This window comes from Myotis daubentonii, chromosome 18 (assembly GCF_963259705.1).
Source record: "Myotis daubentonii chromosome 18, mMyoDau2.1, whole genome shotgun sequence".
Classification (NCBI taxonomy): domain Eukaryota; kingdom Metazoa; phylum Chordata; class Mammalia; order Chiroptera; family Vespertilionidae; genus Myotis; species Myotis daubentonii.
Window position 1 is genome coordinate 35587360 of NC_081857.1, and position 71622 is coordinate 35658981.

The 71622-nt window shown below is 44.2% G+C and overlaps 3 protein-coding genes and 1 long non-coding RNA gene across 4 annotated transcripts in view; 2 read left to right on the forward strand and 2 right to left on the reverse strand.

The window, feature by feature from the left end:
* Nucleotides 1-9515: 9515 nt before the first annotated feature.
* TSPAN2 (tetraspanin 2) lies at nt 9516-42967 on the forward strand. Its single transcript, XM_059675209.1, has 8 exons — nt 9516-9674; nt 21499-21601; nt 33089-33186; nt 34491-34565; nt 36065-36163; nt 38029-38100; nt 39056-39139; nt 41634-42967. The coding sequence occupies exons 1-8, from the start codon at nt 9606-9608 to the stop codon at nt 41697-41699; spliced, it is 666 nt and encodes a 221-aa protein (XP_059531192.1). The 5' UTR covers nt 9516-9605; the 3' UTR covers nt 41700-42967.
* LOC132221191 (uncharacterized) lies at nt 22662-24799 on the forward strand. Its single transcript, XR_009449917.1, has 2 exons — nt 22662-23120; nt 23170-24799. It is a non-coding gene; the product is annotated as an uncharacterized LOC132221191 (long non-coding RNA).
* A 5638-nt stretch (nt 42968-48605) lies between the features above and the next one.
* On the reverse strand, nt 48606-50950 carry TSHB (thyroid stimulating hormone subunit beta). The gene is made up of 2 exons (XM_059673468.1): nt 49359-50950; nt 48606-48908 (listed from the first exon to the last, which is right to left on the reverse strand). The coding sequence occupies exons 1-2, from the start codon at nt 49518-49520 to the stop codon at nt 48654-48656; spliced, it is 417 nt and encodes a 138-aa protein (XP_059529451.1). The 5' UTR covers nt 49521-50950; the 3' UTR covers nt 48606-48653.
* A 12631-nt stretch (nt 50951-63581) lies between these two features.
* The window catches only part of SYCP1 (synaptonemal complex protein 1), a 79512-nt gene continuing 71471 nt past the window's right edge, over nt 63582-71622 (reverse strand). The window contains exons 30-32 of the mRNA XM_059673682.1: nt 67351-67494; nt 64254-64343; nt 63582-64163 (exon numbers count right to left, since the gene is read on the reverse strand). Coding sequence (XP_059529665.1) covers nt 64026-64163; nt 64254-64343; nt 67351-67494 — 372 coding nt within the window. The 3' untranslated portion in view covers nt 63582-64025. The remainder of the gene's footprint in view (nt 64164-64253; nt 64344-67350; nt 67495-71622) is intronic.

A 71622-nucleotide genomic window follows, 5' to 3' on the forward strand; every position in this document is an offset into this window, starting at 1 on the left:
TGTTCCCCAAAGGAAAACCACAAAGAAATTGGGGTGATGTTTCCAAAGAAGTGGAAAGAGATAATGAACCCCAAAAATCAGATGTCTACTACAGATTCTGAAGAAAGGCTGGAGGATCGTAAGGACAAACTGGATTTACCTGTGGTCTTGTCTAGGAAACAAACTCAGGCAGCATCATGTCGGGAGGGTGGGCCATACAGGAAGTTTGGGAGATGGGAAGTTAGAGAAAAGGGCAGCCAGATGGCACCTCCTATCAGGTCACACATCACCTAACCCTCCTGCAGGCCTCGTTCTCTGACTCATCTGTAGTATTCCGAGAGATAAGGTAACCACTAAATAAATCAGCCACCAAGCTCAGTTAGAAATGGCAGAGGAAACTGAGAATGAATTGGTTCATCCCTCCAATAATTAATTATGTAGCAGCATTCATCCGAGGATGAAGGCGATCTCTGAAGTGTTCCCCTGCTTTGGAAGTGGGATGGAAGGGATCAGTGTTACCTATAGATGAGCTTTGTTTGCAGAACAAAAAGCCAGGGAAGCCCAGCTGGTGTTGCTCAGTGGTTGAGCGTCAATCTATGAGCCAGGAGGTCAGAGTTCACATGCTTGGGTTGCGGGCTCAATCCCAAGTAGGGAGCATGCAGGAGGCAGCCGATTGACAATTCTCTCTCATCATTGATGTTTTGATCTCGCTCCCCCTCTCCCTTCCTCTCTGAAATAATAAAAATGTATATATTTTTTTAAAGCCCGGGAAATAAGTCCTGGGATCGGCTGACAGAGCTGAGGGCAGGAAGCACCCGAGATGGGCCAGGGCCCCTCTGCTCTCGAAAATCTAGCATTGGAATAACATCTTGGTTTCCTTCCTGGACAGGCAAGCTTTGCTCAGAATATGCTAATTCAATGCATAATTTCTCACAGGAAGAACATTTCAAATGTGGGTCACCGTATCGTAAGAAACCCACAACGCGTCAAAGTCAGTAGACATTGCAAAAGGACTGAAAATAAAAATTGCACAAGAGTTGGACACGGGGTGAAACGGGAAGCCCCCGCTTGCCTCCGTGCTATTCTGTTTCATCGGAAGAGAGCTCAAGGCATTGGGCTGTTCTTTCTCACCACTTACCCAGGGAATTTGCTTTGCAGCCCTCGTTACCACCACTCCTGGATGAAATATCAGGCGGTTCCCTCAGCTGGTCTGGTCCCTTTCAATGAATGAGAACACCAGCCCAGGCTCATTCAAATCTCCTGATTCTCATTCCAGGTGAGACAGCTCCCAGTACCTTACCTGGGCCTATCTGAGCCGTAGAAGCCTGCGGGGGGAGGGGTCATGGTCAGCTCCTTCCATTTCTTTATTCTATGCTCATACTTGACCTCTCAATGGAGCACATGTCCGTGCTAATTGTTTTCTCTCAGGTATCACTTTGTGAGGTTTCTGGAGCCCCCTCTCCATCTTTGTTCTCTTGATTTGGGCCCTTCCAGCCAGGCAATCCCTCAAGCTCCTGGCTGACAACAGTCCACCCCTCTGTTAGGGACACCTTTTGGACAGGGCACCTTTTAGGATCCCCCACGTCCAGGTCCCTCCAAAGGACCCATGTCTGGTCCACAGGAAACCTGTGAATCGTTGTCCTGCCATTACCATGGTAGCCCTATCTGTACCTGCTGTAGACAGGGACAATGCCGGGCTTGTGGCCATACTAGTTCCTCTATTGCCCAAACTCCAAGTAACATGTCAAGCCCTCCAAGAGTCTTCTTTTCTTTTTAATATATATTTTTATTGATTTCAGAGAGGATGGGAGAAAGAGACAGACAAAAACATCCATGATGAGAGAAAATCATTGAGCTGCTGCCGCCTCCTGCAACGCCCCCCCCCCCCCCCCCCGACTGGGGATTGAGCTCACAACCCAGGCATGTGTCCTGACCAGCAATCGAACCGTGACCTCCTCGTTCATAGGTCGAAATGGACCACTGAGCCATGCCGGCCAGCCGGGCTATTCTGTAATTTTTAAAACTCTTTCCTAATCCTGAAGTCTCAAATGGAAATCATCTATGAGACACAATTAATTTCAGACTTAGAACTTCCACCTGAGTGGCTTATGTTCCTCTCCTTCCCCCCAACCCCTGTAAAAGTGAAACCGAAAATGAGTAGGTTCTTCCCACAGGGTCCTATGGAAACAGATCAGCCTTTGAATGTGCTCCCCTCTCCTGCTTCAGAGTGCCTTCCCTTGCCTCGTACGTGTCTGCACAGGCAGGTATACACTCCTTCCTCTCGCCAGCAAACACCAGAAGTTGAAAAGTGTTGAAAGGAAGCTACTGCTGCCCAAATGCTGCTGGGAAAACAGTGACTGAAGAGAGCGAGCCCAACGACCTGTGACCATGGAGATGGTTTGTCATCAGCAAACCGAGGCCCTCGCCGAGCTTCCTTCCTCCTCTGGGCATCCAAGAAATGGTTGGTTTAGAAAGCCTGAGCCCACAGACTATTTCCCAGCAACAACTGCATAGCAACAGGATTAACGTGCTGTACACTTAGCAGTCAACAACTGCCCATGTCCCGCTTATCAAAGCCGGAGTTATGATAGCAGGACACGAGGCTGCTTTTTCCACCGCGGGGCAGTCTCGATATCCTGAACTACTTTCTCCACTGAAACTGAAACACTGGATAAAATTTATAAGCATCTTCTTAAAAAAAACAAACAAACAAAAACCACTGCTCAGCTAACACACAGAGGCCAACATGAAGTGAACGCAGCAACTGTGGGGCGTAAGCAGGTGCCAAAGAGCCTCTTTGCCTTGAGCTATGGTTTCAACAGCTGCAAGGACTTGGGCCCATTAGGTCAAGCCTGAAATCACAGAAGGCAGAGAGTCTTGGGAGACTGCAGCCCAGCCTGGCGCCCCTGGCAAGGGCCACGCCCTCCAGGTAAGAGTGGACAGGAAATAAACCCTCAGGTGGAAGAGGACAGCAAGGAAGTGGGCATGCTTTGACCGTGATGTTGGGGTAGCGGGAAATCTTCCCTGGAAACTTGTGGCTACAAGCCAGCCTTTGAATGCGTCTGAATTAATTCTCCGCGGTAGTGCCTCCGTGATGATTTACGAAAAGCCAAGAACATTCTCTCTGGAGGAATAAAACCTCAACTGAGGACTCAAAGAAATGCCACAATTTTCCAAGGGGAAAAAAAGGAGCTCAGGGGAGAGGGAGGGAGGGAGAGAGGGAGATCACACAATACACAAGTAAACGAGACACTCAAATCAACAGGCAGAAAAGTCCACAGGCAGCCAAACAGGTCACAGCGAGTTCAAATACTGGCATTAGGAGATATGGGGGGGGGGGGGGGAATTTTTTTTCCTACAACTTCTGCCTATTTTCTCCTGCCTCCAAACGTAACCCCCCACCGCGTTCTGACTCTGGGCCCCTTTCTATTTCCTCAGAAACTCTGCTCTTGCTTTTCTTCTTCTTCAACCTCTTTTTCTCCGTGGGCACCTTCCCCAGGACTAGGAACGCATCCAAACCTTTCCCATGAAAGGAAGAAAAGACAGAAAAAAGGGAAAACTTGCTTCCCCCTCGTCTTGCTTCACCACTTGTGCAGCTAAGCTTCTTTAACTTTTTTCCCAACAAACGTGTAGATTTATTTTAGCTAAGCTTCTTTAAAAAAATTTTTTTTATGTTTTTTTTACTGAGTTTAGACAGGGAGAGGAAGAGAGAGAGAGAAGCACCAATGGTGAGAGGGAACCATTGATGGCGGGCATGTGCCCTGACCGAGACCTCCTGGTTCACCGGTTGATGCTCAGCCGCTGAGCCAGGCCGCTGGGCTTCCCTGAGCTTCTTTAAAGCCCCTGTCCCCCCCTTTGGCCCCCCATTACCCCTACTCTGCCCCCGGCTTCTCACACCCCTCCACCTCCTGACACTGCCCTGCCCAGGTGGTCGGTGTCGCAAATCACCATAGAGGCTCACACTCACTGAGCCACCATCTCACCTGTTGTCACCGAGGGATCCGCACTGTGGCCATCCACGCCCTCCGTTTAGGAATGATTCCTCCTTCTGCCGTGACACCAGTTTCTGTGAATTTCCCTGGCCTCCGGGTCCTTCCTCCCAGTCTCCCGAGAGTGTTATGTCCCGTCAGGCCGCTCCTTAAACTGTTGCGGTTCTAACGTTTCTGCGCCCAACCCTCTCACCTTCCCTCTGACGGCAACACAAGTTTGCTGCCACCAATCGCAGGTTGACAGGTGCCGCCACTCTCAGGCGCGGGAAAGGAGAAACTTTATTCAGGTGAACAATCTGCAAACCGAGAAACGTGGGCGGAAACCCAGCGTGCGAAGCACCTGCCGCGTTTTTTATAAAGTTCCCGCCCTGGTTCCTGATTGGTCCATTTTTATGCAAATAAGAAATCCAAATTTACACATTCTGATTGGTCCAAAACGCAGTGTCCTAATTGGTTGCCTTTGTGTACTCGTACTGGTCATTATGGAGTGCTCTGATTGGTCAGTAAATATGCAAATTAGGATATTCCTGCACAGTTCCAATTGGGTGGGGCAGGTCTCAGTCCATTGGTGGAAATACAATGTGTGTGTGTGTGTGTGTGTGTGTGTGTGTGTGTGTGTGTGTGTGTGTGGTTTTCTCACAATTAATATTAAGGGAATTTATTTATTCATTCAGGGATACACAAACTAGAAGGAAAAAACCCCAATCTCACCAACCTCATTAAGAGATGCATTTCCAGTAATATTTTACTTTTATGTTTAATGAGTATTTATTTAAATTATATTTGTTATTTTAATCAAGTGTGTACTAAGAATAATTTTAATTATAACAGTCTAGAAGAAATTAATTAACACAGAGCCTTATGGTCTCAGGAGGAGAATTTTAATTTATTTTAATAAACATAGTAATATTTGTTCAGACAAGTATAAAAGGACATTCAATAAAAATCTTTCAAGTGTAAAGATGCATTACTTTAGGATTACATTTCATGGAAAAAGGTTAGTGGAAGAACAAGTTCAAGAAGAAAAGGAAAGATGCGAAAAATTCACCCTGTTAAAACGAATCTTGTCCAGGTATTTTTTTAAATGGGTGATGGTAGATAGCAGATCACGCTGGCACTTCGTTTCTATTTGATACATTAAAATGAGTCATGTGACCATCTTCTTTTAAAATGTCAATATTTAAAAGACATCAGAAATGGCATCTTTTGCAAATACTCAAACTTATAATAAAGAAATTGATATGTCAAGTTAAAATATGTGAAGATAAATACTGTACATTCCATTTATATGACATTTTAGAACAGGCAAAATTAATCTCTAGTGAAAAAAATTAGAACAGTGGTTGCCTTTAGGAGGGGTAGGGGTCTAGATTGACTGGTAAAGGGTACAATGAAACTTTTTGGGTGATAATAATGTTTTAAACCTTAATAGGGTTTGGGATTAGAAAATCAAAGCATTTATTAAAAAAATCCTCAAACAGCACACTTAAAATGTGTACATTTTATTGAAGTAAATTTTATCTCGGAAAAAAAAGAAAACCGCCCTAACCGGTTAGGCTCAGTGGATAGAGCGTTGGCCTGCGGACTGAAGGGTCCCAGGTTTGATTCCGGTCCAGGGCATGTACCTTGGCTGTGGGCACATCCCCAGTAGGGGGTGTGCAGGAGGCACCTCATCAATGTTTCTAACTCTCTATCCCTCTCCCTTCCTCTCTGTAAAAAATCAATAAAATATTTTTTTAAAAAAGAAAACCTGTAAACAAATATTTGAACTCTACTTAATGTTATGCACGCTGAAAAGTTTAGGGGTAAAATATATTAATGTCTAAAATTTATTTGGAAATGCATTAAAAATAGATTGACAAATGGACAAATGTAGAGATAAGTAATGTAACTAAAGCAAAATGCTTACAGTAGAATTTGGGTGATGAGTATATGGTGTTCACTGCTTAATTATTTCAACTTTTCTGTAAGTTTAAAAATATTCACAATAAAATATTGGGGGGGGAGCAAGAGGGGCCTATTTTTTCATAAGGATAATATACTTTTTCAAAACTCTTGTAAGGAATGTGTGGACAAAAGTTTAAAGACCATTGGTTTCTATTATCTCCATTTGCTAATGAATCTTTAACCTAAACTTACAGTCCAAACCTCTCTCCAGAATCCCAATCATCTTCCCATCTGTCTCCTGGACCCTTCCATCTGGATTTCCCATCAGATCTAAAACTCAACAGATCTAAATATAAATTAAGTGTCTTCTTGTGTCAGTTAGAAATATCATCAGCTACAAGTAAGAATACCAGAGTCGAACAAAACAAGGGTTCTTTTCCTACAGAATAAGAAACCTGGAGGTAGGTGGATCTTGTTATTAGTTCAGCAGTTAGTTCAACAATCTCCTGGCTAGCAGGTCTGCAATTCCCTTGGCCTTTGCCCATAGTCACAAAATGTTCTATAGCTCCAGGCATCATGTCTGACTTCAAGATGGGGGGGAACAGGGAAGGAGCAAAGCCAGTAACAATTGAACCTTTTATTCAGATACTTCCAGGTTTTCCAGAAGCCTCCCAGCAGAGCTCCACACAATCCCTTTAATCCAGTGGTTCTCAACCTTCCTAATGCCTCGACCCTTTAATACAGTTCCTCATGTTGTGGTGACCCCCAACCATAAAATTATTTTCATTGCTACTTCATAACTGTAATTTTGCTACTGTTATGAATCGTCATGTAAATATCTGATATGCAGGATGTACTTTCATTGTTACAAATTGAACATAATGAAAGCATAGTGATTAATCACAAAAACAATATGTAATTATATATTCAATATGTGTTTTCCGATGGTCTTAGGTGACCCCTGTGAAAGGGTCGTTCGACCCCCAAAGGGGTCGCGACCCACAGGTTGAGCAAACCCCTGCATTAATCAATGTCGTGTCATATGGTGACCCCTAGGTGCAAAGGAGATCAGAAAGCACTTAGCTTTCCTATCCTCTACATTGGAGGTAGGACTGGGGGACAGGCGAGCCCATCTACAGTATTTGGAACAGTGTCCCCCAAACCTGCTCCATCTTCTGTATCCATATCTCTGTTAATGGTTCCATGGTCTGCCTCATTATCCAAGTAAGAAACCGGGGGTCATCCCTTCCTCTCTTTCCCCGTCTGTTCCTCATCTCCACTCTATCTTGATCTTTCATCAGTCTTTTAGCTTTCACATCTCAGCCTCCTTCCTACACTCACTGCCACTGTCTTGGTCCAGGTTCTCATTTCTACCTAAACTGCTGGAATTAGTCTCAAGACTTAACTTTGAACCACCCCGGGGCCCCAGCTTGACCATTCTAAAAATAGAAATCTAACCATCTTCTCCCCTGCTGAGAGCTTGTCAGTGGCTTTGTATAACATCTAGTTCAAAGGCTAACTTCCTTAGTATGTCATTTAATATAATTCCCTGCTTTCACAATAATGTGCTCTTGGAAATGTGTTATCAGTTAGGATAACTAGTCCTGTCAAGGGTCAGCTCCCCCAAGACACAACTTTGTGCATGGGAGTGGGGTGGGGGAGAAACTGGGGAAGCTATACTCAAAATCTGTTATGCTGGGCAGGCAACCATCTATCTCTAATGCATGTGTGCTAAAACTGTAGTATGAAAGAACAACAGATTTATATGTTATAATAGGTGTTCTGTTCCCGGAGAGTGTAGAATCTGTAAACGGATTTTGTCCTAGAGACCTAAAATTCAACAATATATTTGAAATATAGTATCATTGTTGTTCATTCAGCTTAGAGATTTATTGAATGCCTACTATGTACTAGACACTACCCTTACATTTCGTTTTTCCCTTTATAATAGAACAGATGACAGATGTAGAACAATACGTATTTGATTAAAGCTAAAGATTTAGCCTCTTTCTGCATACCCAATGCCTTTCATCTCTGTCTCTATTTCACTATTTGAAACCTATGCTTATTACCAGAATCGGCACTTTCATTTTTCTGTCTTCTACTCATTTTTCATAAATAAAATTCACTTTGGATGCGCAAACAAAATGTGCAAAGACACAGATGTAGGCAAAGATGGCAACATGGTAGAAAGTGATTTGTCGACAGATACAATATAGCAATGGCCACCCCTAATATAGCACTTACTCTGAGCCAGGCCAATATTAACTCATTAATCTCCACAACTCTACCAGGTTTGTACTATTCTCTCCATGTTGCAGATGAGGAAACTGGGGCCTGAAGATAGTTTTGTGCTTTTGCCAATTGGCTGAGAGTTGTGCCCTAGCATCTTCCTGGCTCACCTCCTTCTCTGCTCCACTTGTGCTGTCTACAGCTCTTGGTTCCCCAGGCGGCCCTGTTTTCCCGCTCTGCTACCCTACCAGCCTGGACTGCTCCTACCCTCTGCTCAGACTCACTCTGCCGGACCAGAGCAGGCCCGCTCTCCGCAGCTAAACCTTCCCTGCCCGGTGCACTGAGACCAGCGCCTGGCTCGCCCTCCTCGCCCTGCAGTAATGATTTGCTTACAGATCTGTCTCCACCACCGGACACGGTGCTACCAGGCCCCGCTGTCTCCGCAGCGTCGAGTCCCCGGGCTTGCAAGCTAGGCTGCCTGGCCTGTTATAGGCACTTAAAGTTTGGCTGGATTAATGCATAGGCTCCCTGGAGTTTACGCGTTCGCGTCGCCCCCACACTGTCTGGCACTGCATATCGTAGACAGTCAACCAGGCAGGGTGGGAGCCTCATTTCCCCACCAGCAGCCTAACTTAATAAAACAAAGCAAAACAAACCCTCCCCCTTTAACTCCATCTCCACTTCACAGTTAATCCCCGAGGGTTTGGGCCGGTTTCCAAGCCCTCCCATTGGTTGAATCCGGCCGGACCCGCGGAGTCTGACGCCCCCTCCGCAGGCCAGGCTGAGCAGGGAGGGGAGCAGCCACCCGGGCGGACAGCCGCGTCCCGCGCCTTCCCCGGCTTCTTGCCTATTAAGGTAAGAGTCCTCGGGGACGCGGGAGGGGCCGTGGGAGAGTCCCCAGGAAACGGCCTCCGCGGCCAGTGTGCGCGTCCGGCGCCAGAGAACCGCAGCCCGCAGCCGGGGTGCCCGGGACAGGTCCTGCCAGCGTCAGGGCGGCCTCGGGTCCCACTGATCTCTCTACCCTAGGCCACCCCACCCCCCTAGGTTTCCATGGCCACCGGGACGCGTCCTGATCCTCAACCATCACCGCAGCCTCAAATGCGTCTCCGCGCAGCGCGCTGAGGAAGTGGGTCTCGGGTCCCCAGTGGACGCGCCTTCCTGGCAGATGCTCAGAGAACCACATGGCGGGGCGCCCGCGGGGCACGTCGCCCGGCACCGGGAGGGTAGGAGGCGGTCCCTCGTTCCGGGGAGAGCGGGGAGGTGCCCTTACTGGCCGCACGGTGCCCCCACCCCTCGCCTGCCTCACAGCTGGGGTCCTCCCGGGCCCTCTCGCGCCCCCTGCCGGGCTCCCGCCCCGCCCTCTGCAGGCCCGCCCCCTGTAGACCCGCCCCAGGCCCCGCCCCCGCCCCGAGGGCCCCGCCCCCAGCCCTGTAGCCCCGCCTCCTCCCGCCGGCTCCCGCTGCTCCGGGCGCTCCATCGCCGGCCTGGGGACTTGGAATCCCGCCGCCCGGCCGCAGCATGGGGCGCTTCCGCGGGGGCCTGCGCTGCATCAAGTACCTGCTGCTCGGCTTCAACCTGCTCTTCTGGGTGAGGCCCTGAGCCCAGGGGCCGGGCAGGGGCGGGCCGGGCAGGGGCGCGGGGCCGGGGTCCCTGGAGGATGGATCGCTGCGGGCGTCCGAGCCGGGCTCCGGGGGAAAGCGGGGTGTTCCGCACGGCAGAGATGAGAAAAAGGCAGGCGGCGAGGGAGGGGCGGGATGGAGAAGGACAGAACGGAAAGAGAGATTGGGCAACGAGAAATGGTGAGAAGGGGAGACACCGTCGGCTCTTCCCTCTGAGGAACCTCTCCGCCGGGGTGTCCCTCTCGCAGCTGAGGACTCCAGGTGCGGGGACGCTCGCTCTCCTCACCTCCTGGGGGCTCCCTCCCGCCGTGCGCACGCCCCCCTGCTCGCGCTCCTTCCCCCTGGAGCCTGGGCTCGGCCAGGGCGTTCGGAGGGGCGGGGGCTTACATGGGGAGCTGCCGGGGGTGGTACCCCGAGTGTGTGGTCTCACCACCTGGCAAGATGGTTTGGGCAGGAAATTGGGGGTAGGAGAGAAAAGGGTTTGGGGAAGGGGGAGAGGGTGGTCCTTTCCCTGAGCATTAGGGAGGGGTCCGGCTGGATGAGAGGAGGTGGTGATGCTCTTCTGTGCAGGGGAGCAGCGGAAGGGAGGGGCCGCAGCATCTCCCCCAACCCCCAACCCGCAGCCTCTGCTACATACTAACGCTCCCAGGGATGATCTCATTCAACTTTGCATTGAATGAGCTACATGCCCGGGATTCGTGGTCCACAGAGAGATAGGGGCCATGACCCCTGTCGCCTATATTATTGGAGCAAGACTAGGGCTAGGCCATCCCTAGATCCCTGGCTACCCCATCTCAGGTCCTAAGGGACTGGGGGGCAAGGTCTGAACATTGTCTGCTCCGCACATTCCCTCTCGGGCTTCCTGAAGAGAAGGTCAGCCAGGATAACTGCTCGGATAGACCCAGACGGAAAACACAGATCGTGCTTTGGGTGAAGAAGTTCTTAGGGGCAGGAGGGAGCAGCAGGGCCTGGGTGCTTTGAAACAACGGGGGATGGGGGAGGTGGGGGGAGGTGGGGGAGGTTCTAACTGTTCTGGGGAGGTTGTCTGCCTGTGCCTGCAGCTAATCAATTATTGAATGATGGGCTCTGCTGGTGTCTGCCAACCCATTAGAGCGGAAGCCTGGGTGACTCCAGCTACTCAAGCTCTCGGAGGCCACTAGCCATCCTCAGCACCCTTCATCAGGCGAGGTGTGAAGGAGGTAGCCCGAAGACAGCCCCTGAGCTTTCAAAAGACACATGGCTTTTGTACACCTGGGCTCCTGCACCCAGCGTACGGCAGGGGAAGGGGTAGTATTTCTACAGGCCCTTTTGCTGTGCTTTTGAATAGTCTGGCTTAATTTCCAAAGCTGTTCATGATCAATGTCGTGCTTCAGTGGCATCCTTCGCTCTCACTGCTTACAGATCGGAAAGGAGCTGTATGTGAGCCTGAGAAAGAATGCTTCGGCTGGGTCCGGTGCCGGTTCAGCGCTCGACTTTCTGCCAGCCTTCCCAGCGATGAGAGGGAGCATTCTTGAATTTTTTTTTAGTGTGTCAGGGGCAGTACTGTGCACGTGGCGTCATTATTACCTTTAATCCTCACCACAGTCCTCATGTGCTTACTGTTGTTGTCCCCAGTTTTACACATGAGGAAACAGAGGTTCAGATAGGTTGGCTTGCCCGAGGTCACACAGCCAGTGAGTGGGGACTCAAACTCAGCCTACTTGCTGCTCAGCCCTGTGGTGCATTACACTCCTAACCTGTGGTTCTCCCAGTGGTTCCTGCACCACCAGCAGCAGCACCTCCTGGGAACTTGTCGGAAATACACATTCTCAACCCAGTCCCGGCTGCTGAATCAGAAACTTGCGGGGAGGGACTCCGTGAGCTCTTTTAACAAGCCCTCCAGATCATTCTGATTCGTGCTCAAGTTTGAGAGCCACTCGGTTAAATAATCCTTAAGCAAGCATTAGAAAGATAATTTATACATGTATACATAGATATGTAACTTATCTGTAATAATAAAAGCGTAATATGCTAATTAGACCGGATGTCCTTCTGGACGTCCTTCCAGACAGCCTTCCAGATGAAGCCGAGGCTGCGAGGGAAGCCCGGGTCCCCGGTGCTGGCAGCGGGGAAAGGAAGGCCTACTCTTGCACGAATTTCGTGCATCAGGCCTCTAGTAAACATATGTAATTTATAAATATGAAACACTGTTCTCTAAGCTGCCAATCTAGTTGAGGACGTGAGAGCGATGCCTATAGAACAACAACGAACAAAACGGACAGGATAAAGCCAAGTGAGTAATGTCCACTTCTGACCAGGAAGGCCATAAGGAGGGGAAGTAGGAAGACAGCGATGTCTGAGGGCCTGGTGGGGTCAGATACCACCTTTCATGCCTGTGATCCAGTGAAGGAGATCAGCGCAAGGTCCACAGCAATAGTGAGGAGTCGGCACAGTTCTGCTGAAGAAGGGGGATGTCTGAGCTGAACCAAAGGGCTGGAGGAATGGAGGTGGGCAAGGATGAGGGGGTGACACCGCCTCCAGCTGAGGAACGGAGCGAGGGAGGGTGTGACCACCATCTGGCGAAGGGATCAGGCTCGAGTGCCGAGACCCCAGGCAGGGTGCGCTTGAGCAGTGCCTTCTGACTTCCAGCCCTGTCTCCTCATCTCACCGTTAGGGGAACGGAGTTGCTGAGAGGACTGAAAGGGAATGGGGACCGTATCTGAGCTCACCTTCCTCAGAGTCTGGCACAAAGTAAGAGCTCAAAACTGTGATTACTGAGTGCCTGGCACACAGAAGCGTCAGTGAAAGTTGGCTCTCTTTCCCTCCCCCCTCTGTGTGGGAGAAGAGTGTATGTTTGCCAAGTGACTTGCAGCTCGTCTTCGCTTTAGGATAACCACACATCTTCAGTCTGTACTCGTGGACTTTCCCCACTGGAACTGAGAGCGGAGATTTTTTTTTTTTCTGTTCTGTTCACGGCTGTATCTCCATGTCTAGAAAAGTCCCCCGCACACAGGAGGCACTCGGTAAATGTCTGCAGCATGCATAAATGAGTTGCAGGTTGGAGAGCTTGGTACAAGTGGACTTCCCAATTGGCGCCGGTAATGGATTCTCGGCTTTATCTGGAGGACGGAGGCCCTGTCTTCCTGCTTATTACCTATTGGTTTGTTCTCTGCTTGCACAGATTGAGCCCAGGAGGGGAAAATGGGGCCTTCCTGTCTCCTAATTCCATGGGGCAGAAGGGGTGGGGGTGCGGACTGAGGGTCCTGGAACAGCAGCTGCCACAGGCAGCCTTCCCAGGTCACAGGCAGCCTCCTACATCTGTACTTGCACAACCAGAGGCAAACGGGCGAACTGGGACAAGTACCTAATGATTTAGGGAAAGGGATTATTTGGGATAAACTGTCTAGCTATCTCCCTCCATGGTCACTGAGGAAACCTGATTCCAGAGAAGCCCCACCCCAGTTTCTGAAGTTGTTTTTTCCAGGTTAGAGGGGTTTGTGGGAGGTTTGGGGGAGGGGCGGGGGGTGGGGGGCGGGCGGACAGCTTTCCTGGAAGGAGAGGCTTCAGCTGGGACTCAGGGTCATGTGTGCACACACCCTTGGATGCTGTGCGCCTGCCCTTCTGAGGCATAAGGTCCCCGGTGACAGAACTCCTTTCCTGCCAGGAACTCACCGGGAGGCAGCAGCGAGGCAGGTGGGTATGCTTTGCGGATCTGAAATTTAACCAATCCTCTGCACCCTCCTCAGGCAGGTTGGTTGAAGTTTCCTTAGGCAGTGCTCCTGATTTTATAAGCATTCAACTAGACCCGGCCAGGGCTGGCCCAGCACTCCTGGCCCAGGGCCACTGCCTGTAATCACCATTGGATTAAAAAAAAAAAAAAAAAAGTAAAGCCTAGCCATGAACCCCACTAAATTAATTTCTGTTATCATGGTTGGTGTCTAACATTAAAGAAACCCTTTGCGATACCTGTCAGGGCGAAAGTTGGACACTCTAATCAAATTGCATAGCATAGTTCCATGCCCTTCCCTGAAATCGCCTTTATTTTTTCCCCCGTTGCATAGCAATGTAAGTAACACACCACAGCCCAGCCAGCCACACGCGGTGGTTGAGAGAGAAACCTGGGCATGTTTATTCCTTCGTTTGTTGTTGTACGCGTAGCGTCTTCCTATCATTGTGCTTTCGAGCGGCTCAGGGTTACCCACCAACAGGAAGCGGGACTGTTCGTTGTGGAAAGGCAGATGCCATATAAGGCGTGTGTGAAGTCGCTTTCTTTCCTTCTTACCATGATGGATGCGGCTTTGGGGTTTCGCTGGGTGATGCCTGACAGGTGCTGTTAGGAGAGACGTGTCACGTGGCCTCGGGAGTGGAAAATGTTTGAATAGACGGCAGCTTACAGGGGTTGCCTCCTCCTCTTCCCCAAACTTCTTTCAAACTATAACTTCAGCGCTCCGGCCTGTTGAGAAAGACTGCTTTAAAAAAAAATACCTGGGGAAAGTATTCTTTGGGGTCCACCTAACAGCTAGGTCATTCCAGGAGGCAGATAGGAATTTCCTGGGCCTTGTTGCGGGATAGTCTTTATGTCTGGTTTTTGTCAAGGTGGGAAGAGAGTGGGCTGGTGGCTTTACATTTTAGATATTTAATCCTCACAGTGACCCTCAGCTGTCACCCCCAGTTGACATGTGACAAAACAGGGAGGCTTGCTGACTGAAGGGTCCGGGGTTCGATTCCGGTCAAGGGCATGTACCTTGGTTGCGGGCACATCCCCAGTAGGGGGCGTGTGAAAGGCAGCTGATTGATGTTTCTAACTCTCTATCCCTCTCCTTTTTTTCTCTGTCAAAAATCAATAAAATATATTAAAAAACAAAACAAAACAGGGAGATTTGCTCAGGGACTCGGAACCAGCCAGGACGGAGCTGGGCTTCTGTGTGTGGCCCAGACTCAGTGGTGTAACCACTCCAAGGCTGCCGACTAAGGGGAGAGAAGCTCGAAGCCGCGATGAGCACGTGCATCTAGACCTGCACTGTCCCAGATGGTGACTACGCTCCCAATCACACGAGGCTAGCAAACTCAATCAGTATGCAAAGACATCTAATATGCAGCTCCTAAGCCGCACTAGCCACATTCCAGTGCTCAGTAACCATCGATGGCTAGTGGCTGCAGTACTGGACAGCGCCGAGAGAGAACACGTGCACCTGTATCACTGGAGAAAGTTCTGTCGGATAGCTCTTGCCTACATAGAGTTATTCTTTCTCTCATAAATTATTTTCCCCGTTTTTCTTTTATTGGGTCTTGTAAACACTAAAACCAAAGAGAGAGAGGAAACCGTCCCTGGAGGGGGCACTGGCACAGCTGGGAGGTTTAGAAAACGCAGGGATTTCCGTGTGTCGTGGAAAGAGTGTAGAGCGAACCTCAGAATTAGTAGAGGAAGGCAGCGGAGGGCCAGCTCGTTGGGCCTTGGGAGTGGAGTTTCGTCTCTTGAGTCAGGTTACGTTTCGGTTTGAATGTAACATGAGCGAGCCTACCAGCATAATAACACCACGCGCTGGGCGCTCGCCGCTCTACGTCTGTAACGCGAACTCATTTAATCTCGTGGGGAGGCACTATGATTACCTTCACTTTGCAGTCGAGGAAGCTGAGGGTGAGAGAGGTGAAGTGACTTGCCCAAGATCACAGACTAGTACGGGGTCCTCAAACTACGGCCCGCGGGCCGCATGCAAATACAAATATTGTATTTGTTCCCGTTTTGTTTTTTTACTTCAAAATAAGATATGTGCAGTGTGCATAGGAATTTGTTCATAGTTTTTTTTTTAAACTATAGTCCGGCCCTCCAACGGTCTGAGGGACAGTGAACTGGCCCCCTGTTTAAAAAGTTTGAGGACCCCTGGACTAGTACATGGCAGAGCCCGATTGGAACGCAGGAGGCCGTGGAGCCCCCGTGTTCATCCCTCCAGCTGCTCAACACCACAGCTCGGTGCACGCGCGTGTTTTTGTTAAGATCCTGTGTAAGGGCGTCGCTATTCAGTGTGAACACTCAGAAGAGGTAACATTTCTAGAAGAGCAGTTGGCAAATGTTCCAAAGAGTGTGCCAAGCCCTCCCCTCCCCATCATAGTGGGGACTGGGAAGGAGTCAGCTGATAAGCTGGAGAGTCAGGCAGGGCTGGCCAAGTCCCGCTGTGGGCAGGGGCAGGGGCCTTGGAAGCTGCTGCCACTCACCCGGGAAGCCCCTTGCTCTCCCTGTGCACCCTCCAATCTGTCCTGTCCCCTGTAAATGCCCGGCCCCCCCTGCCTTCATGCCCACAGTGGTTTCTGGTAAAATTGCTGTTAAGAACAATCTCTTTGGAACACCAAACTAGCCTTTCATGATTTCTACTGGATTCCATCCAAGCTAACATTTTAATAAATAAAGTGCTGTGGCTTGTCCGAGTCTAACCTGAGTTCTGCTGAAACATTTGAGTCTCCCATTGTCTCTCTGTAACAACTAAGATTGGATGATGATCTTTGTCATTGACTGATATTTAAGAATCCTGTTTATCTGCTCAAGAGTAGTTCTTGCAGGCTTTTTCTTTAATCCTTACCCAAGGATATGTTTTACTGCTGAGAGAGAAAGAGAGAGAGAGAGAGAGAGAGAGAGAGAGAGAGAGAGAGAGAGAGAGAGAGAGAAATATCTGTGTCAAAGAGAAACATCAATCAGCTGCCTCCCTTACGCTCCCCAACTGGGGATCGAACCCGCAACCTAGGTATGTGCCCTTATTGGGAATCGAACCAGCAACCTTTTGGTGTACAAGATGACACTCCAAACAACTGAGCCACCTGGCCAGGGCTCTCAAGCTATCTTGAAAGATATTAGGCTATTAAATAAATATTGTTTAATGTCCTGTCTTTGTTGACATAAAGCTCGATAGAGATGAGATGTCGCAGTAGTCAGTGTAGCCCTCAGGTAACTGTTTACTCAGTGGCTGAGCCTGGGACAAGAGCCAGCTGGATGCTGCAAGGAAGAAGTCCAGAGAACACAGACCATTGTTGTCCTCCGAGAGCTCATCTCCTGGGTGAGGGAAGGCAGACGTCACGTGTAAGCCACTTGGGTGACCTGGCGGGTTAGATTTTAGTTCTCTGTGTATTTGATGTTCACTTGATAAAGCCATCTGCTCGCTGGAACCCCTAGCCAGTGGTTTATGACATTTATTTTGCTGTTTAAAGGAAACTATGCAGCTATCATCTTTCTCCCAATTCTTGCTGGCCCCTCCTCCCCTCCTCCTCTCCCTATATTTCTCTAGGGAAAGCGCATTACTAGTATGTGTAACCATGGAATAAATACAACACACTTTCCACTGTTTATATTTATCAGCCTCATCATTCACAGCAAGCTTTCCATCAGGTTAGTTTCCTGCCCTGAGCGTGGTATCCCCCCAGCACCTCTCTACTGTCTCCTGGCAATGCCACTTGATCCACGCAGGTTACTTCATAACAACCTAAACAGAAGAAGGTATGTTTAGCACAAACACATAACCCGAAGTTCTCTCCAAGATGCATAAAACTCCCGATGTGGTCGTGGTTTGGAGCGCGGAACCCTTCCATCAGTGCACAGAATTAAGCACGGATTGATTTAAAAATAGATCCTTACCTGAAGGAGGTCTTTCAGGAATTCCTTAGCATGCGCCGTTCCTAGGAAATTATGAGGAGGAAAGTCCTAGGGGAAATCAGAACCACAGGTATCTTACGATTAGCCATCTCCTCACCCCTGCCAGGGTCCTGCCCCCAGTTCCACCTCACCTGGTCCTGACGTTGAGACAAGGGCAGCCAGGGTCCTCGGGGGTGCTTGTGCACGGATGTCCTGTGGCACTGGGCTCCTGTGTTTCTTGACAAAATCCTCAATTCTGAGAACGTGCCATCTGAATCCTTGCCTTGGCTTTCACTGGGATGAAAGCGTTGGGAGCTGGCTTTCCTCTTGGAGAAAATTAGCATCGTCTTCCAGAGCACATGCGCCTCTGCCTGCCGCCTGCTGAAGGGCGAGACCACTGCCCTGTGTGTCAGGCTGGTGTGCAGACACGTCAGGAAGCCTGAGTGCTCGTCACGTGACTCCATCCGGGGTGAGAACTGCCAAGAGCACATATCAGCTTAAAAGCCTTTAATGGCAGCTGTAGAGTGGAAGTGTCGTTTCCAACTCTGTGTGACTTCATCCCCAAGAAGAGAAATGCAAATGAGTTGGGTCATGTATATACATGGGGTTCACCCTGCAGAAGCCAGAATCCGGTATGGCCTTTGTCCATTCTTCCATCTGAGTGGAGTATGCGTGTTGCCATAATGGTGTTAAGTGCTCATACGCTCCTGTAAAAGGCATGTATAGAGTTACTCTGTGTGTCCATGTATGATGCGGAGCACACATCCCCCCCAGGTTTGGGAAACACAGAACTGACACGCGTGCTCTAGTTTTGTCTTGTTTTTCTGTGGAAGGTGTTTGCTGTGTATATTCCAGTGTGTTCACACTGCCTTCCGAGGTGTCTGCACAGTGTTGGTGCAAATGAATTTGAAAACAGTAGTTGGCCAGGTATTCCCCTGACAGGCTGTGAAGGCGGTCCTGTCAGCCTGCCAGAGCTTTCCCTGCGGCTCCTCACTGTGTCTGGCCTCAGGCGACCCTCCTAATGGTTCCCACAAAGGGAGTGGCTCCCGTCTCCCCTCCAGGCTCAGCCATGGGCTCTCCAAGCTGGTAGCAAGCTAAGCAGAAGCCATGAGCCAAGGTTGCCCCAACTCGCCCCTGAAGTCCCAGGCTCTAACCTCCCCCAGACTCCTCCCTCCCCAACACAGTGTTCCAGGTAAGGAAGCGAAGTCCTTACTCACACTGTCCACTCCTCCCTCCAGCTCTTCCCTGCTCGGGGACTTCTAAGTCTTTCTTCAAAATGTAAATCAAAATGGAATGGCTTGTGCGGAGCACTGGTTGTCCCTGGACAGTGCGAGCTCACTGCCTGCGTGTACTGCATTGGTTAGTTTATGCGGTTACCTTCCCTGTTAGGGTGAGTCCTGTCCTTTTCATCGCTTCCCTAATGCCTAGCACCGTCCCTGGCCAGGACCACAGCTGATCCCCTGAAAGACGGGGAGGAAGTGGGAGGAGATGTGGCTGGGGACAAGAGAAAGAAAGGGACCAAAGGAGGTCGCCCCGTGTTCCTTGTTTGTTCTGACAGTGGCTGGGGTGCAGTGTTGTGGCTGAGACTGAAAGGAAAGGAAGTATGGGTGGGGGCTGGGGCTTTGTTCTAGGAAGGTTAAAACGCAGGATTCCAGGGGGCTGCAGGCTTTTGGCACGTCACTCAGTGAACCTTCTCTTCTAGGATGGGGGACCCACAGAGCGATGGGACTCCATGACAGTGGCCTCGTTCACTGTGTTCCTGGCTGGGCTAGACTTGGTGTGATTTTTTTTTTTCAAGCCCAGCAAACACAGTCATTCAAGAGCCTTACAGGAACGGGGAGTTTAAAAGGACCCTTTTGGCGACATGGTCTCTGTCGATGCCACTTTCCAGAGCAGTGATCGCTGTCCTGAGCAGCCTGGGGCCTGGCCGTCCTCCCCAATGTCCCTGCGGGCGAGCAGCGGCGGGCGGGAGGGAGGATTCCCTCCACACAGTGATGACATTCAGCTAAGCCACAGTTTCCTTGACTCAGGAGGAAACCCGTGTGGTTTGGGGTTTGGGGGGGCGTGGATGAGCAAAGTGCAGATATTTTCTCATTGTCCCGTGGCTTTAAATTGCAACCTCTCTTTTAATTTTCCATTATGCATCAAACACATCTGTGCCAGTCGCGGACAAATGCATTCCATCTGGGGGGATGATCCAGACAGCCATAAATTAGAGTCTGTGTAACGGAGTTGCCAAAAATGTGGCCGCGGGGTAGGGTGTCCCTGGGACCAGTCCCCTCCCCCACAGTCTGCTGGGTGGCTGCAGGCCTTGGCCTGACGCCTCTGTCAATAGATTTCACTTTGTGTTTGGAAACTCTTTCCATCAAGTCGCCACGGAGGCGGGCAGGCAGGGGTGTCTCCCAGGCTCTGCTGGGCACATCCGCCTAGGACGCCTAGGACGAGGCTTTCCCAAGGGCATCGCTCTCTCTCCCGCACCTGAAACAGCAATGACCTTGAAGCTGGTTTCCTCCCAAACTAAAGCGCGAACCAAGGGAAACTCTCCCCACTTCGTCTTGATCGAGCAAACTACCATATTCTACTTTTAAAAACCACAACATTTTAAAACGTAGAAGCGTACTAGGTGCTTACAGCAGAAGACTTAGAAAATAGAACAAAAAGATAAAGTCACCTGCAACCCCACCCTTCAAAGATAGAGATTATTAATGTTTTAGCATGATTTCTTCCAATATTTTTCCATGCGATGTTACCCTTTTTAAAAATAAAAATAAAATCCTTTCAAGCTGGTGGAGCCCAGTGCCTGGGTCTGCCCTCACATTATCCAATTAGTGCTTAGCTCAGCGCTGGAAACTCTTAGAGACTCCAGCTGGTCGAGCCGCCCTCTAACTCCTCCTCGCTGAAGTCACGCCACGCTTCTGAGGACCCGGCCACCGAGGGAGCTGGCCCAGAGGGGACAGAGCCTGCAGGAAAGATCCTCAGATTAAACCCAGCCAGCTGGCCCCAAGGGGCGGTGCCGGTCTTACAAATAGCCCCCTGGATAGAAGGATCCCGTGGACAAAGGGCCCTGCCGGCCCCTGACTTTGATATTATTTTTCCTTATTAAACCTCGACCTCGCTGACCACGTCCTTCTGTCGCCCTGTGGGGAGGGACAGCCTCTAGCAGCCTCTACCCTGTTCCCAGCTGAGAGGCCAGGGCAGCCCAATGCTAACTGGAGGGGTTGGCAGAACCAGGGGCTACTTTTACATCTCAGCACCCTTGCCCCCGGTGCCTTGAGTCCCAAAGGTGCCCAGCGAACGTCTGTGGATGGATTGATCCGATGAAATTCCAGATGGGTGTGTGTGGACAAGGGGGTGCGGGGCTGGAGCCTGCCGGGGCATTGGGGACCGTCCCGTGGAGGCAGGACAGGACCCCCGGCTTCGGTGGGGAGCCTCACGAGGCCCTCAGAGTGGCCACAGGGAGCAGGCGATGACCGTGCCAGCTGCCAGCCTGCCCGCCGCTGCCCGCGCCAGCCACTCAGCCTCTCCATGAGCCGCAGGGCACACAGACCATGCTTTTTCAGAAAATTATTTTTTCCTTTCTCACTTTCCATGGAAACTCAAAATAGCAACCAAAAAAAAAAAAAACCGGTCAAGCTCCCTCCCAGCCTGCAGGGCAGTGACCGTGACGAGGAGGCCCCAGGGGAGGGGAGGGGGGTTCAGATGCCCCTGAACCAGCTCTCTCACTGGGCACTGCGCGCCCATGGGGAGGGGGCAGGTCGGAGGCGGTGTGTTTGCTTCCAAATTAGAGAAGCGTGTTTCCCCCGGGTCTTGGAGTGCATCCTGCTCTTGGTGACCCAGGTCTGAAACACGGCCCCCTCTCTGGGTGGCGCTGGTCAGGAGGTCCAGAGTGCCCTTAAGGGACAAGGGGCAGGCACCGGTGCCTTCCAGGGGGCCGGCACTGGAAAGTTCTTGCTGAGCCGCCTCCAGGGGGCCCAGGGCTGGGTATGCCCATGACCCAGGGCAGCCTGCAGAATGGGGGAAACTCCGGTTCCAGCGCCACATCAGGGACCCGGGGGCTCTAAGCACTTCATGTCACCTCCTCTGTGAAACGTGAAGGATGTGGCCTTCCAGCCCCCAGCACCCTGGGCCACCGCTGGCTCCTGGGTGCACGCGCTTCCCTCGCCTTCTTTATAAAGCTCTCCTGCTTGCTTTTCAGCTGGCGGGGTCGGCCGTCATCGCCTTTGGGCTCTGGTTTCGGTTCGGAGGCTCCATGAAGGATTTCTCGTCAGGGGACAAGTCCCCGGAGCACTTCTACGTGGGTGAGTGACGTGCTTCCCTGAGCTTTAGCCAGGGCGGCCCCAGAGGCCAAGGGAGACCGGCCTGGACTCCTGCCTCCGGGGGGGAGGGGGAGGGACAGAGGGAAAGGGAAAGGAGAAGCCAGGCCCTGAAGACTGCACCTGGGCCTGCGGTGGGCAGTGCGGTCACAGGGTTCACCCCTCTGCTCTCCAAGATCCAGGAAGACCAGTGGGAGGACTGGCCCAGGGTACTTCTCTCAGCCACTTCAGGAAAAGCAGCCCAGAATGTAACTACACTTCATTTCCAAAGAATTTGGAACTCCCTCCTGCCCAGTGAAGTGGGTATCCATGCTCCATTCCTCACTCAGCCATCTGCAGGGATGGGCCCTGCAGGGTCAGGGCTCTACTTCGTGGTCTTGTGCTCTAAATGGTCTATGAGGAAAACAGAACTCAGCATGAAGAGACAGCTTTGGACAGGGTTTGGAGGTGCTAATGTCAGTCCCTCTGTGACTAGGGACTGCAGAGAACGGGGGGGGGGGGGGGGGGGGAGGATAGGAGAGGGAGGGTAGGGGAGAGAGGGCAGGGCTGTCCTGGGAAGGAGGCCTCAGTGGGAGAGGAGCAACCGCTCAGCTCCCTGCAGCTGTAGGAACAGGGTGAGGGGATGGGGTAGGGTGTACCTCCCATTCAGAAACAACGAGCTAAGTGGGCTGAGCTGAGCCTCCCCCTGGGTTTAGAGTCAGTCTCTCTCTCTCCCTCTCCCTCTCCCTCTCCCTCTCCCTCTCCCTCTCCCTCCCTCTCTCCCTCTCCCTCTCCCTCTCCCTCTCCCTCTCCCTCTCCCTCTCCCTCTCCCTCTCCCTCTCCCTCTCCCTCTCCCTCTCCCTCTCCCTCTCCCTCTCCCTCTCCCTCTCCCTCTCCCTCTCCCTCTCCCTCTCCCTCTCCCTCTCCCTCTCCCTCTCCCTCTCCTTCCTGGACTCTAGGTTTCACACACCGAGACCATTGTCGGTGCAGGTGATGGCCCTATGCCGCCGCCCCTTTAAGCTCCACGCCAGCGTGGAGTGCACTCGATGGCCGGTTTCTGCAGAGACCGTGTGCCCCAAACCCCAAGGAGAGCAGGGCTGCTTCCAGGGAGGGACCACGTCCAGGCCCCTCGCAGAGCCAGGGACGTCCTCAGGAAGGGCCGCTCCCAACTGTGTTCCCCCCTCTTCCGTTGCCCTTCCCACCCCACCCCTCCTCTGAGGAGAGCAGCCAGGCTCATGAGGGCACTCCTAAGGGAAAGTAACGGCAAACCTACTAAAAGATGGACAGCGATAAGGAATCCCACGCCTCATCAAGTCTTAGATGCAGCCTTTTCGTAAACACCCAATTATTTTCAGTTCCACTAAGAAAAGAAGAAACGCTGCCATTGTGACTAACAGGCCATGAAACATGCATCCTAATTTCAGAAAGGTTACAATGTAAAATGGATGGAATGTGGGGAAAGAAACGGGGGGGGGGGGACTCTCCAGATTTAGCTCAGGGTTCAACACAGTCATCAAGGACACAGGTATTTCTCATCTCTCTACTCGGGTTCGACACAGTCATCAAGGACACAGGTATTTCTCATCTCTCTACTTGCCACCCTCGGGACCTCACAGGTCCCCTCGGATTGTAAGACAGCTGCCGTGGCTCCAAGCATCGGATCCTCACACAGCAGCATCCAAAGGAGAGAAAAGGAAGTTTCACCTCATGCGGCCCTTCTCAGGAATGAATCAAACCTTTGTCAGGGGTCCCCAGCAGGCTTCTCCCTGCAGCTTGGGCCAGAACGGCACGGTGTGGTCATGGCCAAGAAGAGAATGAATGACGAATCGGAGTCCCTCTGGGCCTGGAAAGGGGCCCGGGCTCCCCAGAGGGCCTCTGACACTTACACTAAATCCGAGTTCTGTTACAAGGAAGAAGCGGAGGAATCTGCCATCTGGCTTCACACGGAAACGCTCCTCTTTTCCACCCACACGGTTTCCAGGTGGTACCCACGCTTCCATCCGAAAGCTAGCCCGCACCTTTAGCATATTCTCTCTTCCCGGAGGAAGTCCTGGCTCTGAAGCCCTCAGAAGCGTTCCCCTCGCCCAGAGCAGACCCCAACCCCCAGATGAAGCTCCGCCTGCACCACCTCCAGGGCCACACGGGCAGGCAGGGGAGGGGAGAAGGGATGCAGTTCCCTCATTTTCTGATATTCCAGGACCCGCTTATTTCATAACTTGTCCTGCGATTTCTAACTCCATTTTAGCATAAACATAACTCAGTGCCCGCTGGATTGACCACAGCGAGGTGCAACCCACTTTTCAGGGGATTCCTGCCACTCCAGACGTATGTGACATATACAATGGCCAGACAAGACTCTCTAGCAGGTGTGAAGTGCCAGTGGGCGATTCAGAGGCTACCACTGAATTAAGCCTGAGAGAGAACGCTGCAGCTGGCGGGATGAGCCTCGGGGTAGAGGGGCGCTTGACGGGGCCCTGGAGGACGGATAGGCTCCAGGGAGCCTGAGTTCGGGAGAGCCCGATTCAGGACGCTGAGTCAGCATCACAAATAAATGGCAGGCAGCCGCCACCCTTTCCCTCCTGGTTGGCGGTTCTGGCTGATCGCTCAGGATACACTTATAGGGGAGTCTTCTTAACCTAGCTCCTCCCAACCGTTCACAATAGTTGCTTAGGGGGACATCATTTTCCCTCCCTGCTCTGAATTCAGTTACTTGATGTTCTAACATGAGGTCAGTCCCAATAAAACAGTGGGAGCCCTTTGCTCCTAAAATCCAGGCATGTGGGCATTCGGGGTATTAGCATTCAGCCTGTCTGCTCTTCACGTGCTATTGGGTTTGCACCGCAGCCCTGTTTATCTCAGAGTCCTCAGGTGTGACTGCCAGGACGTTCCATCCAAAGCCCTCAGGTAGATGGGGAGGAGTCCCCTCAGTCAGAACCCACACCTGGGTAACATCTACCAGTTCAGCTGCAGTCATACATTCTCCTTCGGGTTGTTTGAATAACTAACCACCTAACACCAGTCACCACACCACCATGTTGGAGGTTGAAAGATGTCATCACTGTTATGTGATTTCTGAGCTTGACCTGGAAATTTCAGCCACAGTAAAGAAAACGCTATTTTTGTTATTATTATGTTTTGTTAATCCTCACCCAATGAAAAAATATCCATTGATTTTTAGAGTGGGAGAGAGGGGGGAGAGAGAGAGAGAGAAAAAAACACACACACATCAATGTGGAGAGAGACACATCAATTGGTTGCCTTCCACACCTGCCCAGGCCAGGACTGGGGATCGAGCCCACAACCCAGGTACATGCCCTTGACTGGGAATAGAACCCTCAACCCCTCAGTGTGAAGGCCGATGCTCTAACCACTGAGTCACTGGCTAGGGCAAGAACAGCCTTTTTAAAAGGCCACAAAGACCTAAGTGATTTGAAAAAAATGTAAAAGAATTCATCTCTCTTTCAACGATGATAAAATCTGGCTGTTAAAATGTCTCCGTGGTTATTTTAAATTTGGGATTTCATATGGTATTTGGTTTTAGGCAAACAAGGTTGTGCATTCAAGCAGGGGTGCCTCTATTCTTTCTGTCTTCTGTAGGCTCCTCTGTTTGGAAAAAATGGAACCTATCCATGGGGGCACCAGCCAGCATCTAGAATCCTGGGCTCTGTGGTCACACAAAAAAGTGTGAGGACACTGGACTTGCCCCATGTAACTTGCATCTATTTGAAAAGACTCTCAGATGTGACAGTTTAACTATAATTGGAACTACTGTGTGACAGAATGCCATCGAAGTTGTGTTTGCAGAGGGTACACCAGGTCACTCCAGGCTGGCGAGGCAGGAAGGAACGGAATTATGTTTAAAAAACCAGGCTGTCATCAAGGGAGAGCATGAAGCATGAGGACTGCAGAGGTATTGGGGCAAGAGGACAAGGCATGTCTGCGTGACAGCGATTAGCCAGCCCTGCTGGGCAGGGGAGTGTCAGGGGAGTGTAGAGGGCCGGGCATGGGGGGAGGTAAGATTACAGATGTTGGGGAGGGACAGAGGGCAAGTATAGAGGGCTGTGAGTGTTCGGGTTAGTTAATCTGGTAGGGAGTAGAAGACTAATTTAGGGCTCGGGGGAGGTCTGACCACACTGCAATTTTAAAGAGATTCTTTGGGCAGCAATGGAATGAGGAGAGTCACAGGACTGAAAAGAACAAGCTAGATTGAGTAGAAAGGGTATGGGGGGCATAAATGGTGATGGAAGGAGACTTGACTTGAGGTGGTGAACACACAATTCAATATATGTGTTATAGAATTGTATACCTGAAACCTATAAAGTTTATGAACCAGTGTCAACCCAATAAACTCAATAAAGAACATGCTAGATTATTGATACAGTCGGACATAAGGGCATAACCCATGATGCTTGCAGTAGGAATTGTAAAGAAAGGAACAGAAAACAGTAAACATTATCAAACATTACTAAGCATTATTAAACAACTAGAGGCCCGGTGCACGACATTTGTGCACTGGGGGGGGGGTTCCTCAGCCCAGCCTGAGCCCTCTCACAGTCAGGGACCCCTTGGGGGATGTCTGCCTGCTGGCTTAGGCCCACTCCCTGTGGCAGTAGGACATCCCCTGAGGGGTCCTTAGTACTGTCGCGGAGGCGGGAGAGGCTACCACCACTGTTGCTACGCGCCAGCCGTGAGCCTGGCTTCTGGATGAGTGGCGCCCCCCCCTTAGGGAGCACACTGACCACCAGGGGCAGCTCCTGCATTGAGCGTCTGCCCCCTGGTGTCAGTGCGCATCATAGTGACCAGTCATTCGGTCGATTTACATATTAGCCTTTTATTGCATAGGCTATTATCAAGCATCATTAAATTCAGGGACAGAAGGAATCAAAAGAACAAATGATACCAGTAATGGAAACAAGACCAGGAGTAATAGTCATGATTTTTAGATGGGAACCTGGTTTACAGAACTAAGGGATCCTGCTTAGTCAGAGAGGGTGGGCGTGTGAAGCGGGGGGGAGGGGGAGAATCTACCTCAGTCCAGGGAGCAGCCTCAGTCTCTCTGCTCCAGAAACAAAGAGCCAGTAGCTCCCAGGTGTAGATGTGGGGCCAACACAAGAAAACCTTTCTCATGAAGCTGGGCAGACTTCCTCAGGTGAAAGTGAACTCACCTCCACAGCGGTATGTGATACACACTCCCGTGGCTAAATCGGAATGGGGTGTGTATTCATTCAACGAGCTCTATGCAAACATTCTCATCGTTTTTTCTAACCTAAAGCAATGCGGCTGTTCGAGATGCAAGACACGGCATATCTTTAGGGACATATCTTTAAGGACTCTTTTCATTGCAAATCCCAGAAACAACGCAAACCATCTTGAGCAAAGCAGAAATGTCTTGGCTCACATAACAGAAGTCCGGGATTAGCATGGTCTCGGGGCCACGAGTGATGTAACTGAATCCAGTCTGTAGCCAGCTCTTAGCCATGCTTTCCTTCGGCGCCACCTGGGCAGGTTTCCTCCCGCAGGCAACAAAGGGGCTGCCCGCAGCTCCAGGTACATCTTCCAAGCAACTCTGGCAATGGAAAGCCAACCAAAGTCCTGAGCCCCCCTCTCCTTGGCAGTCTTGGGCCCTGAGCCCCTTCCCAAGCCAGGCGTTGTGGCCAGCTGGTCGGGATGGGCTGTTGGCGGAAGCCTGGGCTTCTCACCTGCCTGGGAGCTGAGGCATCCGCCCTCTCCAACCTCAGAGTCAAGGAGGTTGGGTTCTCTGATGGAGAAGATGAGGAAGTGAATTCTGGGGGGAAACAGCAGTCCGCACTGCAGGGCCAGAATCCCTCTTGCTTATTCTTGGTGGCCGGGGCAAGCGGTGGGTTTGCCCAGCCCCGGTTCTCCCTCGTCAGCCACACCTCCTCTCCGCACGTCAGCCCGAGTGGCTGGTGGTGGTGAAGACACCTGTGGTCAGTGCTGGGGCTCAGGGAGCTGGGTTATCGTAGAATCCTAGCACCAGCAGAACCAGGAAACGAAGGACCAGCCGGGGAAGCAGCAGGGGCTGGCAGTAGCCAGGGTTCTCCAGCTCTTCCTGGGGGCTCAGCCCACAGCCAGGTCTGCTGACACCCAGGCCTGCGCTCATTCCTGTGAAATCAGGGACCTTTTCTCCGCTTCAAATACTCCTTATAATGTAAAGCCACTGAGCAATATATATGTTCATAGAAATCATTATGTCTTTCCTCAATAAATAATTCCAAACAGGAAAGATTCCTGCTCTCTAGCAATAAAACGAGAAGAAAAATATGCCAGGATACCATTTAAGGACTTGCAGAGCCAAGCGTGTGAGGTTATCGGGCTTTTAAAAGACGCAGGCCCGGTTTTCGGAAAACCACTTCATGTCACAGGGTACTGGCCTGTGTATGTTCTTTTCAGAAGAGGTTCCAGAACAACCAACCCACTGAGCGCTTACCCCCACTCTGTTGAAGAGTGTTTGGGACGGGCTTGGCACAGTCAAGTGGCCCTTAAAGAAATAGGGCCTCACCGCCTCGAGTCCCTCTAGAGAAACCTCGAGAAGACACGTGGTCTGGCCCCTGCTTCTGGGCGGGTGACTGCCACACCTTGTAGGAGAAACCCTCCCATCTTTGGGGGGATGCTTTTCTTCCTGGGACCCTTGGTCCTTCCTCCCTAGTGATGGAGAGAAGGTCCTTTCTTGGGATAAAGATCTGGACAAGCTCTCGCTGCCAGGATCCAGCCTGAGGGGGTGCACCAGCCAGGGCCATGAGGGAGTGCGGTAGACTGCCGCCTGCTGCCTCTTCTCAAGGACCCGTGAGTCCGGGCCCAGGCCTGGCAGCCAATTCCCGGTGCCTGTATCCACCAGTGCCAACGTGGAGAAGGAACCTGGCAGAAGTGGAGTTGGCGGCAGGAACGGTTGGAATGACCTGGTGTTTCCTAGGCCCTCTCCATTTCTTATTTTTCGTCTTTCAGTGAACTCGCCTTCCAAATCCCACCAGCTGCCCTCTGGCTTGCTGTTAGTTTGTGTCTGGGGCTGCCTCTTGGGGGGACAGACCCTCAGGGCCCAGGATTCTCCTGGGAGCAGTCCCCCAAGCCTGAAGGCTGCAGAGACTGTGGGCTCAAGCACATGCAGTCATGTCTGAGCCGAGGACGCTCGCAGGTTGGCTGCACGGAGGGGTTGCCCACAGACAGCAGCCGCTGGGCTCTCCAGGATCCTGGCCGACTGGGACTGCCGCTCCCTGTCGAATTCCGTCGTGGAGCCCGGCTGGGATTGCGGCTGGCTGTGTACAGACTGTGTTCCAGGCTGCCTGCTGAGGGGCTGGCTTGCCTTTTAAACACTGACTCACTCTGGTCGGTTTTTTTTCACTTCTGGGTTCTCAGTTGTACCCGAGAGTCATGGTAGCTGCAGAACAGAGATGGCTGTAGCTGGCGTGGCGGAGACAATTTCTCCAAAGCATCTTTAGAAGATAGAGCGGATCGTTATGGCCGTATCGCAGATAACAAAACTGAGGAACAAGAGGCTTTACCGAAAGCCAGTTGGCAGCCCTGGATCTCTGGCTCCCAGCTCTGTACTTTTCCACGAAAACCCACAAGTAATCTAGAACAGCTCTCCGCCCCTCCTCCCCGCTGCTTTTCCCAAGCAAGAAGAAAAAGAACCCTCCTGCACTTACAAATTGCAAAATTAATGGATTTCGAGCTAAGAGAGTCCCGTTCTGAGTTCCTATTGGAAGGAGTCCGGGCGTGCACTTTGGAGCTGAGCCCTGGCTCAGGCCAGGTTTGCCCCTCACTAGCTGTGCACTCTGAGGAACATCACTTACCTTCTCTGAGTCTCAGATTCCTCAGCCGTGCAATATAAATCCTTCATAGGGCCCTGTGAGTAGATGATTTAACAGACTTAATACCTGATGTGTCATAGCCCTGAATAAATATTTGCTGTGGTTATTTGTGGAATGAGGGCAGGCTGCAGAGAGAGCCAGCCGGCGGACGCATAAGAGAACACGAGACGAAAGGAGGAAGGAGGGGTTAGACACCAGGTAGTCAGGACAGGAGCGTGGCTGATGTCACTGCTTGTCTTCTCAAGCAGCAGCTCCTGGTGGCTGCACTGTCCAGGCCCAGGCCCTGGGAAGCGGGTTGAATGAGTCTGTGACTGATACGTTAGAACAGTGCTCAGTAACTGACGGCTGCTGTTCCTTAGAGAGAACCCAAGACCTCACCTTCCCCATGAACTAAGTCCCATCCAATATTCCAGACACACCTATAATTATGTGCGTCCAGGGCAAGCTGGGAGAGAGGGAGGGAGAGTTGCAGAGGCATAGAAAAATATTTTTAGATGAAAAATAGTCATTAGCCGGCTATGAAAACCATCTGCTGCCACAAAGCCACTCTAATTAATGACCGTGCCACACACCATCCAGTCCCTGAAGGGGGGGCCATTGTAAAACCAGCGGACGGACGCCGACAGGGCTTTGAGGAGGGCGCTGTGTCTCCTCTCCGTGTTAACTGAAGAGTCTGAGACCTAAGAAACAAGTGAGGGTGTGGTCAGGACATTTCTGGCAGCCTGTCACCTGGGAATCATGCATCTGGAGGCCCAGCTGTGATAAAAATGCAATTTCAAAGTGGTTTCCCTTCTTTCCAAGTCCAGGGGAATAGGCCTCGGGAAGCCTGGGGAATTGGGAAATAGGTCAGACACTTGTCACACAGGCTGCTGTGGGAGGGAGAGGGCTCTGCAGAAACCATCTTGGAATTAAAATGTGACAATTAATGTATTCATTCAACAGCTATTTTTGGAGCCAGATCAGAAGAGAAGAAGGTAGCCTGGGAAGCCACAGTGGCGTGCTGAGTGTTAACAACTAGATCAGCAGGCCCAAGGGACCTTGCCACTTGTTGAGTTTCTCCTGCTCTTCCCTTCAGCTCCACCAACCAGGGCTCACTGGCGCTGGGCTGAGTCAGGGGCCCGATACACACAGAGGTTTGCTAAGGAGAGGCCTTGGGCTGCTGGGGCAGCATCAGGGTGTTTTGCTGTGAGCCCTGGGACTCCGACAGCCTAACATATGAGTCCAAATAATATTGTACAAATAAGCACATTTTCTCAGGGAGCTCATGATTTCAGAAGGGCAAGGACTCTGCCCGAGGGACCAGCAAGCTTGTTGCCAGTGGGGGCAGCTCTGTCTGCTGCACTGGGGCCTTTTCTCAGGGAATGCAGCCATGTCCTCAGCTACTTGACCTTGGGAGAGCCCAGCCCTGAGTGGCTTCTTGGACATCTGCTGGGATGTTTTTCCAGCATGTGTCTCTTAAGTCACAATGAGCGATGGCAGACAGCCAGGACAGGACTTCAGATCTGGTTTGCTCTCTCTTACTCTTCACACCCAACAACACGGACCGAGATTTCTGCCATGTACTAGGCATGTTTTAGGTCAGAGGAATAAGGTTTAACATCTACAGAGAAAGACACATATGAGAACCTGCAAATGCACAAAATGGAAAAGAGCAGGTGGGGTTAGAGCCCCGTGAGTTCCCATGTGGCTGGAGTGCAAGATGGATAAGGATCAGGGTGTGGGGGGCCTAGGCTGTGGCCCCAAGCAGAACCTGTGGACTGTGCCTGGCAGTGGGGAGGCAGTGAATGGTTGTAAGCAGGAAACGGATACAGTGAGGTGGTCCGCCCATGAGACATTCTGTGAGGAAACTGACTAGGCGTGTGGTGGCTGCCCTGAGCCTGTGTGGGTGGGGTAGGAACCTCCTCCAGCCTGTGTGTCCTGCCTGGAGCCCTCTTGCTCCCCTGACCCCCATGAGTAAAAGAGAAATGTAACACTTGCCTTACCTATGGGGGTGTTTTGAGGAGTCAATGAGATGATAGGAACAAAAACACTTTGAAACTTACATTTTTAAAAACAATAAGGTGTTTAGGCAGTGGGACCGACAATAGTATTACTAGTATTTAAATATGGAATCATTTCTCTCGTTATCACATCCATTCCCCATGCAATCACTCCTTTAGAGGGAAGGAGAGAGGAGGAAGTGGCAAAGGTCCTGGGACTGCAGAGCAAAGGGCTTCCCTGGCCCAGAAAAGGGCCCGAGAACAGTGCGTGCCTGGCAGGAAGCAGAGCAGCCATCGCGTCGGGGAACAGATCGGTCAGTGCCCACAAACACTGTCAGCACCCAGAGGGGCCCCCGGAGGGACCCTGCAGGCCAGGCTCAGGGTTTCCCCATGGGTGTGGCACCCAGCTCCCACCCTTGCTATGAATAGGAGTGGTTTCCAGGTGACTCATATGAATAAAATGCAAAAAAATAACATAGTGGTGATCGGCATTTTTCTAAGCGAGTCAAGTGCCAGGCCTGGTATTGTGTTCTAACTTATCTCGGGATCAGAGGAGGAAATAAGAAAAGACTTGGCTTCGTTTCTCTCAGAACAAGAACATCTCTGCCCTTTTCTGCCCCTGTGAGAACAACTGTTCCTGTGGCCCGACTTCGGTAGTAAGTGGAATTCCCGCTGAATTAAGGCTGCTATTATGCTGCAGAGGCAGGGTAGGAAAATGGCCATGAGATGGATATTTTTATCCCAGCTCGATGATCTCAGGCAAATTGCTTAACCTTTTGGAGCCCAGTTCCTCTGTCTAAAAAAAAAAAAAATGGAGATAATAATGGCATCTGCTTCGTGAAGATTAAATGAATAAATCAGTGCCTGGAGAAATGGAGCCCTTAATAAAGGTAGCTGGTGTTATATTAATAGCAGCATTATTTGCTGTACTAGTATGTTACTTTCTCACCTCCTCAGTGGTTGTTCTTGTAACCCAACCTCCCATAGGTCCAGTGGATATGGTGTTGCCCTCCAAAGTTTAAAATTCACACAAAACCTATTGCCTGATCGCTGTGTCCTCCCTCCTCTCCTTAACCAAAGCCGCCTCTTGTGTCCCATCCTCTGCCTGCTTCCCCGTCTGTGCCTGGGCAGATCTCAGCCGCCTTTCCCTCCCAGACACGGTGTCCTCGTGGCCTCTCAAGAGATGGAGACAGCCATTAATTCCAGAGTCCCATGAGCAGCAAAGGGCTCCTAGGGTGGTATGGGTGAGGTCCCCGCTCTGGTACTGACTCCTGACGGCTTCTGACTCAATGTCATCAATTTCCCACCAATGGTAGCAACACCCACTCCCCAGGGCTGATGGGAATCTGGGAGATGAGGTGCCTGGCATACAGGAGGCCTGTGGGATGACTGAAAGCAGGGGGAGTGGAGCTGGGACAGACCAGCCAGCTTCCACTCCTTGCCGAGCAGATGCCCTCACTTTGGTAAGCTCGGCTGTCTTTGCTCATGGGGGACAATAGGAGCCCTACCTCTCAAGATCCTTGTGCCGCTTAGATCAGGTGAGTGAAGACTCAGCAAGCTTTCCACAAGTGTCACCCACTGTATTATTAACAGCCAGTGTCCTGCCCTGCAGCCACTGGAGCAGTGGTGGCAGGAGCGTGCAGGGAGCACGTGCTGGGATCAGCGTCCCGTCCACCCTCTTCCCACAGGGCTCTACGTGCTGGTGGGCGCAGGGGCCCTGATGATGGCCGTGGGCTTCTTCGGGTGCTGCGGAGCCATGCGAGAGTCACAGTGTGTGCTCGGATCTGTAAGTGGGCGCCAGGGGGGAGGGGGAAGGGGATTGATCTGCAGGGACCCCCACGTCTGGCCTCCAAGCCAGCTCTTTCCCTGACCCACTGAGACCTTGGCAATCACCCCTCTCCCTGAGTCTTGTTCCTCCATCGCTTGCATAAGAACAATATTATCTTTGTCCTGGCCTCAAGTGGAAAGTCTGGGGCGGGGGGGGGGGGGGGGGGAGGATGAGGTCATTAGTGTAAAGATGTTTGGGGAGGAAAAGTGTCTAGTAATTAAAAGGGCCAATTATGATTGTTCTTTAAAAAAATACTGTTTCATAGCAAGTGAGGCAGCTAACAGGTTCCAATAGCCAGGGAAGGGCTGTTATCTACAGGAAAAGCATTGCCATTTGAGAGCAATACCTTCACCAGACACCCCTCTTGTGGCTCATTTTAACAAGCAGCCTGTGTCTTTTAAAACATGGAATAATTGCTGTTAACTGCTACGCAGCCAATGCCAGCGTGACCTAAGAGAAGCAGGGAGAAGGGAGAAGCCGGGCAGGAAGAGAAGTGTTTCTATTTCTCCACAAGGCGTCAGACACAGCAGGTGTATTAGGCCGCTTGTCCTTGCTCATTGCAGTCGTTGATTTTTGCGATGTAAAATGTCTAACTCATTTCCTTACCCTCCATTCTCTCTCTTTCCCCTGCCAAGCATCTCTCTCTCTTGTTCATCACTGAGCTTAGTTAGATCCGAGCAGACCCAATAGGCTGGAACAGAAATCTGTCCAGGGCACCTCCACCTCCACCGCCACCTCCTCAAAAAAGCTTCCAGACTGCAGTCTCAGGTCACACCTTTCCCAAAGCCAGGCCCCACCAGTCCCTCTCTACTGCCTCTCTTATGTTTTCACAGAACCTCTTTTGTCCACCGAGTGCTCACTGAACACAGGTGGTGGGATTTCTATATCGCTATCTGAAATTATCTTACTCAACTTTTATTGCTTTACTCATTTATCATCTCTTCTCCTTCCTAATATGAGGTCCATGATAGCAGAGGCATGAGGATCTTAGTTATGCACCACTGCACACCCAGCACCAAGGACAGTGCCTGGCACAGAATAAATGCTCAATAAACAATTGCTACATGAATGAAGTAATGAATGGAAGAATGAATGAATGAACGAACGAATGAACTACAAGGGCACTGCAGAGCAAATGCTTCTTGCTATCTCAATTCAAAGTAATAACTTTGCCTCATGGTTTTCAAGTGGAACTAGAATCAAAGAGGCTAGATACATTGAAAAGTTACTGAATTAGTGAAGTTAGTATCTTCTCTTTGCAGTTTTTCACCTGCCTGCTGGTGATATTTGCTGCTGAAGTAACCACTGGAGTGTTTGCTTTCATAGGCAAGGATGTAGTAAGTAAAACCGACTTACAGTTTCTTTTCATAATGGTTAAAGTGTTCTTGTTATGGAAAAGGAAATGAGGACAGTGATACCCACAGTGATATTACAAAACCAAATAATCCCCACAAATACTGTTTATGCAGAACTCTTTAACCTGGAAGTATTGTTTGGAACTGAGCATATGAGTGTGCGGCACATATATGTGCACACATTTTTGGGGGGAGATAGGTCATAACTTTCATTAGATTTATAAAGGGGTCTATGATTTTTTTTAAGGATCAATAGTATAAGATTATCCTGTTTGAAATGGAATAGGAGTCAAATTGCAGACATGAGGAAGAGGGTTCGGCGAGAATGTGCATTCTCATCCCTTGTGACCATCTTTGTCCTTAGGGCTTGGCCTGGACAGGGGCCAGGACACCCTCAAAAACTAACGCTGACCTCTGTGAGCCAGTGAAGCCAGTTTATTTAGATTTGTGCTCAGACTGTAGGTGTCCAGAACGGCCATCGGGAGAACCCACAGAGGAAGTGGCCTTTTAGGAGATTAAAACACACTGTGGTAAAGAGAGGAGTGAAAAGGGACAGGAACAAGAATGGAATCTTAAGTTTACTATATTTCACATAAACTCACCGGCTGTCACTATGGTGTTTATGAAATTATTTTAGATTTTAAAAAATGGTAAACATGTATAATAAATAAAATCACCTTGTTTGGCATTTTCCTAAGGTAGCTGGTTATGTTAATAGGTAAAGGAATTGGTCTTATGATTCTTTGAGATTTCTGTGGATTTGGGATCCCAGGTCTTCATACTAGAAAAATTGTTCTCTGAATTTTGTGTGATATTTGAATGCTGACAGGTTTCCCTGGTCATAAACCTTTGAAACCGTGTCATGAAAAGATTTGAGTACTTTTACCAGTGGGGTACCAAGCAGCATAGGTCCTGAGCTGGCCATGCATCACAATCACCTGGGCGGCCTGGAAGGCTGGCATCCAGCTGATGCTGATGTCCATTCAGGTTCGAGACCCTCCACTGTAAGAAATCTTTCTAGTCTATGAAAATTATTCTTTTTTTTTTAATATGTTTTATTGATTTTTCACAGAGAGGAAGGGAGAGAGATAGAGAGTTAGAAACAACGATGAAAGAGAAACATCGATTAGCTGCCTCCTGCACATCTCCCATTGGAGATGTGCCCACAACCCAGGTACATGCCCTTGACCGGAATCGAACCTGGGACCTTTCAGTCCACAGGCCGACGCCCTATCCACTGAGCCAAACCGGTTTCGGCGAAAATTATTCTTGATTAGTCTATCCTTCCATCTTCAAAAGTTGCTTAGAAACTCCAGAACCTATCATCTGTTCCATATATGCAGCATTATCTTAAAAATACAGGTAAACATATGGAAAGGTCGTATTTTTGAAGGGCAAGGAAGAGGGGGTATTCCTTGATGAAAGGAGAACGTTTGAAACTTCCCACTCACCATCCCCTCGGTTTTCCTGGCATTTTTCAGGCTATCCGACATGTTCAGACCATGTATGAAGAGGCTTATAACGATTACCTTAAAGACAGGGGAAGGGGAAACGGGACTCTCATTACCTTCCACTCAGCAGTAAGTAACTTCACTTCTTCCTTAAAATCGCATCTTCTAAAGATGACGCGCGAGCCAGGTTCTCTCTGATCATCTGGATTAAAAATAAGATGCATGTGATATTGCATATGTTTTATAAATTACATGTTATAATATATATGTATATATATGTGTACATGTATTTCTATGTGCAAATATATATACATATACTAATAGTGTAAGTTTACTGTTGGAAAACATCCCTAAAGAATTTTCCTATATCTAGAGTTTCTTACTAAACATTTCCTCATGCTATTTTCCCAACCTAAAGAGATGTTCAGGAATTCATATTATAGTATATATATTATTTGCATATTTATTCATTATTTGCCATGATACTTAAGCAAGCAGCTTTAATTCACAAAGACTGGCAAATATAATAGCAAAAAACTATATTTTTTATGTTTTCCAGAGTTGTTGTAAATTTTATTTGGCTTTTATATAGTGGGTTCTACTATATAATTAGGTTGTATAGGCCTAATTTTTAAAACACTTAGAAAGAAATAAAACTTTCTTTTTGGTAAATTTCAATCAATAAATAAACAAGAGTAAATCCAATGAGGCCAAGTGCAGTAGCAACACTGTATTTCTGCCCTCATGGGAGCCAAGTTCACATGCATAGAATCCGGTAGAGCAGCGGTTCTCAACCTGTAGGTCATGACCCCTTTGGCGGTCAAATGACCCTTTCACAGGGGTCACCTAAGACCATCCTGCATATCAGATATTTACATTACGATTCATAACAGTAGCAACATTACAGTTATGAAGTAGCAATGAAAATAATTTTATGGTTGGGTCACAACATGAGGAACTGTATTTAAAGGGCCAGACGGTTGAGAACCACTGCGATAGAGGAAGAGGCCCAACACAGAGTTCATGAGAGGAAGTCAGGACATGTGCCCCAAAGAGACAAAAGAGCACAAATAAGAATGCCCAGAAAGCAGCCCAAATACACATCAGCTTCTCTCCAAGGGTGGCATTGTGGTGTAACAGAGACAACCATGACCTTCAGGTCAGAAAAGGTCATTCTTAGCTGCAGCTCTGTGACCTGGAGCAAGTTCCTTGCCTCCCTGATACTCGGCTCCCTCTTTTGTAAACTAAAGGGGCACCTGACACAGCAGGCTCCTTTTCTTCTGGGAAGGCCTGCCTCCGTGCCCAGCTCGGGGCTACATGCCGTCATGAGGGGAGGCTCACAGAGTCCTGTGGACCTAACCACTGTGACACAGAGACGGAGCGATGCCTCTGGGCCAGGTGTTTTCAGGTAGCCCAGTTCTTGTCTGTCACGGGAATGACCTGGAAGGTGCCCAGATTTATCCTGTTCAGCCTCCCCTCCCCCAGGACCTGCCTGCACACAGGTTCCTTTGTCTTTGAAGGGCCAGCCCCAGGGCAGGACACCTGTGTGCTGGCCAGTCTCAAGCCCTGATCTTTTAGCCCCTGGAGTTTACTGTGGCCACTCTTCTGCTCCATCCCAGACTGTCCCCAGTGAAGGAGCCCTTCCCAAAGCTCATAAAACTTCAGCTACCCGGCAGGTTAATTACCCCCAGGCTGAGAGAAAAAAATCCGAAGGCCCACCTCCTGTCTAAAAAACAGCAGTTCACACAGACCCTGAAATTAACTTGGTGCCCTGTTTGGGTTGTCTTGAGTCACTTCCCATCATAAAACTCGGCCAACTTTAGAGAAGTCACTTTCTTGTCCTGCCTGCACAATTATGGGGCTCCGCTCTTTCCAGGGTGCGGTGACGGGGCCTCGTCGCTGCTGCGCTGCTGCCGCACCCGGTCCTTAGCAATGGCGCCCAGCGTGCAGCTGCTGCTCCCCGTCCCAGTCCTAAAGCTCTTTTCTGACTCTAGTTTCAGTGCTGCGGAAAAGAAAGTTCTGAACAGGTCCAACCCACATGCCCAAAGGAGCTTCTGGGACACAAGGTAAGCGTGTCCAGCAGGGTCCTCTCCTGCCTGGAGTGTAAGATGGCCCCTGCCTCTGGGTGGAGACTCATTCTCGGAGGCCCTCTCCCTGTGCCTTCCAGGCCTTGGCTTTATTCTTTGTAACGTAAGGGGAGCAGTGCTGAGTCCCCGTCTCCCGGGACCCTGGGGCATGATGCAGATTCTCTGACATTAATTAAGCTCACCAGGGCCCTAGCCAGTTTGGCTCAGTGGATGGAGTGTTGGCCCGTGGACTGAAGGGTCCCAAGTTTGATTCCTGTCAAGGGCACGTACCTCGGTTGCAGCCTCAGTCCCCAGCCCTGAGCATGTGCAGGAGGCAACCAAATCGATGTGTCTCTCACATCGATGTTTCTCTCTCTGTGTCTCTCTCCCTCCTTCCCACTCTCTCTAAAAATCAATGGAAAAATATCCTCGGGTGAGGATTAACAACAACAAAAATTTCAGCTCACCAGGGCCAGAGGTACACACCCAAGGTGCTACCCTCGCCTCTCCATGGGAGGCCCAGCGCTGATATATGCTTCACTGTTAAGTGCTGTGTGTCAGAACTATGCCAGGTTCTGAAAACTCTTTGAAAAACACGTGGTCCCTTTCACGCTGTACACGCTACCTGCCCTTCAATCACTTAGTAGCCCTCTCAGTTATCAGATCGACCGTCACAGTGTCACAGTGCTTGTGTTCCAGTCACCCTTATTTTACTCAATAATGGCCCCAAATGGCAAGAGTAGTGATGCTGGCAATTCAGATATGCCAAAGAGAAACTAAAGTGCTTCCTCTAAGTGCAAAGGAATGTATGTGTAGGGAAAACATAGCATATACAGGGTTTGGTACTATCTGTGGTTTCGGGCTTCCACTGGGGGTCTTGGGATGTATCCCCCATGGGTAAGGGGGGACTACTGTACCATCAGTTGTTATTCCTGACTCTTTTTTTCCACAACAGAACTGCATTGATGAAATTGAGACCATAATCAGTGTTAAGCTCCAGCTCATCGGAATTGTTGGTATCGGAATTGCAGGTCTCACGGTGAGAAAGTGCCAGAACATACCTTCTTGCCCTCTAAGAAGCCTTGTACCTTTGCATCTTATTTCTCTTCAAGTGTGATGGCAGTATCTTAGGAGAGATGTCTTCTAAAAGACAAAGACATTTGTTGACAGGATATCTATGAACAAAGCTCATTAAATACATTAAAACTAAGTTCTCTAAAATATGATACAAATACCATAACCTAATGTTGACCTTGAGTTTATCATTGTAATAACTTCCAATTTTAAAGCCACCATGCCTAAATTAGACAGGTGATTTTTAATTCTGGGTCTTTTCCTACCATTAGACATTGACAATAGCACCAGGTCAACCGCTCTCACCTGTGATTCACAGAGTCAGCACAGTGTGATGATTGACAGTGTGAGCTTTGGCATCACATTGTCTGGCTTCAGCTCCTAGATTCACTACCTATAAGCCCTTGGGAATCACGGGAAAATGGCTTAATTTCTCTAGGCCTCAATTCCCTCACCTGAAAAGAAGGATTTTAATTTTCTGATCTCATAAGATTGTTGTGAGGTTTAAGTGGGATAATACATATAGAGTGCTATTAGAAATTAATTCATATAGTGTCTGGAACATAGCACTCAATAATTGTTGGCTCTTTATACAGCCTGTGTGTTCCCAAACCCAGAATCCAGGCGAAGGAACAGCGTTATGTACAAGTGTGGGGCACAGTGCCTCCAGGCACCTGCAGTGGCTCGGTACTTCTAAAGCACAAAAGAGGAGTGTGCAAGGATTGATAGGGACAGAAGGGTATCGTAGGAGTAGCAAGCAAGAGATGATAAGAAGGGGGTCTGAGGGTCTACATAATTGAAGTCTTTGTGTGTCATTTTCAGAGATTGGGTAGAAAGAGGGGAGCCACCAGGGTTAGAAGGACCTGTGATGATAAAGTTGAAGGGAAGCAAGACTGGAGTCAGGTAGGGCCAGTAAAGAGGTAATTTCCATTGTCCAGGGGTCTCGTGCTAATAGCTAATGCTAAGGTAGTACTCACCCTCTAACCCTCTATTGCAAAGAAATCAATGAATTGACAGTTCTCAGGGGACACACAAGCATCTTTCCTCTTTTCTGCATTTAGAGTGGGGCAGTGGGTGAATATACTATGCTGAGGACTATCAGTCCAGGAACACCTCTTCGGCCTCCCCACCTGCTCTGGGGCTAGCCTGATTACCATTCTGAGGCGGAATATTTGAAAACATTCTGTATAATAGAAGTATCAGGTAGACCCTCCTCACAATTCTACAATCTCGATGAATCAGCATCTATGAGTCACCCCTGACTCATGACAGTGGCAGGATGAGGCTGGTAAAGTTTCTTTCTAGGGGTATCTCTTTAAAGTACAGCCCATGTGAGGTAGGGGTTGCGTCCAACCTTACAACCATAGTCCAGGGGGAATGCCCTCTGTTGGCCATCTTGAATCAATACCCTGAGTCTCCTTTAATATTTTCTTCCTAAGGTAAGAGTTGCACAGTGTAGTCAGTTAACCAAATGTCCATTAGGTGTCTCCCCTGCCACACACTGGAACCGAGTTCTGTCAGCCAGAAGCTTGGAGCCCTGCCTGAGCTTGGAGGCCATTCCCTTACTTAAGTCTACTCCCGCCCTTCTGAATAACTGATAAACACGTCTTCTTTAACTTAACATTTACAGATCCTAGTCTGATGTAGGTCAGGATTGAGGAGAGAACCAGAGAGTTGTGGTAGTGGTTTCTTTAAACAAACACTGACAGTAGTTTATAAACATTGTACACACAGAGCACATTCCTCAGGCTCTGCAGAATTGTAGGGAAATGATTGAGAACAAGGGGATCTTTTGGCATCCTTCTATTCAAACTGTATACGTGGCTACTGGTCTTGCCAAGTAATTGGCTTCTCCAAGAAGTATCCAAGATGTAGAAGACATCAGTAATACCATACTGAAACACCTCAAACCATAGCTCAAACAACTTAGTTTATGATTTGGTAAAACAATTGGGTTAAATAGTGAAGCATCATTTATACTTAAAAATGAATTGGAAATGAAGAGACGGTCCACTTTTTAATATGCTGTCACTGGTACAAAAATTTGAAGCATTTTCAACAATAGAAAACTATTTAGACCACAAGCATATTTAAACAACTAGTGATTATAAACACTTTTCAAAGTAAATATATAAGAGATTAACCTGAAATATAAAATTCCCAAACCAGTAGTGTATTATTAGTCTTTTACAATTAAAAACTGTCATAGAGGCTAGAAATAGAGCCCTTTTCTTAAAGCAGAGTCTTGCTATATTTTTAACAATAATAAAATAGGAATGCATTTTAAGCATAGTTAATATGGACGTCTTTAACCAGTAGTCATAATTAAGTAAATACCATTTATAACCAGTAATTATTGGTTATATTATGTTAACTTGAGTTGGACGCACAGTTTGCTGACCTTTGCATCAATTTTTATCATTTGAAAGTCATTAATAAGTGCTTTCTTCTGTTTTTAGATCTTCGGCATGATATTCAGCATGGTCCTTTGTTGCGCGATACGAAACTCACGAGATGTGATATGAAGCTACTTCTACGTGAAAATTTCAATCTAGAGCTTTCATATAAATGTCACAGGAGCTGTCTCCTGGCTCGTTTTTAATATTCAAAGGACATTAGGATCTAAAATAATTTGCTGTCGATTGTACATTTGCACATGTATGTATGCTTGGCTCGTACTGATTTACCCCTCGAGTGAATGCCTATGTATGTTGACTGAGAGCATGTTCGTGTGTGACCTATGTGCTTCCGGTATATGCATTATACAGAATGAAATCAGTTTGCTGGGAATTCCTGATTCTTGTTATATAGTGAAAGGAATAACCTGTTTATCTCTCAGAAAAAGGTCAAAAGCTTTGAGAAACTTAAACACTTGGCTATGCATAAAAAAGTACTAATGGATCGGTTTCTCAGAGTCTAGCCACAGAAAGTTAGGTACAGAGAATCCAGGGATTTCTAGTTAACAGAAGCAATAAGCTATGGGAATGGAGAGAGCACAGTGTCGTGCTAAAATTGACTATGTCTGGGGAGAGTGTAAGGGTTCCTGGGGTTTTTTTTACATACATTCTCTCCCCTGAATACAGTAAACCACAGTTTTAGAACTAAATACATCTGTAAAACTAAATATAGCATGGAAAATCTAATTTGAATAAGTCATACTTTCCTAGTATTTAAAAACCTCCCTCTGGAAAGAGTGGTCACACAGACAATCATGTGTCCTATAAAAGCAAGTGTTTTAAGGACTAAAAAAAACACAAAAAACTTTTAACTACTTTTTAAGAAAATATTTTTGTCCTCCTATAAAGATGTTTAAATATCGCTTTATTACTTTTTTTCTGACGCTGCTTTGAACTACTGCAACCCTCACATCCACAAAAAAGCTTTTATCTCCAGCTTGTATTTCTCCATATGCAAGGCTAGGAAGACTAAAGTAAGAGACCTGGCAATTGGACATTGTGGGAAAGAGAACTTTTACTGGCACTGTATCTTTAAAATACCTCATAACTTGAGTTTACATATTTTCCTATTTTTCTTATTTATTCATCTAGAGAATTCTTCATCGATTAAGAACTACAGTTTTCACCATTTAAAATGAATAAAACAAAATCCTAAGTCACATATTATATCATGAGTGTCCTTGGCCAATCCAACATAAACAAAGAAAAGCATCTTCTCCCGGTTGTGTGCACACAACAGAGACAACCTAAGGAAACAAAAACATGTCCACACACAGCAGAAATCTGGTTAGTCCAATGCACATCCCCCATAAAAATAAAATTTTCATGTTCTTCTATGGTCTTGATGCTTCATTTTAAGAACATAAACCCAAATTTAGGATCTAAATTGATATATTTGTCCATTTTTAATAACTTGGTACATTTAGTAAATAAATCCTAGAGTTTTTTTTTTTTTAATTTTTGCATTTTTCAAAGCCACCCAAAAGTGAAAGTACTGGGGACTTTGGAAATGTCTGAGTAAGGTTGTGCTCGTGTGAGAAAGCAAGTCTTTGGGTGTGCTCTTCCAGGAAACTTTTACAAATCATTTTAATGAGAAGGCTTAACCGTCTGAAATCATCTCACTCCCATTGAGAACCACATTTCCTCTCTTCCATACTTACCACTGCTACTAGGCTTTTCTAGAAAAGAGTCAGATTGGAAACGAGCTAAAAATTGAATTGCGCATAGTTACTTTATTGTTTCCCGCTAACAAAAATATTATTTAAGAAAATCAATTCATGAAATAACGGTTTGAATCCCAGTCATTGAGAAATACAACCTTCTTGGTGGAGAACAAACAGTCCATCTCTCTTAGTGGCTTCAGTTCATCCATCTGCTTGAACAGGCCCAAGTGCACACTCAGGTTTCTTCCAGCTCAGACTCAGCTTGGATTCAACAGAAGGGAGTTTCATTGTATATCTGAATAACCAACCTTCAAAAAGACCACACCGGTTAAGAGTAATGTGCCATATATGATTAATGTGCCATAAATGATTAATATGTATCTCTTGAATATATATATAACTTGAATATAAGTATACATGTGTATATGTGTGCATGCATATACACATATGTGTACATATATGGGCACACACGCATACATATATAAAAGTTTGGTTATGTCTGTTTACCTGAACTAATCTGAGGTCAGGCCCAAACATATTCTTAAGCGCCTGGTGCCAAAGCACTGAATTAAAACTTCTTGAAATATTTTAAGTTGTTTCAAATTAAATTTTCTATGTACTAGAATTGCTTGTTTGGTTTATCTTAAAATCCTATTATATCTCTATACACACCTTCACACAACTTATCCAAAGGTCCAACTACCAATCCACTCAAACAATATGATGAACAAAGGAAATAGTGGTAACCCTCAAAAATGGTATCTGTTGGGAGCTGGACTTAAAAGCAACACCCCAAGGACTTCCGTTGCATATAGTTATATTTCAATTAATATTGTTTCACCCAATTTATACCTTTTCCCCAGAATAGCTCCTTTGTTGTCCATGGTTTAATCTGTAAAATTGCACACTTGTTACAGGGTCCAACGTGGTCCCCCATGCAGTCATCAATGGTAGTTGCTCTCCTTTCCCTGCGAAGAACACTAATAGGTTTGCTTGGTGAGAATGAGGCTTGTGGGAAGATGGCAGTGAAGGAGACAACATATTTTCTTTTTTTTCTTCTTCTTCTTTTAAATATATTTTATTGATTTTTTACAGAGAGGAAGGGAGAGAGATAGAAAGTTAGAAACATCGATGAGAGAGAAACATCGATCAGCCGCCTCCCGAGCATCTCCCACCGGGGATGTGCCCGCAACCCAGGTACTTGCGCTTGACCGGAATCGAACCCGGGACCCTTCAGTCCGCAGGCCTACGCTCTATCCACTGAGCCAAACCGGTTTCGGCAAGACAACATATTTTCCCTTCTGAAGTAGGTTTATCAAAGATTAAAAGAGGCATCCTCTGTATTGTGGGTTCCATGGCTCCAAGGACAGCAATTGGAAATTCAGGAGGTACACCCCAATTTTCCTGATTCACGGCTCCTTTGACATCTGCTTTGATCACCAGCCCCTCATTTTCAGCAACCCCATTTTCCCCCTCCCTAGGAGGAAGCACTTACGGGCCCTGGAAGCTAGCCAATTAATGACATCATCTTAGTTTAGACTCATCAAAAGCGAATTTGTGTTAATGTATATTTTAAGAAAGACAAAGGTTTTCTATTTTCTTTCAACATGACTCATTATCTTTTCCTATAAAATATAACTGTAAGGTATCATATGTAGGTATCCTTTCAGAGGTAAAAAGACTACACCAATGCAAAATGCATCATTTTATTGATGTCCTCATTCTAACAATGAAAGCTAAATGCATTCTAAGAATCCACTATTCAGATGACTATGTCCTTGGTACATGGAAGCATGAAGATTAGAAGTAATATACCCAGAATGTTGCAAAGCATGCCCAGTCAGTGTGGCTCAGTGGTTGAGCATTGACCTATGAACAAGGAGGTCGTGGTTTGATTCCCAGTCAGGGCATATGCCCAAGGTATGGGCTTGATCCCCAGTAGGGGGTGTGCAGGAGGCAGCTGATCAATGATTCTCTCTCATCATTGATGTTTCTCTCCCTCTTCCTTCCTTGCTCTGAAATCAATAAAAACATTTTCTAAAATCAAACAAAATGTGGCAAAGCAAAATCAGTGCTGATTTCATAATGTTTTTAGCTAATGCGCCAGAAACCCTTCCAAAGCTTTGGTAGTTTTTTCCTATATAATTTCTGTTGGCTTTACTTATATTAAATAAAAGATTTAAATTGAAAGAAGTAGACAACAAAGTGCTTCGTATACCTGGCAATTAATGAATATTACTTATTGTTTTAATTATGTTGTCAGGGAGAGTTTTGTTAAATATAAACCAACATACATAATCATGTGTAACTGAAGATACTTCTACAAATACATATTTGAACACATTCATTTGCTTAATTAATGAATAGCTTTCGATATATTTCTCAATTCTATTTTAATTCAAAGGTTTGGTATTAATAGCCCCACCCCAAGTTCCTGGGCCTGCTCTGCCTTCTAAGATGCAACCCACTCTAATGTTAGAATTCTTTTCCTTTACTTTGTTTTTGGGCTACTATTTTGTACATTTGGAAAAAAACTATAGCAACACTGATATGCTGAGATGAACAAGACAATCTCTACCCTCAAGAAGCTTAGAGTGGGAAAGAGCTGGCAAGTTTCCTTCTCATAAGGTAAGTGCTTTGATGATCATTAACCCAAAGTCGACCCACTCAACCTTGGGGAGGATGGTCATGGGAGAGAGGTTTCCTAAATTTTGAGGTCTCTAAACTGAGCCCGGAAGAACTCAAAGAAGAGACATGGATGCTAAGGAAGGCAAACATGTAAGGAGGGAGGAAAGCAACAGAAGAAGTGACACAGGGTCGTTTTCAAAGATAAATACTAATTAACTGGATACAAGAGTAGGTAAGAACCAACATTGAACAATAGGGCTAGAGAAGAAGCTACCTCAATAAAAGAAATGTTATTGCACTTAGACTTGCTGCTCAAAAAAGAGGGAGAGGCAATTTCTATGTAAAAGAGAACTTTTATTACTTGAATTTCCCGTTATCAAGAAGCATATGCTGTTACCTGTCAGTATGTCCATCCTGGTACATTCTCTTACTCCTGAAGAGCTTGGCCATTAGAAAAGCAGATTGCTGCTGCACTCATCCCAAATCCATTTAGTTGTGAAAGAACTCTTTATATTTCATAGTCCAATGAGGAATAAGAGGGATTTTTTTAAAAGCACTGATCTCAAAGTTCCTCTGCCAAGAATTGATTCCTTTAAACTTTAGGTTGAATTTTAAGACCACTTCAGAAGATATTCCAGAGTTTCCATCTTTCTCTCATTACACAAGCAGTGATCCTTCACTTTCCCATTTCTAAGCTCTCTCTTCATTCTGTCTCTTAAACCCAAAGAACACCAATACCCTCCCAAACAGCATTTCCATATGTCCAAGTTTCTGGATCCAGTTGAAGCAAATTGTTGGTCATTCCAATCCCTAAGCTCTCTCCTAAGGATTCTTTATCTTGGACAACTCCGCTTTCAAGTCCAATTTAACATAATTTGTATGTGCATCTATCACAGATGGATTGTGCTTTCGTGGGAGGGAATAAGGTGTCTCTGATGTGCCTCGGGGTCTGTGGCCCATAATGGCACAGGCCCATCACAGAAACCCGCTATGATGTCTAGCCTCCTCCCTTTGGATTGAGGAAGCCCATTTAAGTAGAGTCTTCTGAGCTGGACTATTTACAAGTAGCCTCCCTAAACCTCCCTGTCTTTCCACAGTTAAGTTCTTGGAAAATATTTTTCAGATTCCATGAAAATCATATGTGATTAGTGCGAATTGGGTTTGAACATTGGGTTTTTTACTCATTAATCAAATATCTGTATTTGATAGACAGTTTCCAGAGGGAATGTTATATAATTCTGCAGCTTTAAGTGTCTATGCTATCAAGTGACACAAGAACCCAAAGCTCTGAAATCTTATTTGGAGACCATGCTAATATCAACCTCAGATATGAAGGTAAAAATAATTCATAAATTCCTGACTTTGTATATAAGTGTACACGCATTCCCTCCTCCATTGGAAGAGCATGGGCTTGGCACTAATCCACCTACCCCACCACACCGCCTCCACGGGCACTGTCAGCACGTAGGTATTTGCAAGATACCCAGCTGAATGCAACCAGTGACTGTGGAATATAGCAAAGCCAACCGGCCCTGCTAACAACTGATTTTCACCCTGATGTAGTAGCAGTTTGGATGGAGAGAAATGGGCAGGTACGGGATAAATCATCTTTTTGAGGTCAAGTCTGCAGGGCACTAGATCTGCCTCACTTCATGCATCTAATTAAAATCAAACCCTCACGAAATAGTACCTACCGAAGGAAAAGAAAAATAAGCAGCCCCTTACCAAGTACATTTGCCAGAAAACAGTGTTTCAATCGTGATCAATATTTAGGTTAAAATTTAGGATGATTCTACTCTATTAAAATCTCTTAGCAATTTCCCCCAGTCCCTAAAATCTTTCATAATCATAATAGGTTTTCATGACATCAAAAGCCAAAACAGTACAAGTTGCTTTTGGTATAAATGTTAGAAACTGTCTCTTATTACTTGAAAGACTACAAAGGATTTAGATGTTCGCATGTAAAATGATCGTGGCCTCTTTTCCAGGCTTTCGGGGTATAACTTTCATAAGTCAGTTAGGCCACAGAGAAATTAAATTAAATTACAGAGAAGAGTTCTGCGAATAGAATGCACGGTTAATGCGTTTTGGTGACGTTTTATCCTGTGCATTTGAATGAGTAGGATAAAGTACCATATTGCAGATTTCACATATTCCTTACGCTCCACCTCCATTCCAGTCCTTTGGAAGTTGATATTAGCATGGTCTCCAAATATTAATCTGGGGCTTTGGGTTCTCATGTCACTTGATAACGTGGACACTTAAAAGCTGCAGGATTATAACATCCCCTCTGATAACTGTATATCAAATACAGATACTTGATTAATGAGTAAAGAATCTAATGTTCAAACCTAACTAGCACCTAATGCCATGTGTTCCTTCAGCTTCCCACAATACCCATTCCTTGTAACTGTAGCATTCCCACATTCATTTTCTGTGTCAAGACAAAATTCATGGCCCTCTGTTAAAAGAGCTTGCTCAAGGTTGGCTTTCATTAGTATGTCATGTCCCTGTTCTCCATTTACCCTGCACTCCACCCTTCCATGTGGAAATCATCCTTCAGTCACCTTTTCTTCTAACGCCCCTCAGGTCTCTCATGCATGCATAAGTACAGGTATGGATGAACCAGCACTCAACATATACACAATGTATTGTGAAATATATTGATATATTTTTAGCTTTATTCCAGGAAAACACATTTAACTGCATTGCAAGTTACAGTCTATTGAAGTTAGATAGAAACTCCCACCAAATAGGACTGCTGAGGTTTGGTACAGTAGTTTGTTTTGATGATCTCATGTACACAGTCACTATAGTCAGTATTGCACTTGCCACACTTACAGCTTACAGCTATAGGGAAGGAGAAATAAGGACTAACATGGCGTGGGCATCCTGGTATCTCTACAGTCTTGTATATGAAGTCTCCATATGTACAAACATCCTGGGACAGAGCATATTTGGGAAGAAACTGCTTGCCATTGATATCCTGAGGAGAGAACAGAAAAAGGAACATAGTATAATAGCACTTTCAGATGCATATAGTCAATGGCAACAAATAAAAATCAACTCACTTATGTTTCTTTGTCACTAATAGGACTGGGGGAGGATTCCTCAGTCCCATTCCCCAAACCCCACTCAACATATCCTCACTGAATCCCAAAGAGACAAATGTGGCACACACACACCCTTTTATCCTTAATCATGGAAACAAGATAAGGCTTAAACAAAGTTTGGAAGTAAAGTGTTATAAAATTATCTATACTCACTGTGTTGAGTATAAACATATAGTAACCTATGCCCTCAACCTCTAAAGAGCCAATTACCATTAGATTTGGGAAATGAGGTTGTGATTTATCTCATTTCCTTTCTGCATAGATATGGACAAAGTCTAGGTTTACCTAATGTACAGCTAAAAGAAGTAAGATGAACTACATACCCGTGTCATACAATATCCGGCACAGATGGTGGTGTTGATGGTTAGGCAATAATCACACTCTTTCCTTTCAACGTGCATCATATACTCAGTTGGAATACAGAAAGACGTTGCTTGCCCACACAGAAGGCCAAATAGCATGGATATCAGGAAGATAGCAGTCATGCTAAATTGAAGATAAAATTAAAGAATCTATTAGGTGTATCCTTTAGGATATTCAGAAGAGACATTTGGAAAGAGCCAAAAATATGTATATTTTAATACTATGCCTATATTGTCCTAGGATCTATATTAGGTGTTTTTACATAATTAATACCCGCAGTAATTTTTCTTTATACACTGAAATGTGGCTCTGATTCACATACCCCACAGTGAATGGCAAGCCTGAAGAACCACAGCAGGAAAGTGGCAGAGACACATGTGCCAACTAAGTGTACAACAATTCATTCAATGAAAACAATCCAAATACCTGCCTCTATGACTGGAAGAAGTGAATGAACAGTTAGGTTTCAGTAAGGGCCTTCCCAGAACTCTAGTTTTCAAAAAAACTTTGGTTAAAAGGCCAACAAATGGGTCATAATTAGAAAGGGCAAAGAAACCAAGAAAATGCATAACCAAACATTAGTACCATCTCAATACAAATAATATTGCATATAATTTTACCCATTGCCTGCCAAGGAAGACAAGATGAAGCGGAAGACAAGATGAAGCTACAGAAAATCCAGAAAACTTTAACATAAAATTAGGAGCTAACCCAGAAATCTAGATACTCTCTTTCTCCATCCTTAGGATATTCTTCTAATGTTGAAAAAAGTAGACTTGGACATGTAAAAAATTATGTTACCCAGAAGATGTATGAAATTCATTATCTTAAAAAGAGTTCAGATGCAGCCCTGGCCAGATGGCTCAGTTGGTTGGAGCATCATCCCATTCACCAAAAGGTTACTGGTTTGATTGCCACCCAGGCCTCATGCACAGGTTGTCATCTCAGTCCTCAGTAGGAGACATGCAGGAGACAGCCAATCAATGTTTCATTCTCACATTGGTGTTTCTCTCTCCCCCTCTCCCTTCCTCTTTTTCTAAAAATCAAGAAAAATATATTTTGGGGGGAAAAATTCAGATGCAAAAATTATAGGTTGATACAGTAGTGAGAATAACAATCAAGGTGGCAGATACATTGTGGGCTAGCCAGGAGAGTCAAATATGTTTGGCTGCATAGAAGATACCAGAGGGTCCATGTGCCTCAGTCAGAAGAAGAACAAGTATCTCAAGAGAGCCTGTCCGCTGAAAGAATTTGTTCAATATCAATTGGCATCATAATGAGCTGGATAATGTTGGCATAATTATTTTAGTTCTGCTACTGAGAGCAGGTAATCCAGACTTTTGAATGTAAATTGATCACTTCAGAGATTAAGAAGATTGTTTTACCTTACAAATATAGTACAGTTAGCTAGGTATATTTGCAGTTTTTCCTTCTTAAGTATTACTGTGAGAAAAGAAAATATTCATCTTAGTGAAGCAGTTATCTTTGAACACAAACTTGTTTGCTTTTTCTATTAAATATGGTATAATTCAGTAAACATTTTATTCTATCAAAAATGGCCGAAACCGGTTTGGCTCAGCGGATAGAGCGTCGGCCTGCGGACTGAGGGGTCCCAGGTTCGATTCCGGTCAAGGGCATGTACCTGGGTTGCGGGCACATCCCCAGTGGGAAGTGTGCAGGAGGCAGCTGATTGATGTTTCTCTCTCATCGATGTTTCTAACTCTCTATCTCTCTCCCTTCCTCTCTGTAAAAAATCAATAAAATATATATTTAAAAAAAAATGTATCAAGATTTTCTCTTATCTTTCCATTATATCCCAATACTATCTGTAAGCTGTATATACTAAAATTTCCATCAACTGAAATCTTAGAGATTCAGCAACAGTTAACCAGAATTCATCTTTAATTAACTTTTTAAGAGAAAACTAAAACCCCATTCAACAAACTACCAGGGATAAACATTTCTGCACTCCTATTCCCACAATGAGAATTGCAGAAAAATTAGATAAGCATATATTGAGCATGTGAACCAGGCACTGAGAGATACAAAATGCGTAATCTATCTATGGTCCTTGACCTCAGGGTTGACAGTCTAATAATGGAGGAGATAAGTATGAACAAACACTAATAATAAAAATACATATTGTTCTAAGTGCTCTGAAAGAGTCCAAATTATGACTCTGAAACCCCCAAATGATATAGACAAGGAAGTAAGCTAACCCATTAAGAAGGGTTTTCTAGTGAATACTTTTATTTTTTTCAATCTTTAATTTCTTTATTGATTAAGGTATTACATATGTGTCTAGTGAACTCTTTTAAATAAAATGCTGCATATTCAAGCTTTCCTTGGAGGTTTGTTGGTATTTCGATTAGGGACAGAAAATATAAGAACTCGTTGCTCATGGAATCTGGCTTTCTCAAATGCTTCACAAATGTGAGCTCCCTCGATGGTAGAATTGGTTCCCTTATCTTAGAGCCACAGACTTGGAGGATCCTCTGCAGAATCTTAAAAATATCAACTGAGAACATTATATAAAATACTCACCTGTCCTGATCATATGGTTCTTGCCTAACTAGCCAGCCAGCCAGCTACTGGATTTTTGCCATAGGAAATCATTAACTTCACGTTTTAACTTTTAGCTCTATGATGCTATGTAAAATAGATGTGTGCCAACCTAGTGGTGAGAATATTGGTTCTGGATTAAGGAACACAATTGTATTTTAAGAATTCCCATGAATCTATGAGAAATTGACTTAAATATTTAATTGATCTGGGCCTTATTTCCCCAACTGCAAAACAGAAAGAAAAAAAAAAGTACACCTGACCTGTTTTAAAATTGTAGAATAAACAAAAACTATTTTGGAACTTTTACCCATTGTCATTCACTCTGAACACTAGACATTTTTTCAAAGTTACTCTTATAAATATAAAACCCTAAACTAACAAAAGGAAATGTTAAAAGCACTGAATTATCAGCAAAGTATCTGTATAACTTTGTGGATGTAAAGAAAGTAAAAATTATCCTTTTTCCTTAATTGCAAATAAAATTCTACCTAAATAAAACCTTTCTAAGCCTCAGTTTCTTCATCTAGAAAAGCAAAGCTTAGAACCAGAAGATGATCAGGAAGTTCTTTTCAGTACAAAGAGTGTGTGATTCTATGTGATAAATTAGTGTCAGACTCCTGGTCTAAGAGTTAGTGACCTAGAATTCTGCTTCCAAATTTCATTGTAATGTGTGTCACCGAGCAATTTAATAACTTTGTGCCCCTCATTTCTCCATATGCTCTATCCTAATCTCAGAAAAAAAATAACAATACATATGATGAATTTGGAATGCTACAGAACACTATATAAATCTATACATAAATATACATATATATATATACATATATGCCACAATTTCTCTTTTATTCTTATCTTGGCAACTTAATTGCCTCTTTTAACATTATCACAAATTATTTATTGGGCAGCTAAACATAAGGCATGATTTTAAGCCCTAACTAATAAGATATGCTTTTTCAGTGGCATACCCATATATGTCTATACTTCCAATGTTTTCCTTATTCTAATGTATCTTCTTTCTTTTGCCCCTTATTCCACTTTTTCTTTCCCTCACTACCTTCATTCTCAATAAGCACATTTCTCTCTGCTCTGCTAATTTCCTCCACCAATTTTTTTCTCTCCAAATCCCTTACTACATTATGAAAAGAATCAACTGCCCACCCTATAAACAATCCAGGAACTTTACTAAAGCAACATATTATTCTAGAGAGTAAAATGGACTATAAGGCAGGTGTGCGCACGGGACACTATCCAAGGTGGTGTAGCTATCAAATAACTGAAATAAGACACAGTAAATTACACCTACAGATATTCAAAATTGAATTCACTCTTAAGTTTTCCCAGAAGTATATCATCAAAGATAACCATTAGTAATTGACATAATTTAATAACATGCTATACAATTGATAAAATTATTTCAATTGAAATGTAAATAGGAAGAGAAAGCCATGAACATCAATCAGGGAATTAACCTCTTCGAGTTAATAGAATTTTTTCCTCATTTTTCTATATGTAGCTCACTCAACATTGAACTATTTTGGAGCAATAATTAAAATTCTTAGAGCCAATCCAAAATTATCACTCAACATTTGCCATTTTTTAGTAAGTGCTAAAATGGTGAAAGTGGAAAAAGAACATTTCATTTTGCAAAGCCTTCTCAGTATAGACACCTACCTTACTTTGTTTTGCATTGGTGAGCTGATGATGCTGTAGTGACTCAGACCAAAACCTCTTGGTTCATTTTATACCCTTTGGGATAAGTCCTCTCTGATCTTCTTGTTTATATAATTGCGTTTGAATTACTGCTTCCTTATCTGAAAAACATCTATTGAAAATTCATACTGAACCCCAAATAAAATGTGTTTAGATAAACAGGGCTTCCTCTGGAAACTGACATTATTGCAGCATAAACTTCCCTTTCTCCTATTTCAAAATAAAATTACCCTTTAAAATACATCCTTTATTAATATTTACTAATATAACAAAGGATACACACAGAAGGAGAAAAAAAACCTTAACATCATCTAAGTAAGATATGGAAATGAAAATTTATTTAGGGCTTGAGTGCCCCAAATTTCACGTAAGTGTTCATTTAGATGTAAATAAAATTACTGCTTATCTACAAAGCAAAGACAACTTTTTATAGAAATCCAGGACAATTGGCACACGTTTCTGAGTAAAACAAAAATAATAAGTTTACGTGTGACACAAACTGAAAGTAAAAAGATGGAAAAAGATATTTCATGCAAATGTTAACAAAAAAGAGTTGGGGTGGCAATACTTATAGCAGACAAAATAGACTTTAAAACAAAGACTTACAAGAAACAAAGAAGGACATTATCCTATATAATAAAACCCTAATATGCAAATAGACTGATTGGTGGAATAACCAGTCGCTATGATGTGCACTGACCACCAGGGGGCAGACGATCACTGCAGGAGCTGCCCCCTAGTGGTCAGTGCATCCCCACAGGGGGAGCACCACTCAGCCAGAAGCCAGGCTGATGGCTGGCAAGTGCAGCCACAGTGGCAGGAGCCTCTCCCACCTCTGCTGCAGGCGGATAGTAAGGAGCCAAGGGTCCCAGACTGCAAGAGGGTGCACGCCAGGCTGAGGGAACATTCCCCCCCTCCCCCGCAATCCAGTGCACAAAATTTCATGCACCAGGCCTCTAGTATAATGATAAAGGGATCAATCCAAGAGGATATAGCCCTTGTAAATATTTCTGCACTCAGCATAAAAGCACCTAAATATATAAAGCAAATCTTGATGGACATAAAGGGAGAGATTGAGAGTAACACAGTCAGAGTAGGGAATTTTAACATCCCATTGACATCAATGGATAGATCTTCCAAACAGAAAATCAACAAGGAAACAGCAGCCTTAAATGACACACTAGATCTGATTAATTTCACTGATGTCTTCAGAGCAAATATACATTCTTCCCAAGTACACATGGAACATTTTCCAGGATGGACCACAGGTTAGGACACAAAACAAGTCTCAACAAATTTAAGAAGATTAAAATCAGATCAAGCATGCCTGGCTGGTGTGGCTCAGTGGTGGAGCGTCCACCTATGAACCAGGAGGTCATGATTTGATTCCCGGTCCAGGCTGCGGGCTCGATCCCCGGTGTGGGGCGTACAGAGGCAGCCCATCAATGATTTTCTCTTATCTATGTTTCTATCTTTCTCTCCCTCTCCCTTCCTCCCTGAAATCAATAAAAATATTTTTTAAAAGAAATCACATCAAGCATATTCTCTGACCACAGTAGAAATTTTCAATTATAAGAAAAACTAAAAAATACACACACGGAGGTTAAATAACATGATACTAAACAAGAATGGGTTAACAGTGTTATAAAGGAATAAATGAAAAGATACTTTGAGACAAATAAAAATGAAAACACAACAACCCAAAATCTTTGGGACACAGCAAAAGCAGTCCTAAAAAGGAAATTCATAAAATTTACATGTGAAATAACAATCATTTAAGTAAAGACCAAATATGATAGGATATTAAACTGGTCTGAGATCAAATCCTGGCTCTTGCATTTAATAGCTATATGACATTGGCATGCTTGAGCTCTCTTTACTTCAGTTTCTTCATTTGTTTATTGTTTATGTAGAGCACTTAACACCATGTCTGGCATATAGTAAGTCTTCAATAACTGATAGCTAATTTATAATAATTCAACATTTATTTACTTAGCAAATATTTAGTCACAGTGCCTCGTACATAGTGGGCAGTCACTATATTTGTTGAATGTATAAATGGCTAAGGAAGTGCATGAATAATTATTAAATTTTTAAAACCACATTTTTCCATCTCCATAGCTATAACTCAAGTTTACCTCCTCAATCCATTTGCCTCACTGAAATAAAAATAAACCTAAAGTTCAACAAGAATTTCCCATTATACTCAGAAAAAAAGTCAAAACTTCTTAGTATCATTTATAAAGTCCTTTATATCCCTAATTTCATCTTTCCCAGCTCCCACCCCTCCCCTTAACTTCTCCATCCTTTCTCCACTTTTTATGTTCTTCAGCCTAACTGAACTGAGTTCCTCAAATTAGTCAGACACTCTCTTCCCTCTAAGTCTTTTCATATGCCATTCCCTGTGTAACACCTGCCTGACTGCCCCCCACTCCATGCTTCATCTTCCCTAACTCCTACTCATCCTTCATGACTTAACTGAGAAAGCACCCTTTCTGCAAAACCTTCTCCAAGTCCCCCAGGCCTCACTCGTGGTTAGTTGTTTAATAGAATTAGGGAAAATATATAGAACATCTAGCACATGGCAGATGATCAATAAATCATAGATGTTATTACAGATTACTGACAACCCCATAAGTCTTCACTTGTCCTCATCTTTATAACTAATGAAAGTTAATGAAAAAAATGAGGCCTGGTATAGGCAAGTCTACCTGGAGGGGGAATGAAGAGGTTAGGGCAGAATCTGGAAGACATACCAGGAATAGCCACTTCAGGGGCCCCCAAATCTTGGGAATGTGAGCTAATATGTAGTAAGAGAAGAAATCTAAAAAGAGTAAAGTGAAAATGAGGATGCCAAACTTAACCTGTTTCATGTGATTTCACGCAAGATGATAAAAGTACAGAAACTGTGGGAATGTTAGATGCTTGTTTCTAATGGAAGTAGTGCCTCTGTTGTATAAAGTATTGATTCATGTACTCAGTTTCTTGCAGATTTATGTACATATCCCTGGGAAATATATATACACATAATAGGTAACTGACATACTCTTGGCCTACTACTAAAAGAATTATAAAAAATATCATGCATTTGGGTAATAATTTTCTTTTCAAAGGGGCTCTAATATATATGATCTCATACTGTTAAGAGAATCCAGGCAGATTGAACTTTCATTTCCAGACTGGATTTACTCTCCCATCTCAAATAACTATAAACAGGACAAAATACATGAAACAATGGTTCTACACACATGAAAGGCTAGGCAAGATAGGAAAGTGATCCCAAAGAGACAGAAAACAGGCAAAGGAAATACAGCTTTCTGCTGGAAGAAAGTTTCTCGTGCAAGGATGGGTATCAAAGGCAGAGGCAAGAAGTGTTCCCCAAACTGAGGAGATGGGCTTGGGAGTCCATGGAGTTCAAGGCACTTGGGGTTCACAGGGAAACATATTACAGAGGAGAGAAACCCAGAGAGAGAGAATTCTGGAGATCTGCAGATAATCTCTTTGAATATTCAGCTGAAAACTGGTAAACTCATGTATGTGAAGAAACTAGATGAGGCTGGGGAAAGAAATACCTGAAAGGATTAATAAGAGCAGACTTGGGACTCATACAGAAATAGGCATAGTACTTGGTCCAACTAACAACAGTGGAAAATTTCCTAATTCATGGGAAATTAGGTAGTATACTTAGAAGGGTTTTGCCTCAATTGTGGGGGGAAATTAGGCCTAGACTAAATGCTGCTCTGACCCTAACAAATCTTTAAAGCAAGACTCAAAAGGATTAACTATTTGCAAACAACAGAACTAACTCAGAGAACAAAGTTGAAGAATATTTATAGGGATACAATATCGTTTATGCATTGTTTTCCTAAAACTCTCAACAAAGTCTATGTAGAGGAAATGTACCACAACACAATAATGGCCATATATGACAACCCACAGTTAACATCATACTCAATGGTGAAAAGATGGAAGCTTTTCCTCTAAGATCAGGAACAAGATAAGGATCCCCAATATGGCTACTTTTATTCAACATAGTATTACAAGACCTAGCCAGAGAAATTAGGCAGGAATAGAATTAAAAGGCATCCAAATCAGAAAGGAAGAAGTAAAATTATCAGTTTGCAGATTACATACTATATATATAGGGGTTGGCAGAAGTAGTTTTACATTTGTTCAAATGGTAATAATATAATATGTAGTAATAATATAAGAATAAACTGTGTTTTATGTACTCACAACTGTAAGCCTACTTTTTTTCAACCAAAATACCATTAGAATAAATGAATTCAGTTAAAGTTGCAGGATATAAAATTAATATACAAAAATCTATTGTGTTTCTATACACCAACCCTGAACTACCAGAAACAGAAATTAAGAAACAATCTCCTTTATTATAGCAGCCCTAGGAAAATAATATATGCAGTTTATTGTATGTCAAACCTCAACAAAGCTGTTCTTAAAAATCCAGTAGCTAGAAATGATCTGTACCTATTACTCTGACTTCATGTCATACCACAGTCTCATTCCACCTTTTATTTACTATGTTTCATTGAATATTTTAAGCCTGTTCTTGCAACAGGGTTTTCGCATGTGCTATTTGTTCATGATGAGGACCTCTTTCACCAGATCTTCAAATGGCTTCATCATCTCAGCTTAAAAATGACTTCCTCAGAACAGCTTCCCTTGACCATTAAATCTGCCCCTGACACTTTTTATCCCACTATCTCATTCATTCCTTTTTCATAGCACTTATAACTTTCTAATATTATATTATTTGTTTACATGTTTATTCTGTTTTTTCCCTTCCAACTAGAATGTAGGCCCCATAAATAGTAAAACCAGACTATTTCACATACTAGATGTTCAATCAGTACTTATTAAATGCGTAAATAAGTGGAAATTAAGGTGCTATTTCCAGAGTTTATAATTAGATACAAAGAGACATTATTAACTGCTCTAATATTCTATAGATAGTTACAATGAAGCCATACTAAAGTTAAAGTTTCCCGATGGCCGAAACCGGTTTGGCTCAGTGGATAGAGCGTCGGCCTGCGGACTGAAGGGTCCCAGGTTCGATTCCGGTCAAGGGCATGTACCTGGGTTGCGGGCATATCCCCAGTGGGGGATGTGCAGGAGGCGGCTGGTCGATGTTTCTCTCTCATCGATGTTTCTGACTCTCTATCTCTCTCCCTTCCTCTCTGTAAAAAATCAGTAAAATATATTTAAAAAAAGTTTCCCGATGGCCTTTTTATTGCATTAGAACTGTAACTCATTTTTTTCTTTTTTTAAAATATATTTTATTGATTTTTTACAGAGAGGAAGGGAGAGGGATAGAGAGTTAGAAACATCGATGAAAGAGAAACATCAATCAGCTGCCTCCTGCACACCCCCTACTGGGGATGTGCCCGCAACCAAGGTACATGCCCTTGACCAGAATCGAACCTGGGACCCTTCAGTCCGCAAGCCGAGGCTCTATCCACTGAGCCAAACCGGTTAGGGCGGTGACTCATTTTTAAAAGGAAAATAAAGCCTCAATATTCAATTAGCTAAACAGAGGAATGGCATTGGCTATGAATGAGATTTATTAATATTTACCCTCCTTCAAAGAGTGAGTGTGGTAGCTTGCAAGATGCTCTACTTCTGTGAAATTCTAAAATCTCATGCAACAGACACTTTTTTTAAAAAATCAGTTTACCAACAGATTGTCAAACTGCAGCGGGAAGGCCGGGGTGGGTTGGGGGGCAGGAGGTAGGGGGGTAAGAGATCAACTAAAGGACTTGTATGCATGCATATAAGCATAACCAATGGACATAAGACACTGGGTGATAGGGGAGGCTAGGGGACTGTCTAGGGCGGGGGGATAAAATGGATACATATGTAATACCCTTTGTAATACTTTAAGCAATAAAAAAAATAAAATAAAAAAAATAAATTGTTAAAAAAAAAAATCAGTTTACCCATCTGAAGTCTAAATTATCTGTAGGAGTCACATTAGAATAATCTGCCATTTGAAACACAATCTATTTATTTAAACTCCTTTCAATTTTTTTCTTAAATGATACAGATAATTGATAGTAAGTAGAATTGGACCTAATGTGCATATTAATCATTGTATTATCTTGAAGCTCTCAAGTGGAGAGACAAAACTAATTTAATATGTATAAAATTATGTCAATTTACTTCTCCCTTTGATAAGTTAAAGCCCCCAATACGCCACATTCATATGAATTTACAAAAGCTTTCTCCATTTCAAAACGTTTTTAAGTTGGGATCATATATAAATGTTAATAGGAATTGCTAACATATTCTGTAATAAAACTCATAGTGTTACAAAAGATCAGTATCAAGTATTCTTTCCTGTATATCAACACTTACTTCTCTATCCCTTAGTATATCATTCACTCTATTTTTCTTACTTTATATAACCTCTTGGTAATTAGATATTATTTCTCTGGCTGAATAATATGAGCAGTATTAACTGTACTCACAATAACACGTGTAACCACTTCTCAGCAACTAATCAACGTTATTAATCTCACCAAAAATTATTTTAACTTTTCTCATCGTTTAGTACACCTTTTACTTTAAAAGAATCACAGTATTGTTATATGTAAAAATCAATAAAGAATTCTGTTAGTAAATTAATCTGTGGAAGCCAAGAAATAATAAACTAATACTAGCAATGCAGTGAACTTCCTTCGCTATGTGTGTTAAAAAAACAAATGAAGTGAAAGAAGCTAGACTCAAAAGATGACGTATAGCCCTAGCTGGTTTGCTCAGTGGATAGAGCGTTGGCCCGTGCACTGAAGGGTCCGGGTTCAATTCCCAGTCAAGAATATGTACTTCAGTTGCAGAAGCCTCCCTGGCGCAAGCCCTGGTTGGGGCTCATGCAGGAGGCAAGCAATGGGTGTGTTTCTCTCACATGGATATTTCTGTCTTTCCCTCTCTCTTCTACTTTCTCTAAAAAAATCAATGGAAAAATATCCTTGGGTGAGGATTAAAAAACAAAAAAGATCATGTATAGTCTGATTCCACTAATTTGAAATATACAGAATAGGTAAGGCCATGGAGTCAGAAAGCAAACTAGTAGTTTATCAGGGACTGGGGGAAGTAGGAAATAAGGGAAAATAATGAGTACAGGGATTCCCTTGGGGATGAGGAAAATTATTTGAAACTAGATAAAGGTAGTGTTTGCACAACATTGTGGACATATTAAATACCAGAAAAAGTTTGCTTTAAAGTGCTTAATTTTATTATATGAATTTCACATAACTTTAAAACAATGACAATTGACAACTTAAAGCAAAAATAACAATGTATTGTGGGATTTATAACATACGTATAGAAGTAAACTGTATGTCAAGAAATAAACTGTATGGCAAATCCTAGAACAACCACTAAAAATGAAAATATAGCTAAAAAGCCCATAGTGTCAAAAGAATGAGAAGACACAGACTGGAGAAAATGTTTGTAAAAGACGTACCAGATAAGGATTGTTATCCAAAATATAAAAAGAACTCTTAAAACTTAACAACCTGATTTAAGAATAGACAAAAGGCTGAAGAGATACCTCACCGAAGAAGACATACAGATGGCAAATAAGCTTATGAAAAGATATTCCACATCATATGTCAGCAGAGAAATGAAAATTAAAACAATAAGGTCCCACTCACTATATGCCTACTATAATAAACTCATACCTGCATATGTAAAAATACAACTAACTAAATACATTACATTTATTATCAATCTATCATGGAGGGGGAAAAAGGATACCCTCTATGTTCTTCTTAAAGGTTACTAGGAGAGGGGAATTTGATGGAGGGGGACTCTGATGTGTATGGAGAAAAGAGAGTAGGTAAGGGAGAAAGCAAAAGGGGGAAAAAGAGGGCATTAAGATTTTAAATGGTTACATTTATGTATTGATGTAAATTTTGCATATGCATACAGAATTTAAGTCATTTTTAAAACTATCTTTTCCTTTTCTTTTTTATTGCTTTTATAGGCCTCAAATTACTCATGTTTAAGTGATCTTTTCAGTTACCTCCAACTCTAAACTCTGATTTCATAACTTAAATAATGTTAAATCTTATCTGTCTCCTGTTTGTCATTTCCTATTTCTAACCCACAGTTGACCTGCCCTGATTAAAGTTCTTGATGTACTACTAAAGCCTGTGGACTATTAATTATACTCAATTCAGGTTGCCTGAATTATGAATAATTTATTTCTAACCTTTATATCAACCAAAGCAACTTGCTCTTTGACATCATTAATTTTTACATTTACATGAAGGAGACATTTTAGGAGTAGAATGATAAAGTTATGGATATTTTTCTTAGGACAGGTGTTAGATCTAATCTAAAAGTTTGGAACTTGAACTTTCACTCTAAGAAACTTTCCCTTCTCTCACCTGGACTACTTCACTAACTAAAAACATGCTATTGGCTCCCAAATGTATACCATTACCCTGGAATTGTCTCTAAGCCAACTTACCATCTCTATTTGGATGTCCAATAAGCATTTCAAACCTAACATGTCCAAAACTACAGCTCATGCAAAAATATTGAAGCTATCCTTGGTCCTTTCTCTTTCTTATCACATCTCACATCTAATTTTCAAAATGAATCCAGAAGTTGACCACTTTATTCCCCTGCTGCTGTCGCCCTTGTTCAAGTCACTTACCATCTCTCATATGCATTATTAAACCTGTTTTCTGTTTGTCTTTTGTCCCCTTTTCATAATGTTTTCAACATAGTGGTCAAAAAGTAAGATCCATATGCTAAAACGTGAGTCAGATCATGGCTCTTCTTTGCTCAAAAAAATCTACTGATTTCACATCTTATTCAGAGTAAAGCCAAAGCTCTTAAAGCAGCTTACAAGCACTACATAATCTGCACACCCATCCTGTTCATTATCAAGCCTTTTCTCCTTCTATTCTCCCTTTTGCACATTATCCTCCAGCCATGGTGGCCTCCTTGCTGCTTCCCAGATATATCAGGCACACCCCCATCTCTGGGCCTTTGTATTTCCTGTTTCTTTTGCCAAAAATATTTACCCCAGATAGCCACAGACATGTTATTCAACTGTCATTTTAGTGAGGGCCACCCTACATAAAATTTCAACCCCTTTCATGCTCCCTAATACTCTGCCCTGTCTCATTCCTCCTTAGCAATTACCATTAACTAATATACTAAATGTTTCATTTATTTATTCTGTTTATTGTCTATTTCCCTCACTAAAATGTAAGCTCTAAAAGAAGAGAGGGTTTATTTTGTTTTGCTCATGGTTGTATCCCAGTATCTAGAACAGCGGTTCTCAACCTGTGGGTCGAGACCCCTTTGGCGGTTGAATGACCCTTTCACAGGGGTTGCCTAAGACCATCCTGCATATCAGATATTTACATTACGATTCATAACAGTAGCAACATTACAGTTATAAAGTAGCAACAAAAATAATTTTATGGTTGGGTCACAACGTGAGGAAATTTAAAGGGCCAGAAGGTTGAGAACCACTGATCTAGAACTATACTTCATCCTTAGGTAGACAATCCATAAATATTCAACAATGAATGTTGGCTAAGTGAAGTAATTTAGGAAGTTATACTGGTATAGCCTTTTCCAGCAACTAAAAAAATTGTCAATTTTATAAACAAGGTAAAGTTGCTTCAGAACTGTAAACTTTGGATAAAATGAGCTCAAGATTTTAAAAATGAATAGTATTATCAAAATTTTAATGATTAGCTGTCTAGAATGAGACTTATTAATATTTTACCCTCCTCAAAGAGTGTGGTAGCTTGCAAAATGCTCTACTTCTGTGAAATCTTGTGCAACAGATACTTTTTTAAAAATCAGTTTATCCATCTGAAGTCTGAATTATCTGTAGGAGTCACATTAGAATAATCTGCCATTTGAAACAAAATCTGTTTATTAAACTCCTTTCAATTTTTTCTTAATACAGATAATTGATAGTAAGTAGAGTTTCTATCTACAGAATCAAGGAGAAGCATTTATTTGCATTCAAAATATTTTAATAGTAAAAAATTAAAAGTAAATCTCAATAGTCTATTCCTAGCATTCAATGGCTAACTTTATAATTTGAAAACTTAGCCAAAACAGTTTTCATGAATACCAAAAAAAGGTAAAAAAATATATAATCATCTAATTACCTGAATACAATGACAATTTTTCAGATAACATGTAGTTATTTCACATTTACACAAAAATATAAACAAATAATGTATGCAAACATTAAAAAGCCTCAATTACAGAAAAAAATTGGCTCTTTATAAAGTGAGAAAAAGTTAACTATGAATTTTGTTATTAGCCTCCTTAATCACACTGATTTTCTGAAATTAAACAAAGAGCCTTCCTGCTTCCTTTAGTTTTTTTCTCCTATCCACTTTAGCAATCACAGCCCAACGGTCATCCCGCATTTTCCTCAAAGCTCCGAACTTCGGCGCAGATCCAAGGGCTGTTAGAGATGAAGGGGTCTGAATTCAAAATAAAATCATAATATGTTTAATTAAAAAATTAAAGTCCAGCTTTTGAAATGTGCTTTCTGAAATAAATTTGTAAGTTACCTTTTTTGGTGTTCTGACACAAAAATGAGAAGTTGTTGAATAATTATTCTTGCATCGCTTTTTCATTGTCTCTTCCTCTGAAACCATGGTCTTAAAGACAAAACAAAAATATAACTTGGGTATTGCCATCATAAATATTACATTATTAAAATTTTGTCTACATACCACATATGAAGGGGAGGAGTAGGGGAAGGTGAAGGAGGAGGGAGGAAGAAAGAACAGGGAAGAGAGAGGAAAAAGACAAAAAAGAATACTAAAGGGAGAAACCAAGATGGCGGCGTAGGTTAACGCAGGAGATCGCTGCCTCGAACAACCACTTCAGAGATATAACTAAAGGACAGAACGGACATCATCCAAAACCACAGGAAGGCTGGCTGAGTGGAAATTCTACAACTACGAGGAAAGAGAATATCATACCCAGACTCAGAGGAGGCGCAGTGCTGAAGTGAAATACTCAGGTGCGGAGTGCCAGCGCGGAGCGGGCTGGTGGCGGAGGGCGCGGTTGTTGTTTTCAATCGGGAGGGAGTTTCAGACTCTGAGCTCCAGATCCGGGCGAGTCTCTGGGGAGCAAGACTCAAACGGGAGAAGCGGGACTGTCTGGCTTCGGTCGGAACTCGAAGGCAGCTTTCTCTCCGAGGTTTGCAGCCATTGCTGGGACTCTGAGAGGCAGAGCCCCTGGGGAAGGAACTGAGAGCAGCCATAACTGCTCACTCTGGCCCGCCCTGTAGATCCCCGGGGACCAGCCCCGCCCAAGCCCTGCGCAGAACCATTTGCCCGATAGCCTCAGGCAAAGGCTAGGTTAGCACCGCCTTAGAGATCCAGCACAGAAGCCCTCCCACTGCAGACCCAGCGGACTCTGATAGCCAGTTAGCCTGGAGGTCAACTCACCCCCGGTATTGCCGACATCAATCAAGGCTTAAAGGCAACAAGACTGCACACAAAGACCACTAGGGGGTGTACCAAGAAAGCATAAAAAATGCGGAGACAAAGAAACAGGACAAAACTGTCAATGGAGGATATTGAGTTCAGAACCACACTTTTAAGGTCTCTTAAGAACTGTCTAGAAGCTGCCGATAAACTTAGTAAGGCCCTCGAAAAGACTGGTGAGACCGCCGATAAATGTTGTGAGATCCTCAAGAAATCTAATGAGACCCTCGATGTTATATTGGGGAACCAACTAGAAATTAAGCATACACGGACTGAAATAACGAATATTATACAGACTCCCGACAGCAGACCAGAGGAGCGCAAGAATCAAGTCAATGATTTGAAATGCAAGGAAGCAAAAAACATCCAACCGGAAAAGCAAAATGAAAAAAGAATCCAAAAATGCGAGGATAGTGTAAGGAGCCTCTGGGACAGCTTCAAGCGTACCAACATCAGAATTATAGGGGTGCCAGAAGATGAGAGAGAGCAAGATATTGAAAACCTATTTGAAGAAATAATGACAGAAAACTTCCCCCACCTGGTGAAAGAAATGGACTTACAGGTCCAAGAAGCTCGGAGAACCCCAAACAAAAGGAATCCAAAGAGGACCACACCAAGACACATCATAATTAAAATGCCAAGAGCAAAAGACAAAGAGAGAATCTTAAAAGCAGCAAGAGAAAGAAACCCAGTTACCTACAGGGGAATACCCATACGACTGTCAGCTGATTTCTCAACAGAAACTTTGCAGGCCAGAAGGGAATGGCAAGAAATATTCAAAGTGATGAATACCAAGAACCTACAACCACGATTACTTTATCCAGCAAAGCTATCATTCAGAATTGAAGGTCAGATAAAGAGCTTCACAGATAAGGAAAAGCTAAAGGAGTTCATCACCACCAAACCAGTATTATATGAAATGCTGAAAGGTATCCTTTAAGAAGAGGAAGAGGAAGAAAAAGGTAAAGATACAAATTATGAACAACAAATATGCATCTATCAACAAGTGAATCTAAGAATCAAGTGAATAAATAATCTGATGAACAGAATGAACTGGTGATTATAATAGAATCAGGAACATAGAAAGGGAATGGACTGACTATTCTTGGGGGGGAAAGGGGTGTGGTAGATTCGGGAAGAGACTGGACAAAAATCGTGCACCTATGGATGAGGACAGTGGGTGGGGAGTGAGGGCGGAGGGTGGGGCGGGAACTGAGAGGAGGGGAGTTATGGGGGGGGGGAAAAAGAGGAACAAATGTAATAATCTGAACAATAAAGATTAAAAAAAAATAATAATAAAAAAAAAAAAAAAAAAAAAAAAAAAAAAAAAGAATACTAAAGAAAGAAGACTATGACAAAATAGCCTCATTCTGCCAAAGACCTAAATTTTGATCCTATTAACTATGTTCCTGAAAGGTTATGTAAAATACAAGATGCGTGTGAATAGTATTTTTCTAACTTCTATTTCAGTTTCAGAGTCTTTTTATTACCACTTTCTCCTCCCCTTATTCCCAGCCTACTTACTCAACTCACACTTAAGTCCTATATAGGAAGCATTTATAATCACATACAAATTAAAATATCAGTTATCAATTTATGAGTATTGTAATCCTCCCAAATAATAATAGTAACACTTATTTAGTACTTTCTTTATGTCAGGCACTGTTTTAAGCACTTTGCATATTTTAATTAGTTTTAATACAATTTTGTGAAGTAGGTATACTATTATCCTCATTTTAAATAGGGGAGGAACTGAGACACAAATATTAAGTAACTTGCTCAAGATTATATAACTAGTTAGAGGTGGAACCAGGATTCAAATCCAGGTAGGCTAGCTCCATTCACTGAGCCAAACTGGGTAGGGCTAACCTTTCTTTTTTGAAAAGAAAATGCAGTAAAAGCTCCTTTATAACACTGTTGGAAAACAATATGGTTAATTATTTCAAATGCAACTATGTTATATCACGTATTTCAAAATGTAATGTTTTCTAAAATTTAGAAAAATTATTTAAACCCTAATTTCTTTAATTCTGTAAAAGCATAAGATTCTGTTATAGTAAAGTTCTACTGTATTTAGTATTGATAAATAATATGATATTTTTTTATCAAGAAATAAAGTACACAATAATGTAAACAAATAATAAATACTAATTATTTGCAATGCGTTTACCAGAAGATCAGCAGATTCTGAACTATCTGAGTTAATATCAAACTCAAAGACCATTTTTCTCTTTTTAATATCTTCTTCAATGGGTGCATTCTTGTTTTCTCTTGGCTGAATTTTTAGTTTCGTTGGTGTCTTCACAGTATATGCCTACCCAAAAAGAAAAACAACACATTATTTCATCAAATAAAACATACATTAATAAAGGCAAGTTGAGTCTTTAGTAATCAATAAGTCTCCATTATTGTTGGCATGTTTATGAAGTATAAATTTTGAGTAAGAATTTAATTTAGATGTTCTTGGTAATAAAACTTTTATAACTTTCTTCAAAAAAATATACAATAGTGAACTTTCTCTTTCCCTTGAACTTACTGAAGAAGATATTAGAGGGTGAAGAGGGAGAAAGTAAAAGGAAGAGAAAGAAACACTAGTTTTAACAATCACCAATCTTAAGAGGGGCTTTAATTTTTCTAGCAATTATTAAAACCAAGAATTGAGTGAGCATTGCTCTCTCAACAAAAATCCTTATTTTTAAGAAAATAAGTTTGCCAGTTTTTTGTTGGTAAAGTAATTCACTTAGTCAGTGTTTGTTATTCCATATTGCCCTGTAAGTTTTATAATTTTTAAAAGTATCTTTAAAAAGTAAGGTCAGCGAAATCAGCAAAAATGGCAGAGTAAGAAGCTCCGAAAATTCTCTCTCTCACAAAGCAAAGAAAATACTGATAAAAAATGGTGTCAGCTTTTTCAGAACTCTTGGAATTAACCAAAGCTTGCCATAACCTAGAGATATTTTCCATTAACTTTTCCTTGTCCCATCCTCTGTCCTCCAGCTCTATGTTACCCTTAAAAAATAACAGCCCACACTCATGGTTCAGCCTGGCAGCCTTAGAGCAGAACAGAACTAGGGGTTCTTTCAAAGCTGTATTCCCAAAGGGCTGTCCTTACTTGACTTGTATGGTGGTTCTCTGGAAGACCTCACTTACAAGGCAGTTTGTTTTTGACCTGACTCAGAGCTCACTCAGTACAAAAAAAACTTTCAACTTGGTGTGTGTAGATCAGGGAGTAGCATTTCTCAAAAACAGTTACAGGCAAGTGTTTTAACTTTGAGCTCACTAAGACAAGGACTATCAGTTGGGGTAAATGATAGATTACACAAAAATTTAGGAGTACAGTTTATAAATGAGATGTCCAAAGGGTTTTTGAAAAGCTCTGGCATACTCCTGAAAATATAGAAAGCCATGCACATGCATAGGGCTGTGAGTAAGCACAGTAAAGACCTAAAAAGGCCCTAAGCTCTTACCTCTGTCAGACCTTGAGGGTCTGCACAAGCAGGAATTGAAGGCTAAGACTATCTAGCGGAGTGTTAAAGGCATGCCCTAACAAATAGTCCATGGCAACGTTTGGGAGATTTGTTGGTACAAGTTTTTAAGGAGATATCTGTTCAAACATTAGCTGAACAGAAAGCTAACCACGTAGAGATTTCAATGGCACTAAAAGAATACAAACTTTACAGGATTAGTTTAGAAAGGTCATTAAACAAACAATAACAACTATGACAAGCAGAAGCAACAACAAACCCAGTGGAGAAGGTAGAATCTGATTCCCAGAACTCACATTATATTATTTTTAATTTTCAGATTTCATGAAAAAAATGAGACATGAAAAAAAAACAAAACCCAAGAAATTATGGCCCTTACATGGGAGAATGAGGGAACAATCAACAGAATCTGTCTCTAAGGAAGCCTAGTCATTGGACTTTGTCGATATAAATGTTATTTTTTCAATTTTTTTCTTTATCTTTAATGTTGACACTATTACAAATATCTTCCTATTTTCCGTATTTGGCCACCTCCACCTAGCTACCGCCTCCCCTTCCCTCTGGCCATCACCATACTGTTGCTGTCTGTGTCTATGGGTTTTGCATATATGTCCTTTGGCTAATCCCTTCACCTTCCTTTCATTCAGTTCCCTCTTAGGACTGCTTTCATTGTGTTCCATAGATTTTGGACTGTTGTGTATTCATTTTCATTTGTCTCAAGATAATTTCTGATTTCTTCCTTGGTCTCACTTTTTACTATGCATCTTTTCCATTTGGCTGTTCCTGAGTTGTGTCCTTTATAATGAACTGGAAATAGTGAATAACTTCCCTAGTTCTGAGAGTCATGCTAGCAAATTGAGCGGGGGGGGGGGGGGGGTTATAGGAAGCCCCAATTTATAGCCAGCTGGTCAGTAGTACAAATGATGGCAAGCCAAGACTGTGACTGCCATCTGAAGTGGGAGCCTTGTGGGATTGAGCCCTTAATCTGGGGGGTCTACATTAAGTCCAGATAGTTAGTGTCATACTTGAATCAAATTATAGGATACCCAGTTAGTGTCTGGGGAGTTAGAGAACTGAAGTATAAGAAACACACACATACATTTTGTATCAGAGTAAAAACAACTCAGGCAGTATCTATTAAGATGGAATGCATTATGCATAAGCCTATAACCCTTACATGGGCAATTAACCCTTCCTGGAGACATAGCCAACCTACATGTTAAGTACTAGAATGCATACATGTTAAGTACTAGAATTTTTATAGCAACACTATACATAAAACCCAATCTGGACACTACCCAAATGTCTATTAATAATACAATAGATAAACTGTGGTGCAGACACACAATGAAATACTATATAGAAATAAAAATAATCTACAACTTCAAGCAACAATATGGATGAACCCACAAATATAATATTAAGTGAAAAAAAGCAAAAAATATATAGTTCTATTTATAGAAAATGCAAAAAGAGGTAATACATCTAATATTGGAAGTTGGAACTGTGTAGGAAATTATCTCAATTGCCTAGAATTAAATGTCAGAAGATATGTCCATCTCATTATAGTACTGAAGTTTTATATTAATACTTTTATCTAACCTGTACTCATGTATAGATTATTAAAAGTTTTAAAATGTAACTGATTATTCAGTATTTGATCAATCATTGTCTTTTTTAATTAAAATGTATATTTCTAATCATATTTTATAAAGCTGAGAGAATTGGTTGCATGTTTATTTTCCTAAAGTTACTTTTAAGATAAAGTTTCATAATGGCAAGTAAACTTTGCACATCTATGTAGTCTGGTAAGTATTGTCACATTTGAAAATCATGTTTATTGTAACTTGTTTTATACAAAATACTGAATAGTAGAAATTGTATAAATATAATCATGTAATTAAAAGTATTACTGAAAAAAACAGTTGGCCTTGGGGGAGTGCTAGTAACTGGAAGAGGGAATAAGAAGCTCTTCTGGAGCTCCAGTGGCGCAATCGGTTAGCGCGCGGTACTTATAAGAAGCTCTTCTGAGGTGATAACATTTCATGTTTTAATCTGAATGATGGTTATAAGGTTATGTTTGGTTTTGTAAAAATTCATCAAGTTGTATAATTAAGATCTATGTGTTCTTGCATATATTTCAATTAAAAGTTTTTTATTTTTTTTCAGATTTTAAAATATTTTATGGTTATATATCTTAACAGATGCCTATGACCTGAATGCTCACCTCAGGCTTCTGCATTCCTATCAAAAAGGAGCTGCCAATTAAAAGTTTTTTAAAGTAAGGTCATTCTTTAATAGAAATCATTTCATATCCTGAATAATATAGTAGTAAGTAAAACAAAATAGCTTTATATAAAAGCCTCTCTAAGCTATGTAAATTAATTTTCATAGCTTCTATGAGGTGGATAATCTATAGTAATAAAAGCATAATATGCTAATTAGACCAGACAGCCAGATGACCTTCCAGACAAAGCCAGGGCTGCGAGAGCCAAGGCAAGCTGCTGCAGCTGCAAGGGCCAAGCCCCTTGCACAAATTTTGGGAATCGGGCCTCTAGTGTATATATAACAGCATATGAGTGGAACTCTTCCTTTTGCTCTGGAATTGTTTACAGGGGCACACAACTGAGGGGGAAAGGGCTAGTAACAGATATTCTAAACAAAGTGACCTATAATTAAGGCCAGGTCCTTCTCTGGGGCTTACTAAAAAGTGTTTTACATAAAAGCAAGCCCTACAATCACCAAACTTCCTTATTCCCAGTTATATTAAGGAAATTGGGAGAGAAAGACATGATATTTTAGCTTAGAGGGGTAGAGACAGGTGGAGATACTTTTCCCACATCAGGGACCTATGCATTGGTGAATGCTACTAAGTTATGAAAGCTGCCAAGATGCCATTAAGTTGTGGGCAGTGACAGAAAAAAAACAAATACATTTCATGTTGGTATCACAAAAAATTG

Coding starts and splice junctions, on each gene's coding strand:
- TSPAN2 (XM_059675209.1), top strand. CDS start 9,606: ATGGGGCGCTTCCGCGGGGGCCTGCGCTGCATCAAGTACCTGCTGCTC. Junction 9,675..21,498: donor GCTTCAACCTGCTCTTCTGG/GTGAGGCCCTGA, acceptor CTTGCTTTTCAG/CTGGCGGGGTCGGCCGTCAT. Junction 34,566..36,064: donor CTTTCATAGGCAAGGATGTA/GTAAGTAAAACC, acceptor GGCATTTTTCAG/GCTATCCGACATGTTCAGAC.
- TSHB (XM_059673468.1), bottom strand. CDS start 49,520: ATGACTGCTATCTTCCTGATATCCATGCTATTTGGCCTTCTGTGTGGG. Junction 48,909..49,358: donor CCGGATATTGTATGACACGG/GTATGTAGTTCA, acceptor TTCTCTCCTCAG/GATATCAATGGCAAGCAGTT.